This window comes from Capsicum annuum, chromosome 3, assembly GCF_002878395.1.
Source record: "Capsicum annuum cultivar UCD-10X-F1 chromosome 3, UCD10Xv1.1, whole genome shotgun sequence".
NCBI classification, from domain to species: domain Eukaryota; kingdom Viridiplantae; phylum Streptophyta; class Magnoliopsida; order Solanales; family Solanaceae; genus Capsicum; species Capsicum annuum.
This window is the reverse complement of record NC_061113.1, coordinates 34,082,597-34,154,685: the sequence shown is the minus strand read 5'-3', so window position 1 is coordinate 34,154,685 and position 72,089 is coordinate 34,082,597. Positions and strand designations below refer to the sequence as shown.

Sequence of the window (72,089 nt, the reverse complement as noted above, 5' to 3'; positions counted from 1 at the left end):
ATAAAAGAAATAAAGAAAAACAAAATCTAACTTGTTTCATAACTTCTTGCTAGTGCTTGTACGAGGATCATGGGGTTGTGTTTTCTCCCTTAACTGTAGTTTCTGCTACTAATAGCAACTGTTTTAGGTAATAGTGGCGGTCCTGCATTCAATGATGATGGAGAGTGCATAGGGGTGGCATTTCAGGTAGTTTTTTGCTAGAATTTGATAATGCTATTGTCATATTACTAAATTCTGGCGTCTTTTGGATTTACCATTTGGTCTGTAAAATATAAAGTCTATATCAAAATTCGAGAGCAGCTTTTGCTTTTCAACTTCAAATTGTTTTTGTTACTTAATTGCCCCAGTTTTTCATTCTACGCTACTGTTATAATAATTGTTTGCGAAAGTCAACTTTTGAAGCTAGCCAGAAATCTTGCCTCAATGCAGACCCATAAATATACCATGGGGCAACTGGGGAATGGTAATTGATGTTAAAGTTATTTGAATGTTTTCTTGATACATGTTCTACTTTAGAAGTTCAAATTTCCTGAAACCAGATATCATATCTTCGGCCCTTTGATCAGACCATGAATCATCTGTCTTGTGCATTGCCCCCTGAAAAACATTTTTATCATCTTGATGCTTCTTTGACAATCTGCTGAATCTTTTCCGGATTCACATGTTTTATATCAGGTTCTTTTGGAAGTTTGTGCTTTCTTTAAGATTATGTTTTCACAAGACAAGTCCTTTAGGTTTACAGGTCAGATGAGGTGGAGAATATTGGTTATGTTATCCCAACTACAGTAGTGTCTCATTTTCTTGAAGACTACGAAAGGAACGGGAAGTACAATGGTGAGTCTCTCTCCTTCTTTTGTGAAAGTATGTATGTCATGTTGGAGAACTACCTAAATGTCTAGGATTCTGCAAACTCTTTTCCAATTTCGTATTCAGTTTGGTATACAAGAATTTTGATTTTCCAAAATGACACCTATTGACCACTGGGTAAAACATGGGGAAAGAACTCTCAATTCAACCCTCTTGGGTTTGAATCCTGTGATTAGGTTTTCACATGCGCCAACCTAAATATCTGAACTTTTGAAGTTTGGAAAGAAAACTAATCTATTCAAAACCTGCAAATGTCGACTATAATTAGTGTTTTTAACTTACTTTTTGTTAGACCGTCCGACATTGATTGAGGCAACGGGTTATTGCATCCTTAAAGTTTTGAGCAATCCGTGCCTATGAGTTAGCCTTTTGGGTTGAATTAGGCCCAATGTCTATTTTCTTTTCGTTGTATCAAAGCCAAAACTATCCATATTCTTGGTTTACTCAGTTATTGGAGCCCATGTTATATTGTTTATGCTCCCAAATTCTTGGGAGGGGAGTGTCCACATTAAGAGAATGTGATGTTGTCTCCTTATATAGCCTTGGATAGTTCTCACCTCATGAACTAGATTTTGGGACTAAGTTAGGTCCAAGATCCATTTTTTAAAACATTTTTGAGTTGCATGTACAGATATGCCCAGTTCTAGGCTTTGAATAAAAGTTATTTGGGAACTTAACCAACTTGTTGCAGCTGCTGCTCATATGCTCTTATTTGAGACTTAAGTACTTTGTGCTTGTTGTCAGCCTGTCATAGTGGGTTGGTTGCAAATGAGGGACCTAAGCATTTTAGTTCTGAACCATGGTTGTTTGTCGTAATGCTTCTTGGGCCTATAAGATAAGCAACGGTAGGCTTATGAGGGCCTTTTGCTAAAGAATTTCAAAAGTAGGTACTCCATGTGCCCCTTTCTATACACCACTATCTCATTTAGGGCAGGCAAAGAGTTTTATCTTTTACTGAGATGTTTTAGTTTTTAAATATTTATAATAAAAAATGATTTTGATTCATAATTCCTTTTTAAGCATTTCAGTTCTGAGTCATGGGCATTTATCTGACAGCAAGCTCAGTTGCTTCTTGATTTTGTAAGATAAGCAAGGGTGGGTTTATAAGGGTTGTTTTTGCTAAAGAATTTCAAAAGTCCCCTTTCTATACAACACTTTCACAATTAGGGAAAGCAAAGAATTTTATCTTTTACTGAGATGTTTTATTTTCTTAAATTTTTTTAATTATAAATGATTTTGATTCATAATTCCTTTCTTTGTAGCTTCTTAGCATTTATTTTTTCATCTAAAATGAAAGAAGAATCATGTCTAAATCCACACAAATCATAAATCATTTGACCCTCTTGCTCCAACCACTTTCATTATTTTCGATACGGAGCAAGTATTTAAAATATGATTGGTAAAGGGACAAATTTGAGATTTAATTTCCGAGAGAGAATGGGTGGGACAATAGGAGACGAGGGGGTCATTATTTTCCCTCTATGCCTTATTATAAAAGATGGCTTCGTTTATTATGTTGGCTTCCTTAATTCTTAAGCACAAAAATTGTTCGATTCTGTAGTGGTGTGTGACCCCTCAAAATGATATAGAGACTAGCATTACCTAACTATTGCTTGTTCCTATGTTTCCTGCCTATTGCATGGCTGTTTTAATGATTTATGTGAAACATAGGCTGAAGCTTTAATTTGTTACTTCCAAACTTTTAATTGGTAAAATTTTCTACTAGTTACTAATTTGTTGATTCTTTATTGGTGACTGCAAACCATTCATTCATTTATCTGGTGCCTAGTTTTGTTCTCTATTATTTGGTGAATTCATTTATAAACAACATTATTGCATAGTGAATTTGACATTTAGTTGTGTTCAGAAGCTTGAAGATTGTCTCCCAGCCGAATATCTAGTTAACTGAAAAAGGAAGAGAGAATTATCCTTGATCCAATTTCAGCAACATCTTTACTGAATTGCCAAAACAACCCCCTTGCCTCCAAGCCTCTTTTTTTTTTTTAAAATCTCCTTTTGCTAGAGCTGCAGCACAGTACAGTACAGTACGGTAGTCTATCTAATTTTTTAGTCCCATCCTTATGTGTTAAAGAACTACCTGTGCTCCATATGATTTGGAAGCTTCTTTTGGCTGTAGGTTTTCAACAGCTTACCTAACATTGTTGTGATTTCAGGTTTTCCTTGCCTTGGAGTATTGTTGCAAAAATTGGAGAATCCAGCACTACGTGCCTGCTTGAGAGTTTCTTCGAATGAGGTCTGGATTTGTGCCTAGATATACGGAGAAGTCCTCACTAGTTGCATAAGCTTTTTGAACAGATGTCTTTCTTTCTGGGGTTCCTTGCTTATATTTGAACCAATGAAACCATTTTTCCTTCTTTATTTAGCTGTTTGTTTTTTCTTATTTCTCAGTTGAACTGTATAAGTCCTCAATCACTTTGTTAATACTAGAGGGGGAATGTGTACTGCAGCAACATGAATAGTGTGAGAGTGGAGAAGGATCCAGTGGCTAAATTCCTACAAATAGACTAAGGGGATTGTTGTGGCTAGAATTCATCCAATCCTTTTAGGGCCCTATATATGAGAGATAAAGTGTATAATTGCTTAAATCCTCTGCCATCTCCAGTTACACAGATAATTTAAAGAAAATAGAATAAGTGTCATTAGGCGGGTAACTTAGGAAAACTGAGTTCATCTGGGCAGGGATTTAGCTGAGCAAAGGTAGCTCTTCTTGATGACGATTCCTCCGGCCAAACATCTTTCTACACATAACTAACATGTCTTGAGTGGAAAGTTTGGAAATACCCTGTTTGAGTATTGTTGGAGGCACCGTTATGAGCATTCAAGTCTCTAACTGTGTCTACTCCTTCAAATAATTCAATTGTGGTATAAGGTGATATAACCAGTCATCTGAGTCCTTTTATCATATTTTCTAATTTGTGCCTCATCTGAAAGCAAATCTATTTTGCATTTGTCAACTGAAGATACTTGCGCAGATCATGTGTTTGAGATAGTCGAGTATAGTTTCTACTGATAAGTTTGTATGGAGAGCTTCATCACTAATCTCTAAATGTCCTTGTTTAATACATTCTGGGTAATCGGTTTGCAGGGTGTACTCGTACGGAAAATCGAGCCTACTTCTGATGTTAGCAATGTTTTGAAAGAGGTACCATCCATTTATTACTATTCACGAGTCTTTTCTGACTTTCTAATTATTTTGCTGTTATGCATGATTCTGCTCTAAGACATTTGAGTGTACTCTTTCATTCTGTTATACTTATTAATGTAACTTATAATTGTTAATGGATGGAAGGACCATTAGAACAAGAAATGTTTTCAATGGGAAGAAAGAGATGGATGTGTAGCTGTGAAGCGTAACATTAAATTGTTTTTCATGAGAAGCTCGCTGAAAGTAATTTATTATAATAAAAATCTTGAATCATTTTTGGCATAAAACTGTAGTATGATAATTTCTACATTATTTTGCTGTTTCTGCATTCATTTCTGTCAATTAGCTTTATGTGTTAATTGCTAAGTGCTTGCGTTGATTTTCTTATCATATTTGGATTTTCTGTGTTCTTGAAGGAAGGGCAAAACATTTACCAAAATAGGTCTTCATCTTCCCTAAAAGGAAAATATAAAATTTTCATGTTTGGATAATCTTTTATGGAAGAAAAAGGTTTAGCACTCTATAAATTTATGATCCTTCCTTCTCACTTTAGAACATCCATAGTATAGTCCTTAAGAAGTTATTCTCTTGATATTTTTGTACTCTTTTATATTAGTGAACTGCTCATATGTAGGTTAAATGACCAAACATATCAGATTCCTGATCCATATATGACAGGACTCTAATCCCATGGATTATGGGATACCATTCTGAAAATACACTTCTTATGGAATGTGACTTCCTAATTCCACTATTCATGGTATTACAATGATTCCCAACAATAACAACTATAGTATGGATTAGGATTAAGTTGTACCATTTGTATTATGTTATTCAACATTGATAAACGTGTGCTACAGATGTAATTTCTGCAATTCGTAATTAGCCTCTTCATTTAAAGGTGAAGATGGATCCATGAGAATGAGTGATGGACCTGAGTATCCTTTCGGAGTTTGGGGAGATGGTGCACTATAGATGTGTTTCTACACCTCGTAAGTTGTCTCCTCATGAAAAAATGAAGATCATGCAATGAGAATGCGAGATTGGACAGGAATATCCTTTCTGAGTTGGGGGATGATGTTACAAAAGATAGAGGTGTTTTCCTAGGACCAGCTTAATAACTTGGAAACGGAGAGTGCAGTGAATATTTGATCATTTTAGTTAGTCCTACCTATTTCACATCTGTGTATACCTCTCTCTTTGGAAGGTTTAATTTTTCCATATCATTTGGATGTTATTTTGGTAACGTCACATAATTTTATAATACTTGGTTCATCTTTTCAGGGAGACGTGATTGTTAGCTTTGATGGTGTTCGTGTCGGGAGTGAAGGGACAGTGCCATTTCGATCAAATGAACGCATTGCATTTCGCTATCTTATCAGTCAAAAGTAAAACTTAATTACTTCCAGAGAAATTAGATTTGCATTTAAGCATAATCCTCAGGGCAATTCTATGTTGACAAAAATTATTCACTTCATTTTCAGTTTGAATGGCTAACTTTGGAACTGCTTGTTAAGTGCTAATACCAATTTGTAAGACACTGCCTTGATGTTGCTCTGTTTTCTGCATTAGTTTCTGCTTGAGTTGATTTTTCTTTGGCTAGTGGGGTCATATCGTTTTCTAAACAATCAGGGTTGAATTAAAATTTGCTGCTCTTAATCTATTTCCTTGGTGACTTTGAACTGTATATTGGTTAATGCTCATAATCTACTGGATCCTTAGCATAAATTTGAGTTTCCTCATGCTCCCTGCCCATATTACCCCCTCTTTGTAAAGTCTGCTCATATTCCTGTTTATATGTTTACAAAGACCTCGTCCTTTTCAGGTTCACTGGTGATGTAGCCGAGCTTGGTATTATTAGAGCTGGGGAATTCCTGAAAGTTCAAGCAGTTTTGAAGCCACGTGTGCATTTGGTATGTTAGCGGACCCTTAGTTTCTTTATTGGGATCATCACTCAAATCAATGTATAATTGATTTAAATTTGTTGCTCTCATCTGGAGGTTCCTTATCACATAGAAGGCGGTCAACCTTCTTATTTAATAGTTGCTGGCTTGGTGTTTACACCACTATCCGAACCCTTAATAGGGTAAGTTTTATTAGATATCCTTGTATTTTCTTAATAATGGGGCAAGCTTTTCCATGTATCTTGAATATATCCTGCTCTACCAATTCTCAGCCTTACAAGCAATTGTTCATTCTTGTTTGTCAGGGAAGAATGTGAAGATACTATAGGGGTGAGTCTAATAAATGGATGTTGCTCACAAGTTAACGAGCATTCCCCTGTGATTTAAATTAACTGGTTTCTTTGAATTCTGTCAGCTAAAACTATTGACAAAGGCTCGATACTCTTCTGCAAAGTTCGAAGGGGAACAGATTGTCATACTATCACAGGTATGTTAAGATAAAATTTCATCTTTTGACAATCAATTTGCAGCTACTCTGTCGAGAAAAGAAAAACAAGAGAGAATCTGTCACCTGCTGTTTTTTGTATGGCTTGAAACTTTTGTCACACCCAGCCTTGAGCCAGAGCTGGGAGCACAGGAGTAGGGGAAAATAAACTTTGGGGGAAAAATAAAGTGAAAAAAAATGGGTATATAGGTTTTATCTTAGTTCACTAGTTTTCCCAGTGCCAGCTCTTTTATGATGCTGACGGGTTAAATCTAAGAACACTATGTTGTTAATCGTTATTTTACTTATAGGTCTTGGCAAATGAAGTGAACATTGGGTATGAGGATTTAAGCAATGAGCAGGCAAGTTTCTCCACTTTGATTTTATAATCCCTTACAGTTGCTTCAAGAAGAATAATTGACGTGTACATCAAAATTCCATTTTCAGTCATTTATATTATTAATATCTTGAATGAGATTTCAATTGGCAGATCTTAAAGATGAATGGGACTCGAATTAGGAACATTCACCATTTGGCTCATCTAGTGGATTGTAAGTGTTGGTATAAATAATCATTTGAGCTTTATCACTTCAACTCAAGTCATCAAAATGCTCATATTTGTATATTCACGCAGCTTGCAAGGATAAGTATCTAGTGTTCGAATTTGAAGACAACTTTCTGGTTGTTCTAGAAAGGGAGGCAGCATCATCTGCGTCATCTAGTATTCTTAAAGACTATGGCATTCCAGCTGAAAGATCATTGGATCTCTTGGAACCATATATTGATTCCATTGGACCAGATGAAGCAACCGATCAACACGAATTTGGTGATAGTCCAGTTTCTAATTCAGAATTCGGTTACGACGGGCTTCTTTGGGCTTGATCATGACATGTGAAGTTGTTCAATCTCAGCTTCTCATTTGGAACTATTGTTTCTTCATATTTCACAGGAACAAGAACACCGATGATCAGGCAACACTGACCATGCAGACTTTGTATGGCAGATGTTTAGTTTGCCTGTCTCCTTTGTCAAAGCTATTGCAAGATTGGCCTCCAACATGGATAACAATGTTCTATACAAATGAAGTGAAATAATGTCCGGAGGTTTGTACATTAGGCATAGCACATTTTTTTTCACCTGTAGGAAACATGTAGTCTCTCTGAGATTTTGACCTGGTGTAGTCCAGAGGGTGTGCAACCCTTTAGCCTGATTCATTACTTATTCATTTTGTTATTCATGTTTTGTAATTGATACGATTCAATGTTGACCACAATTTATAAAGCAGATGCTCCGTCGTTTCGCAAATATGTTCTATTCATGTAAAACATCATTCCTAGGAAAAATTTAAAAACATTAGTTCACATTGTGCACTTTAAGGTCTAGTTAGTTTATTTGACTGCGCTGGGTTGGAGGGATTAAGGTACTTTCACAGTGATTCTCTGAATAGTTTCAGAATATAGTCATTCGGTCAATGCTACATGAAGAACATAAGCTAGATGACGGAACGGGAAGTCCTAGGATGTAGAAGATCATAATGAGTGACTCGGCAGATTTTATCTAAACAAGTGCTACTTCATTCTATGATATGTAGAAGATTCATCTCTGTATATATCATCATCTACATCCAGAAAGCCCTAAGCTTTGGAAGAAGCGCGAAAAATAGTTTAGGAATTGATTAAAAGAAGAATCTACTTCAAATGATATGCTCTTACGTACAACCATACATCAGGTAGAAATCACACTTGGAAAGCTTAGGGGGAACAATTAGCCAGAGCAGCGGATGAGATAGTAATAGTCATTCAAAAAGCCTTTCTTTCTACTCTGTTTGTGTTTGTCTAACTATTGATTCTATGCCAGCAAAACATGCTAACAACATAAAAGAAATGCAAGCAAATGAGGTAGTACCAGAGTTGTTCAAAGAGCCTTCTTTCTATTCTATTTTATGCTTGTCAACTATTGATTCTATGCCATCAAAACATACTAACAAAACAGAAAATAAATGCAAGTAAATACAACAGCGGCAGTGCCTCATCATTGATTAAGAACCTTGTCATCCCCAGTTTTTCAGTTTTTTCCCCTGCAACAAGGTCATTGGTATATTCTCCTTCCCTTCTATTCCCAAAAGCTGATTCAATAGGATTCCAATTCTCTGAATCATGGTAGAATGAAAGCAAGAATTTGAAAGCTTGAAAGGCTTGAACCCTTAGGTGAGCTACTCAGTCTTGCTTTGCCAGAAAATCACAACTCACTCTTTAATTTATTGACTTTTGGGGTAAGAAGTATCCAATTTCATATCTTAAGCATGATTAAGGTTAAGGGGAGGATTGCAACTAGATGGTTGGCGGAGGGGTTCGTCTCCATGGAAAAATATTCACAAGTTGTTACAACACCTCCATTAACTGGTCTTGCTCCTTTTTAACTGTTCAGTAGACATGTGAAGTCGAACATCTCTCTAACTTAATAATGAATAATTTGAGATCAATTGAATCCATACTATAAAGCGTGAAAGTCAATGTGTGATATCCTAATAAGTACTAAGAGTCAGCTGCTAGGCTCTTCCTTGGCGTAAAGCCAACAGTAACACTATTAGAACTTTTAACTCACTAAAGTTTCTTATATTTATCTCCACTATGAAGCTGCCTGTGCGTGTGATATCCTCACCCAAACATAAAATGCACAATTTTCAAAGAGGCCAGAAGTCCCCCTGGGCAATGTGGGTTAAAAATGAATACTAGATCCAAGATGTCGTGTTACTTTGTCACAAAGCTGTCTCATCTCGTTTTATGCCTCGCGCTAACATTTTTGTTGGTTGTGTTTCACACCGAACACATAAATCTTCATGCAATTATTTCTTTTACAGTTGATTCATCGTTTAACTCTACTTTTGTCACCGGAAAGATATGTGCTGATTTATTTTAATCCCAAGGTGAGGTTTTATGAGTGGATCCCATTTAATCGCGAGAAAGAAGATACCACATGGTGGCCATGTAGGAAATAAAACTGGAAACAAAGAGGAGTGTGAACTGTTCAGTTAAAAGACTTAAAAGTTGCATGGTTTAGATAAATATATCAAACAAGTACAGCGAATGACAAATCTAGCCTTGTTTGAAGATAAAAGGACAAATTTAATCCATTTCCCTGTTGTTTTTGACTAACAACTGTTTTGTTTTGATTAATTTATAAATTAAACTCCAACCTTAGAACACATTGCCTCACCTAGTAGAACCTCTTAATCCAAGAACCCGTTAGCAAGAAATAAGTCCAACAAGGTTGCTAACCGAGGCAAAGTCAGTTAAGATCGAGAGGTTTATCTGCAGAAAATTACGTTGTTTATACACGACTGCAATTTCTTTTATGTATATATAATATATGTTGAACCCCATTTTCCCAAGGATGAAGCAGGAGTAGGGATCAGATCCATGAAAGATATTTCTAATACTTTAGCAGTGAAAAGGTGGTGGAAGTTCAGGACAGAGAATTCTTTATGGGTTCAATTTTTGAAGGCTAAATACTGTACAGAAATCCATCCAGTAACTAAAAAATGGATCCCAAAATACTTGGAAAATTCAACAGTGGTGATTGTAATATGTGGTGGGATGACTGGACAGAAATGGGCTCACTTGCAATCAAATGTCCTGCTTTCATGAATGGTAATGGACGCAGTATTATGGTTAAAGAAATTATGATAAATGGGTCCTGGGATATGAAAAAACACTACAATACGCTTCCAGGGCAGATTGCACTGTACATTGGTACCGCTGATATTGGAGAACCAAATGACATGGATTATGCTGTATGGAGTGACACTGAAAATGGTCAGTATATGATACACGAACAAAGTACGGACTCGAAAACTAAACTACGATACGGATATGAAAGCTAAAGATAGATAGAGAAGCAATACGATATATACAATGCAAGGAATTGAAAGCAAATAAATGGTGTATCAAATCCTAAACCCTCAATCAATTAAACCGAACAAAGCACCTAAATCTTACGTAGACCTCAAGGGAATTGATTCCCAACTAACCCACGTTTCTAAACAAAAGATCAACACAAGCGAATCCACGCTTGCCTCACACTCTCATAAGTGTTCAAATTCATAATTCAACATAAACTACTTACTAAAATGAAAAAAAACACCTATTTATAGTCTAGGCTAGGTTATTACATCATATGGGCCCAAAAGTGACCCATTTAGGAAAGACAAACACATAAAAACCCATTAGGCACTTGCTTGAGCATATGGGGTGCACATGGGGCACATACCAATGGTTAGTGGGCTGTTTTGACCCGCTCTAGCGGATCTAGAGCGGGTTGGGCGCACCTTTAAAGTGGAGCCATCTCCTCTTCCGGGGGCTTTCTAGCCTCGTTTGGTCTTCCATCGACCTATTTAACATACCTTGAGTCTCTTTTGTCGTCATAATCATCCAATGGATGCCTTTTAATAGCCCTCAAGAAGTCATCAAGTGTCACTTGACCCGTAAGCATCCTCTCTAGCAATCCGGAGGCCATTTGAATTGTATCATTCTCTCCTTCTTGAAGAAGATTCGTCCTCGAATCTACAACCTTTAAACACAAGAGAAGAAAACACAACCAATATTTCCTCGAGGCACAAGGATTAGAACATAGGTTAAAATCAAAACATCCATGACAAGGAGACACCCATTTCACATATAACCAAACATCCTTCAAGACAATAGAAGAGAAGTCAACGTTTAATGTGCAAAGAAGTTGGCTATGATAACCATCAACAAATTCTCCTAAGTTAGTTCCAATAAAAATGTTAATAAAAAATCATCACATGTTGGAACAACTAAAGGTAGAATCAAGGAATCATTAGGGTGTAAATTACCCTTCCATTCACAAGAAACCATGTTTACACACAAGACATACTTAGCGCCAATATGCTTATGCTCACAAACGAAGAAAATGGAATTACAAGAGTTATGATTACTTAATGTGCTACCAAGAACAAGATTATATGACGGTAAGAAGAAACAACTTAAGCACCTTATATCCCTTTCACTCGAACAACCTTCCAAGAAAGAGCCACACATTTTATGCATATTCAAGTCATTCCAAGAGACATCAACACCATCTAGGTAGGATTTTAAGTCAAATATCTTTGTAACATCGTCTACTCTAGGGTAAATGTCATCATGATTCCAAGGAAAGCTAGAAATAAGAGGAAGTAGGTACATACCTTTGGAGCAAAGACTTGAGCTTTCTCTCTTACCTTTTAAACTTTCACTATGTGGACTTATTCTCTTATGCATCAACTTGGAAGTTGGAACAATTCTAGTGCCAAAGGTAGTGAATAACAAGGGCTTGGGTTTGTCACTAAGCTCTCCTTCTTGATCCCAAAGCTCCTCATTTTCACCATTCATATCCCTCCTCATCATGAGGCTAAGATTCAAGACCTCTTCTTCTTCGAGCCAAACATCTTCATTGGGAACTTTCATCATCAATCCACAAGGTACATTAAAGTCCCTTTCAACTTTTACTAATTCCCCTTTACTTCCAAGGTTATTACCCCCTTGAGGGCTTTCCTCACCATCATCATTTTTGGTTACCATATCTCCAACAAAGTAAGGATTACCCTCCACTAATACTATGTTCCTTTGGTTGGGGCATTCACTAGCCTTATGACCCCAACCTTGACATTTAAAGCAAGTAATACCTTTTGAATTGGGATTAGAATGTGGATTACCTTCATTCCTTGGTAGATAACTTTGGATTGCCTTATCAACGGGCTTGTTGAAATCCTTGTTCTTGTTCCATCCAGATGAAGTAGAAGAATTATAACCTTTATAGAAGGACTTCTTGGTTTTGTTGTTCCTTTCAACCTCAATGGCCGCTTCAACAAGATCTTCTATTCTGTCAAACTTATGGACAACTAGTTGAGAAACAATTTCATAATCTAAACCACCTTTGAACCGAGCCATACAATGATTTAGGGGCTCAACAATCTAAAAATTAAGGATCAAGTTTTGAAACTCCTCATAATAGTTTTCCATACCCTACCTCTTTGTCTCAAATTGTAGAGCCTTGTTAATTGCTCTTACGTGAACTTTTTCGAAACATACCTCTCTCTCATGAGTGCCTTCAATTCATCCCAATTCGAAAGGTTGGGATTACCATTTCTTTCTCTTTGCACTTTTTTTATCTCCCACCAAGTAGAAGCATACCCTTCAAGTTAAGCAATTGCGTGGGCAGCTTTCTTGTGTCCGGTTAACTCATTGAGTTAGAAGATCCTATTACATTGTATCTCTCAATCAAGGTAGATATATAGATCACTAGTTCCTTTAAAGGTAGGAAGAGTGATCTTGATTTAGTTAAGACCCATGTCTCGACCCATATTACCTTCTTGATCCCATTGATGATCTTCTTATACTTGGGGATGTTTTCCCAAGTTTTCTCTTCCATGTGGAATCGGACCAAATCTTCCTCCTCGTCTTCTATGTCCTCCCCCGTGATCTCCTCTTCTAGTTTGTAAAAATTCCGCAAATAGAGCCACTTCATCGAACTCTTCACCTCTCTCATCCTCAATTTAGAATGGTTGATTTGGGTTAGCTAGGATTTGAGGTGGTTGGTTTGGGTTTTGTGGAGCTTCTTGATGGGCTTGATTGAAATAAGGTTGTAGGGGACGTGCGGTATTTCAGTTATTTAGGTAAGTAGTGTCTTGGCTGATGGGCTCATATACTTGCCTAGGTGTATTGAACATTTGGTGAAGTGTTTTCGGATTTATAGTAGTGGAAGTGTTGAGAGCATGTCCACTAGAGGAAGCATGATAATTTTTTAGGAGTGAATGTGGTGGAGTTTAGACGAACTTCCAAGGTGTCTATCCTTCTTGAGAGTGAACTTTCCATGCTTTCCTTTCTTTGATTTACATCTTGTTTCACACTCATTATGGCTGCCATTAAATTTTTATGTTTATCTCTCCCGAAGCTCTTGGGCTACCTTCTCCCGATGCCATGGTACCTATATAAAAGGAATACTAAAACAAAACAAAAAACAACAAACATGTTAAAGGTTAAGAAATCAAACTCACAACCTCTCAAAGTTTCCATCTTTAGTTCATCTCTCAATTAGCGTCGCAAATGTTGATAGATAGTTTATACTCCAATAAGAAAGCTTGGTACCAATTGTGGCTTGAGGTCGGAATAGATCCTTGTTTGAAACGACTCAAAGAAAATATGTACGGGTTTGATTCAAGAACTAACAACGAATTCAAAAGATAAAATCTTGAAAGAAAAGTAGGACGATGAAAGAAAAAGGCTCAAGAACTATCAATCAACTTAGTAGATAAGTTACTAGTTGATGAGTAGTTAAGAATCAAAGAAGAGATTTAAGAATCAAGAAATGGAAAATAAGAATCAAACCTTGAGAAATGGAGTTTTAAATGTGTTGAGATGTGTTTTAAGACTTGAATTGATGTTGGAAAGTGTTGATAAACTTGGATTGGTGTTGTTGAAGTTGATTCACGTCAAAAGGAGGTGATTTGCATTGGGTATGACTGATCTGCGTTGCCAGCCTGCTCCAGCAGTTGGACCACAGGTGCAAGGCACCTTGGATGCAGGTTGGGGCCTTGGATACTTCCTTGAGGTGCGGCCACAGGTCAACGGCAGACCAGGCGCACCATGGGAGCAGATGCAAGGCAGATTGGCCGCCTTTCCCTTTGTGTTTGGCCAAATTGCCCTCCAAATGGTCCTCTCTTTGTGCTCTCTTGCGGAATTTTCTTTTATGCTTTTGTACAAACACTTTTTCCACACTTTTCTTCCTTTTTTTGAATCAAACACCACCTTTTACTAAGAATTCAAGATGAAGATATGAATCTTCCTCAAGTACACTTAAGGATACCAAAACTTCAAAATGCTCTAACTCTTGAACCAATGATCGGAATGCGATGAAATTTTGACCCGAAGCTCTTTTCAACCTTATATACACATTTCAAACATCATTTTGTTCAAATTCACAACCAAAAATTTTAGATTTTCAATTTACATCAAACTTCTTCAACCCAAGCTTCCAACAAGGACAGAACACTCAAATGGACTCCGATTAAGCTCAAATTTGAACCCTAGACTCCTATTGTGCTAGAGAACACAAATCTAACACTAGAAGCACAAGAAAAACAAAAAATCAAAAACTAAAATTTTGACCTAGGACTAAAATCGTGAATATACTTTTTTGGGAATTTTTGATTTTTGACTCTTTTTTGTTGATTTTCGAGATAGCAAAATCCAAAACTAGAATCGTGGAAACGATTCTAAGCTCGGCTCTTGATACCAAATGATACACGAACAAAGTACAAAATCAAAAACTAAACTATGATACGAATACGAAAGCTAAAGATATCTAGAGAAGCAATAAGATAGACACAATGCAAGGAATTGAAAGCAAATAAAGGGTATATCAATCCCTAAACCCTCAATCAATTAAACCGAATAAAGCACCTAAATCTTACGTAAACCTCAAGGGAATCGATTCTCAATTAACCCACGTTTCTAAACAAAAGATCAACACAAGCGAATCCACGCTTACCTCACACTCTCACAAGTGTTCAAATTCATAATTCAACATAAAATACTTACTAAAATGAAAAGAATTTCTATTTATAGTCTATGCTAGATTATTACATCATATGGGCCCAAAAGTGACCCATTTAGGAAAGGCAAACATATAAAAGCCCATTAGGCACTTGCTTGAGCATATGGGGCACATCCCAATGGTGTAGTGGGCTGTTTTGACCCGCTCTAGCGGATCTAGAGCGGGTTGGGTGCACCTCCAAAGTGGATGGGTGCATCTCCTCTTCCGGGGGCTTTCTAGCCCCGTTTGGTCTTCCATCGGCCTCTCTAACATACCTTGAATCTCCTTGGTCATCATAATCATCCAATGGATACCTTTTAATATCCCTCAAGAAGTCATCAAATGTCACTTGACTCGTAAGAATTCTCTCTAGCAATCCAGAGGCCATTTGGATTGTATCAGTATAGCAATAAAGCTGCATAGTCTATTGTTATAACTCACGGACAGAAAAATCCATTTGTAGGCTACATTTGGCATTGCGCTATTCCATTTAAAGTATCCTCTTTGGAGACTTCTCTGCAACAAACTGCCTTTCAAAGATGCAATTACCAAGTTTGGGAAGCAGGGATTCACCACTTGTATTTGCAGCACCATCCCATCGAATGAGAACCCACAACATGTTTTTGTTGAAGGCAATGTTGCATATTAGATCTAAAAAAAGGTTGAAAAAATTCTTCTCCAGATCTCTCCTATAACGGTAATGTGGGAAGTTTAAAAATCTTAGTGTTTTTGCAGATTTGGTAACAAGAAGAGGTTTAACATACATAGTATGGAGGTTCGAGTCATGTGGAATATCAGAACCGCACTCAACCTGGCATTCCTAGATCTGAATATTGAAGGAGAATGGCATCTCTTTTGTAAGACTATAGAAAGAGCTAAACATGTTATGATATGCTCTCCAATCCTCTGGACCAGACCTAGTAGGGGTTGGGTCAAACGTAATACGGATGGAAGCTATGTGGAGCAGGACAGAGGAGCAGAAACCGGAGCCGTTCTAAGAGATGAGAATAGAGATTTTATTATGGTGTTTTCTTATTTTGCAGACAACGAAGAACAATAATCAAGCAGAGGCATTAGTTGTTAAAGCTGGAGTAAGGTGGTGCATCCAAAATGACATAGATAAAATCAAACTAGAAATTGACTCACAGATCATCACTATCATGTTGAATGAAAGAGGAACGGACAATCTAAAACTCAAAAACATCATCAACAGGATCTCCAGGACGGTCAATATGGTCATAATCCAAATCTCTCTTTTGTTACAGGGAGGCAAACAAAATGGCTGATTTTCTTGTCAAAATGGCTTCTCGCAGTAGGAAGAGGACCTTATATACTTCTTACCATGGATTACCCAGAGAATTTAAGGCCCTAATACAACTGGATAAGCAATAGACCCTTCCTTTAGAAGGAAATATGAAAAGTGTAATATTTGAGTTTTGTTGTTCTTTTAGCTTTGAAATTAGCGAAATAATAGAGAAAGAGTTGGAGAGGAAAAATACTGCAATTGTATTGTCAAAGAGCATTATTTTATTAATAACTCAAAATATATATTTATGGCTAAATTTCTAATTATACTTCAATTTAAATTGGGATAACTAATTCTTATTCAAATAACAAAAGGATAACTAATTCCTAAGTCATAAGACTCTAATAATTTAAAACTACTAAAATTATCTACTCCTATTTTATTTCTGAGACATATCTTCAACACTCCTCCTTGGATCAAAAATTGTCTCGGCTTCGACTGAATTTGACCTCTTGAATAAATCTGCCAATTCATCTTTGTTCATGCATGGCTTATGTGCATCTCCTGTTGGATTAAATAAGAAACTTTTACCTCTCATATCAACTTGTAAAATTTTATGATTAGTGGAATCAAAGATTCAACAATATTTGTCTCCAAATAATAATTTAAATCCTTTCTCCATTAGTTGCTTCCATTCTTGAACCTTGCAGACGGCTTGAAAGTTTGAAGGTTCTAGGATAACAAGATTACATCTCTCATAAATTTCAGACAATGGTCTGGTGCCTCTAACAACAAAATGTTCATCTTTCTCTGTTTCCAAATCTTCACTTGAATCTTGAAAAGTAGGTTCAACAATCATCTTTCTGACTTGAGAGATATTCCAATCCCAATAAGCATTTTTATCCACCTTCATATCTCGACTTATAAAAACCTTCCCAGATTCAATATTGTAGATTTTATAGCACTTCAAGACAGAGCTATAACCAGCCAAAATTCCTTTTTCAGCTTTTTCATCAAGCTTACTTCGTTTGACAGCTGGTACATGAGTATAACAGAAAGAACCAAACATCTTTAGATGCCTAATTGATGGTTTTATGACATTCCAAGCTTCAACTGGTGTCATTCCATCCACAACCCTTGTTGGCAGTCTATTTTGCAGATAAATTGATGTGTTTATCGCCTCCGCCCAAAAATACTTTGGCAACTTTTTCTCAAAAATCATGAACCTAGCCATCTCAATAACAAACCAAGTTTTCCTTTTAGAAATTTCATTTTGCTGGGGTAAGTAAGTGACTGTAAGTTGATACTCAATTCCCATATCATCACAAAACAAATGAAATTTACTTGAAGTATACTCCTTCCCATTGTCTATTCGAAGAGTTTTCAATAAGTGCATCCATTTTGAGTTTCACAAAAGCTTTAAACTTCTTAAAAACAGCAAACACTTCAAGCTTTTGCTTAAGAAAATATACCCAGGTCATTCGAGTAAAATTATCTATAAAAAGAATAAAATACTTGCTGCCATTGATTGAAGTTGTTTTCATCGATCCACAAATATCAGAATGAACAAGTTGTAACTTCTCACTTGCTCTCCATGTTGCTGACTTTGGAAAAGGCAATTTGTGTTACTTTCCTAGCTGACAACTTTCACGCACATCTCAACATAACGCAATTTCATTCAAGTCCTTCACTAAATCATGCTTTTGAGCATATTGAATGGATTTCAAGTTATAATTCCAAGTCTTTTGTGCCATAATTTTAAATCCTGCTCACATCTACTACTTCGACAAACTTGCTCAAAATTTGAGTTCTAATTCAAAGGAAAACTTCTTTTTATCATTTCAACCATAATCACTTCTTGGTTGCTAGATTCAGAAACAACATATTTTTTTGGTCTTTGAATTAGACTAGCATTTGGCCAACACTCAATAGATTTTGGTCAAGATCAAGTACCAACAAAACATCTTGAATAAATTTAGTACTTTTGGGAGCTTCAATTGCCACAGTTCCTTTACCAACAATCTCTAACTTAGTTTTATCGACCAACTTGACACTACCTTGGTAGATTTCAACTTCGTAAAATATTTTTGTTTGATAGTCATGTTTTGTGTTAAACCACTGTCCAGAAATCATGTGTTTTCATCATCCAATCTTGTTGCTTCTATCTCCATAAACACAAACTCCTCCTGTTTTTCAACTTTTGAAATGTTGACTTTTTGAGTTTGTTGGTTGTTCTCCTTCTTCACTCTACAAAACTTTCAATATGGCCAAGCTTATTAAAATATCTACACGGGAGAGGTGGTTTCTTCCCTTTAAACCAAAAATCATCCTCTTTATGATTGGATTTTCTACAATACTTGTATGGAGGAAAGTTTTCTTTCTTCTTGACTCCATTGCGAGAATCACCTTGATTTTTTCTACTAGAATTAGTAGAAGTTTCTGGGATTTTACCTTCTTTTTGCATCTGCATCTTCCCTTTGATCTTGACTTGAAGAGCAGTTTCAGTAGCTTCTTCTAGCCTAAAGGATCTTCTTTGCTTTTGAGCTTGAAGAGCATATACAAGTTCTGAAGGTAACAGTTTTGTAAGGTCCTTCGAATCTTCAAGTGAGGAGATCTTTGCGTCAAATCTTTTCGACAAACTTACAAGAACCTTTTCCACGATTCTTGAATCTGTAAGCTCTTCTCCCATAAGTCTGACTTGGTTTACAATCTTCATCAACTTGTTGGAGAATTCTTCAATAGTTTCTGAATCCTTCATTCTGAGAATTTCAATCTCTCTTCTCAGATTTATCACTTTTATTTGCCTGATCTTGTCACTTTCGTGAAATTCTTCTTTCAACTTATCCCAAGCCTCATTTGTAGTCTCACTCGCCATAACTCTTATAAAAATTACTTTCGAAAGTGCTGATTGTATGCAAGCGAGAGCTTTAAAATTTTTTCAAACCTCTTCTTTCTGATTCTTAATTTGCAGCATAGTTGGATTATTTGGCAAATGATTTGCTTCTCCTCCAACCTTTAACACTTCCTACAGATCATATGCTCGCAAATAAGTTTTCATTTTGACAACCCAAAAGAAAAAATTGGGGGTGAAGGAATTGAGAAATTAATGGAGGCCATAACAATATTGACTTTTATGCAAGGTTTTTTCTGGGGGTCTTCTCTAACTCATAAGCCCTTAGAATCAACTAGCTCTGATACCAATTGTTGTTCTTTTAACTTTAAAATTAAAGAAATAACAGAAAAAGAGTTGGAGAGAAAAAGATGCTGCAATTGTATTATCAAAGAGAATGATTTTATTAGTAATTCAAAACATATATTTATAGCTAAATTTCTAATTACACTTCAATTTAGATTTAAATTGGAATAACTAATTCCTATTTAAATAACAAAGGGATAACTAATTCATAAGTCAACTCTAATAATTTAAAACTACTAAAATTATCTAGTCCTACTTTATTTCTGAAACATATCTTGAACAAGTTATCTAACACTTTTTTGTTATAGGCAGGGTTCTGTTTTGTTGGCTACTTCCTACCTTTTTGATTGTTTTGGCAATCTTTTTGTACATTAGAAGCATGGTTCCATGTCTGTAATATTCTTATTAAATATTTCATGGTAGTGGTCAAGCCAAACCCTACCATAGGTTTACAACCTGTTGATCAAGGCTTAGATTAAGAAAAAACCCCGTTTGACTATTTCTATTTACTTTTTCATATTTTGAACCTCTTACTAAAATTCTGACTCTGCAACATCCAATATATGACAAATTTGTTTTACCATTTCGCTACAAAATTGTCAAAGAGATGAGTGTGATTTATATATATAGCCTGGAGAAAGGATGGGAACTCTTGCAGGAAGTAATAACGAAAATAGAGTTATAGAAGGACATGAAGTACTTATCGAGGAAACTGAGCTTCTTAAGTAGGGGAAGTATCCTTTGGAACCATTTATGCATTTCTTTCTTTGTTGTGTTGTTTCTTTTGTAATGTGAAAGTATTTCCATAATTTGATTAATAGATATTTCTTAATATTGTGTAACCAGAATGGCAAGTATAATATCTTGAAGGGGTTGTACCACAAATGCAAGGAACCATTTGAAAACTACATCAATTCTACTATAAGAAAACACCCTACTTTTTATTTATTTATTTTAGTTTTCTATTACTTCAAAAGAAGAAAAGGATAAAGGTGAACCTTGTTTTTATTTTTTTCCATCTCGTGTCTGGTACCAGCATTGAAGCCCAACTATTTTGAAGTTGCGTCCGTGTAGGATCATTGGGTTTGAGGGGGGGGGGGGCGGAGGGAGCTCCCTACTAAGAATTTTTCCATACTTAGGCTTGAAATTTATGACCTCTAGTTAAGAGAGGCGAAACCTCGTCCACTGCACTATATTCTTTAGTGGTACGGTGAACTTTTTGGTTCTAATAGAGGTTTTCTCAGACCATGAAAAAGATATTAAGGTTTTCTAGTACAACAGATAGAAAAGCAACAATGTTGATTTTCTTGATCAATTCTACATGTTTAGTTGTCATGTCTTTTCTTCACTGCATTTTTTCTAGTTTGATTTGCTTAACTTGAGTCAAGAGTCTGTTGGAAACAACATCTCTGCACCTACCAAAGTTCGAACCCGGGTTGTTGATGCGAAAATGCACACTCTTGACCACTGGACTATGCTTCTCTAGCTTGTTAAGGGTGTGCAACAATATGTATATAACCATAAATATCTATATTTAACCTATATACTCGAAAAAAATTTCCGACGAAGGGTGTTCATCGACCAACCTTCGTTGGTTGTGGCTCCGCCACTGGAGGTAAGGTCTACGTACACTTTACCCTCTTCAAACCCCACTAGATATTAAAATAAAATATTTCTGTTATGAATTTTTTAATTGTTAGTGGCAATTAAAATTGATCCTTTTCGCATATCAGAGGGACAAATTTGCTCCTTTAACCGTTTTTTATGATACTTAGATAGCTGATGGGCACCTTTCTGCTGGACACATTTCTTACTTTTTCATGCAATTAATGGGTAAGGTGAAATGTTACAATGCCATTTTATCTTGTACTTCTAAGAATTAGGTAAGTACTAGGAAAAAAAATCATTTTCCATATGTTAATCTGGTGCTCAATATCGATACAAGTGATAGTTCAGCACATGTTTGAGTTTCATCTAACGTATATATTTTTATTATCATTTGGCAAGCCTTGATAGGTTGGTGCATGCATGTTCATCTTGGATGTCTTTCTTGAAGCTTATATTGGGAATCTTGTTCTTGTTGCTTTACTATTGCTATCCTTTCCAGTTTGTATCCTTTACTATTCCAACTAGATTTACTGTTACATGACATGGCGTCAGTGGTAGTTGTTTAATTTCAGCAATTTGTTACCTATAACCTAAAGGAGGAGAGAGTGTAAGTATTAGGTTTTGTTGAATTTATAGTTATGGCTATAATATACCTGAGCATACAGGTTGCATTACTCCCCGTTATTTCTTGATTTTATTGAAAGAAATAATTGTCATTATGTAACTGGTGTTAAGTCTCCTTCTGATATGTACTTGACTTTACATTGCTAAAATCAGGCTTTTTTTCATGTAAATCTTCCTTCAGTTGAATTTAATTCAATGCCATGACTAAACTTGTGATGCAAAAAGTGCTAAATGAGTTGTTGGCTGTATATATTAATCAATCTCTAGAGAAGCAGCATCCCGAAGGCCTAACTTTGTTAAGAGATTACAAGGTACTGACTACTGATCCTTGTCTTGTTGTTCAATATTTGTAATCGCGTTTCTTGTATGTAGTTCACATCTATTTGAGGTTGTTTTCTTTCATCCTTACTCCACTTTTATATATGCCAGGTAGAAGAGTTATCTCAGATGTATAGATTATTCCAATGAACTCCCAAGCTACTGAACCAATTGCAAATATGTATATGAAGGGTTGGGGGTGGATTGCTCCTCGACTCAGGGAATAGTTCCCAGAATCACACACGCAACAACAAGAACAAGGAGATAAACAGATTAACAAGTGAAGGAGTACAGAAAAGTAAAGACGGGGGATTTTTACGTGGAAACTCCTTGCTCAAGGGAGAAAAACCACGATCTGCCTCCAGGATTTCAAGCTCCACTATATTCAAGAAACACCTTGAATACATACTCCAAGGATTAACCTCTTAATCCTTTTGTTTCCTAGAAATAACTCTATTACAAGCAAACCAAGTAATAACTGTACTGCTTCTCACCCCAGCTAACTCTAGCTGACAACACCTCCAGCTAACTCTAACTGGACTCCTCAAGCTAACTCTAGCTTGGACAATCACCTAACTCTAGATGATTACAAAGAGGCGGTACACCACACCTATTGACAATCATAAGCAACGTAGGCAAGCATTTAAGTACAAAATTACAAAGACTCGACTATAACAAGGAAGTAAAGATCAATTCAATAAGCAACAAGTTCCCTGCTACAGTTCCAGCCTTTGATTGCAATGCTACGACATTTCAGAGAGATCGTTACTTATGAGTGTATGGAATTGTTGGTTTTCTTGTTGTGGAAGATGAGCATTATATATTGTGACACAAGAAAATTCTAGAAGCAATCTCATTGGTTGAGGAAAAAAGGTGGCAACAACTTTTCACCAACATTTATACTATGTGTCAGTTGAAAAGTTGACTGTGAAAGCAACCAGTGAGCCCAATTTGTTCCTTAATACGTAAAATGCCTTTGTCATCACAACAAGGGCTCCAGGGAATAGGTCCCAAACTATGAATGTGTCAATCATCAAAACTAAGGGCTTAACAATTTCCCCTTTGATGATGCCAAACCCATACAATCAGATCAACATACTCAGCATCTTCAATCAACTTCTACACAGAACAGCCTATACCTCAGCAACACAACATAATCTACAAGACCACATGCCAGACCAGTTTGCTCAACCAATTCCCCCTATCACTGATTCCTATAAGAATGCAGGCATCCTCCACCTTATTTCCCCTATAAATGAGCTTTTAAGTTCTCCCCGAATGAGAGAACCCCTGTATTTATTAGCACAACTCAGAATACATATCTATCTACATAGCATACTATACATATCTGCACAACACCACAGCTGGCAATTTATACGTTAATAATTTACATATCTACAAATACAATCTATTTCCCCCTTTTGACATCATCAAAAAGGTTAGGCAATAAACCAGACACAGATAAGTCATATATGTTAATTTATGGACATTAAGGCAACACTGACATGAACAAGAGAGATTCAAATATAAATAGGAGAAATGATAGCACAAAGAGAGAAGTCAGCCATTGATCATACACCAAATAGTACCAGAAACTATGTGCAAAAACAATAACTACAAAATATTTAAAAAAACTATACCAATCATTCACCACAACAGAGCAGGATCAGTTTTATCCCAAAATAGGAATAAGGAGTAAAAGAATCAATACTAGGGGAGATAACTGTGAGGAAGAAGGAGGAAATTAGCTAGGACGTGATTCAGGGAGGATCTTCAAGCAAAAATATCATAGTTTCCGACTCCTCCACCCTTTCCTGCAGGGTAGTATTTGTAGCACACATTTCCTTTCCTAAAAATGTTCCTTCTTCATTTTTGTCTTGTAAGAACAACCTTCAACAGATCTATCTTTGCGTCACATAGATAAAGTAGAGCAGTAAGAATATATATCTCCACTGTCTATCTCCTCATTCAGGTATTTCTTCTCACCCAATAGGTCAGCCATGTGTTTATTTTCGTCAAGAGCTGAGATATCCAATACCTCATTCACTGAGCCAGCTTTTACATATCCACACTCAATGTTAAAGTATACAAATACCCTATTCATTCATAACCCATAAGGGAACCCACTCCTTCAAGCGTTAGCATTAATGACAGAGTTCATATGTTCCATTGCAATGGCTGGGAGGTTAATCCTCTTGTATTTAAACAACATCTCCATTAGGAATAAATCAGCCCCTGTAAGATTGGTCTCCATGTCTAACTTGGGGAGTATGCTCCTTTTACCAATTTAAAAAGTACCAAAAATTCTCCCCTGAGAGTCTTAACGTTGAAATCCTTAACACCACAAAGTTTTAAAAACTCATCAAATCCCTTTTCTGACTTGATGGACCTAATTCCCACAGTTGGAACACCGAAGATTTCTTAGAGTGTCTCTTCATCTAGTACTATATTTGCATCATTTACTTGAGATGTCAGATATGAACCATCGCCAGAGATTTCCATGTTATAGTAGAAAACCTTCACCATGAGATACACCAAAATTAAATAAGTGTTCCCAATTTTAAAATTTTACCATCTCTAGTAGCTCTCTCAATTTTGGTGTATTGATCACTATAGGTTCAAATGTTCTTACACCAAAAACTTCCTAATTCTTAAGAAACTCAAACCTTACCTTCTCTAGAAAAGGATAAGCCAGAACATGATTCCTTGATAGTAGCTTGGTTTGATCTTTTTCTTTTACCAATGAAAGAGGCTATTGGATTTGGTTTCAAAACTAAATGCTCTTTTCCTTTTTTCTTGAATACATACCCTATTCTTCTCTTGTTTACTTTACTATGAATAGAAAATTTCACAAAGTCGGACTCAAGTGACTCATCTTTATAGTCACTAGTTCCTTTAAACATATATTCTACTTTACTATCTGCCCTGTCTGAGGAAGGTTGTCGTTTGGGTGGCATAATGCTTGACACTGGGAGTCTTAAAGCTCCTATTGTTTTCTTTATAGTTGAAAAAAATCTTGAATACCTTCTTTTGAAGTGGGTAAATCAGAGAGGGATAGGAGAAATAGGGTTGTTGATCAGTTAGAGAACAAATAAGATCTTGGAGAGAGAGGTTTAAGGAGAGAAATAACTTTATCTGATTTTAAACTTAATATATGGCACAAAGGAATGATTAAGATTGAGGAACATAAAGCATCTGATGGGACATGTTCGGTCAGATGGATGTGTCCATTGAGTTTAAAGTATGAGTGGTAGCTTTTTAAGAGGGCGGGAGAATGATGCGCCACAACTATTAAACATTTAACGTAGTCATTATTTAAGAGTAGCAAATGGTACTGACCTGATTAGGGACCTGGTCCCAAGGTAATGTTAAAATCCTGTTACTTGTGCAATCTCATTACTCCTTTCATGTCTTTTATTTCAATAGGTGAATATCAGCAAGGATATGAGATTGGATAGATATCTTTGCCAATGTCCAACCAGGATACCTGCTCACCATTTCTTAGCTACCAAAGAGAATCCTTGAAATTAGCCACCATTCATCTGCAAAAACTAGGTTCTGTCTCCTCATCACTTTCTCAACCATCTGCCTACAATCATTCTTGAGGAGCACAGGAGTATACTGAAGAAACTTTGCCTCCTTCTAGGGCCTAATGAAAGAGGTACTCTTTCATCCTTTCAGTTATATGTCCTAGACAGCCATCTCTAATTTTTTCTACATTGGTTGCTACCCCTTGCATTGCCCTGCATCACAAATTAGTCATTACTTTAGGAACCTACTTCAATCTGAGTTCTCAGTAAGATGATAGAGGATGGTTTAGCTTCTTCTTGGTCCAGCTGGGTAATCTCCTTTTCCCCTCTTTTGGAGCAGTTAATTTTCCTTTCTCTCTCTGTTTTTTTTCTTTAAAAGAGCACATTTCTCTTGAGTGTTCATCCTTTCTACATTGTAAGATTAAGTAATCATCCCTTCCCTTTGTGTTCCTGAAGCATAAATAGAATCTTCACCTTGATCTCTGAACCACTCTAGCTGGTTGGATCTTGACTAGTTAACTTATCAAGTTCTTGTGGTGAGGAAGTCCATGCAAGTGATTTTGCAAACTCAATTTTTACTCTAGCCAGTTTTGTTTTAAGAATAGAATTCCTCTCAAGAGTGGCCATCATATTAATTTTAGCTTTATCTAGCTCTTTCTCCAACTAAAACTGTATGTTAATTCCTTCTGCCTTTCCTTTGGACGCTGGCTTTGGAAGATCACTTAACTTCTTACTCAGGAGATCATTTTCACACGTGAGATTCTTGCAAGTTGCTTGAAGCTCAGCTACCTGCACACTTACTTCAACCACTTCTTCTTCGAACATGCTTAGATCATCCTTCAACTTTCTCTTTTCACTTGTGAGTTTTGTCACTTGGACGCTCAACTCAATGATTTTTCTTCACATTTTTCAAGAGTGCTCTCCAGATTCTCCTTGTATTCAACTATCTCATTTAAGGATTCAATCAGTGTCGAGATAAGAGATCTCAATTTTTTGAAGGAGTAGTCCTTCAGATTCTCTTTAACATCCAGGAGGGTCGTAGGTCTACTTTCATTTTCATCTGTGTCTGCCATCAAATCAAGGAGTGCATCAGAGACTTGCACCTCTTCTTCTGTTTCCACGATGAAAATGTCTTCTCTTTACCCAGCCTCAGTTGAGTCACTTGATGAGTCGTTCCACAAAGCTGCAATCACCTGATTGCTACACTTCTCCAGGACACTCTGCATCTCTCTTTTGAAATTTTTTTTAGATCTATCCAAAGCTTTGAGGACCCTTTTTGCAATGCGATCTATTTCACTTTCTTTTGAGGTGTAAGCAGTTTGTGAAGCCTCTATTTCTTAGGATCTTTCCAAGGTGTTAGCATTATTATGGAAGACCTGCTCTGATACCAAATGAAGGGTTGGGGGTGGGTTGTTCCTCGACTCAGGGAACAGTTCCCAAAATCACACACACAAAAAATGAACTAGGAGATAAATAGATTAACAAGGTAGGACTGCAAAAAATTTAAGACACAAGATTTTTACGTGGAAACTCCTTTCTCAAAGGAGAAAAACCACGACCTGCCTCCAGGATTTCAAGCTCCACTATATTCAAGAAACACCTTGAATCCAGACTCTAAGGATTAACCTTTTAATCCTTTTATTTCCTAGAAATAACTCTATTACAAAGAAACTAAGTAGTAACTGTATTGCTTCTCACCCTAACTAACTCTAGCTGACAACACCTCTAGCTAACTCTAACTGGACTCCTTAGGATAACTCTAGCTTAGACAATCATCTAACTCTAGATGATTACAAAGAGATGGTACACCACATTTACTGACAATCATAAGCAAAGTAGGCAAGCATTTAGGTACAAAATTATAAAGACTCGACTATAACAAGGAAGTAAAGATCAAATCGATGAGCAACAAGTTCTAGCCTTTGATTGCAGTATTGCGACACTTCAGAGAGATCTTTAATTATGAGTATATGGAAGTGTTGGTTTTCTTGTTGTGGAATATGGGCATTATATATTATGAAAGAAGAAAATTCTAGAAGCAATCTGTAACACCCCATATCCAAGTACGTGTATTGGCGTATTCAAGTACGTGTATTGGTCTTATTTATACAAAATTAATTTTTTTATTTTATTTATACCGAAATTTGCTCGTTGATGGTTCCATGCGAAGGTTATTGAATAAGCTTTCCAATGATATAAAGATTTCCAAAAATGGATAGGTTTTGGATTTAATCGAGCACGTTCAAAACTATAAAACGGTGGCCGGGATATTTGGGAATAGTAAATGTGCAGGAAACAAACTACTGAGGCCAGCCGAATTTTTAGGGTCAACTTCAAACGACCATAACTCCTTGTACAGGACGAACTGGGTGGCCTACTTTATATGAAATGAAAGCCCTTTGAATTATCCTTCCAACGATACCAATTTACCCAAAATCCAATATCGGATCAAAGAGTTATGGTCGATCTACTTTAGCTTATCAAAACAGTCCACCAAAGGATAAATTTGACATTATTTAAATTTTAAAGATATTTTGGTCATTTCCTATTATATTATGGATGGGAATAGTGTATATATACATATATATGAGTTCAAAAACTCATTTTCATCATCAATCATTGAGAAAGAACAAACCCTAGCCAAATTTGACCTTTAAATTACTTTTGATTCAACTGTAGAAATTCCAAAGTAATCCGATAATTGCGTTTGTCATCTCAAGAGCTTCGAACGGCACCTATTATTTGTGCAAACAGGATTGCATACTCAAGAGGTGAATTCTAAGGTATGAATATTGTTTGCCTTTGTTCTTTTCCATATGTATATGCATGATAGAGGATTATATGTATTGGTTGTTATTGAAAGGTGATGAAAATAGGGTTATGGACTATTTTGCATGGTTTGGTTGTATTGAATTGTGGAAGGTGGATATGGTAATTGAGTTATGGAAGGTGGATATGGTAATTGAGTTATGGAAGGTGGATATGGTGATATACTATTGAATTGATGATTATTTATGTCTATGGCTCAATTTGGTTTAATGGATTGGTTGGAAGGATAAATGAATCCAAACTTGATATTGGAGGATGTTGTATGAATATGAATGGCATGTGAATATAATTGGAGTATAAGAGGGTTAAAGTGACACCCTTTATGATGTAATTAAGGCTTACTACTTAACCACTAGTTTGGTGAATTCAAATAATTGAATTGTGATGTTTGGTCGCTAATACTAGATTGCTATATATGTTCATTGGAGATAAGTAATCCAAAAAGACGGGAAGTCCATTTAGGACTAGTATTGAAGGTTGAAAGTCAGGTATGTAAAGCATACTCTATACCATATCTTTGGCATGAAAGTGAACAATTGTTCTATTAAAAAAGTTTCCAAAGTTATTCAGTAACATATGATCCATAATGGTTTTGTATGATGTCCTACGTTACCAATGAACTTGTTTCCACCCTACAATATGTCAAGACATTCCAATACTTACTTGTTTTCCAAATCTTACATGTTTATTGCACTAATGAATGTCAGAAGGTATCCGGTTACTCAAACAAGATCCATGTGCTATTAATGACTCCAAAACGTTTCATTGATATACCAATAAGTTCCTATTTCATTGTTATGGCATTGATGACTCCAAAACACTTCATTGATGTACCAATGAGTTCTTACTTCATTGTTATTGCATTGATGGTCTATTTATATGTCTCTTATTGATGTATCATTGTTTTAAAGTAACAAAAATGCGCTGGCGACCGAAATAACAATCTCAAAGATTAATTGAACTAAGTGATGGAAGTTCTCTCTTATCGGGTGGTATCCCAGGGCATAAGCCTATCATGGGTCGATCCCTATATATGTGTTTATGGGTGGTATCCCAAGGGCATAAGCCTATCATGGGTCGATCCCAGTTGATATGTACATGAGGCAGCCTAATGGTCACAGTACAGTACAGTAATGATTACAAAGATGATAAGAACGAAGGTAAAGTGATTGAATAAATACAATATACAGGTTGTCATAAGTTCTAGTAAGTGTGGTCCACTCCTATTACGATTTATTCATTTGTTTTTGATTTCTATTGAGCTCCTATATCATATGTGATTATCTACAACTTTACATACTCAGTACATATTTCGTACTGACGTCTCCCATGGGGGACCTGCATTTTATGCTGCAGGCACAGGTACCTCAGCTCATACACCGCACAAGTAGGAGCCAAGATATCCATCTGGTTTTGGTGAGCTCCAGTTTGCTTCGGGGATTTCTGTGTCATATCCAGTCACTTTTGGTATTATATAGAAGTTATTTATATGGTGGGGTATGTCCCGACCTTAGTTAAACTCTATGTATTGTCTAGAGGCTTTGTAGACCTAATGTACATTCAAGGTGGTGTTTTGTTAATAGACGTGATGACTCTAATGGCCAAGTATTGTATATACATATATATGTGTGCTCGAGCTTATACAGGTGATTATTTCCTTTTATATGTGACATAATGCTGTCCGAATTTTGGGTTGTCATAGAGGTATGCATGGGAAGTATAAGGTTATGAGCTGGTTCTCCCGGGCCTCCTCGATTACGGGTGCCAGTCCACCCCAATAGGATTTGAGGCATGACAAAAGTAGTATTAGAGAAGTTCATCCTAGTGAGTCTACAAAGCCGTGTCTACGTAGAGTTTTGTTTATCGGTGTGTCGTGCGCTGAATCTATAAACAGGAGGCTATGGACATTTTGGAATTATTTCTTTTCTTCATGTCTTAGATCGTACGATAGAGCCTATATTGTATATGAAGTCATAGTTGACCACTAAATCCATTTGTTTCTCTTATTATAATAATGATGTCGGTTACCAGAAGTAAGAATACCGATAAGCAAGTAGATGTGGCTGCCGAAGAGGGGACTAGTAAGTCACCCACTATACCAGCTAATCAAAGTGAGGCTCCAGCTGAGCATGCATTAGAAAATTCCTCCACTCCATAAGAAATAAGTGGGAGGAGAACTATATCCCCAGAGCCACCTATAGTTGCTGGGCAAGCTCAAGGGCAAGCCATTCCTACCACGGGTCCTAGTGGTACAGATAGGGCGGCTAGCCTTTGAACATAGGATTTTCTTAAGATGGATCCTCCCACTTTTACTGGATCAGATCTTAACGAGGACCCACAGGACTTTGTTGATCAAATTTAAAGGGCCTTAGATGTTATGCATGTAACGGGTAGAGAGAAAGTGGAGTTAGCGGCATATAGATTTAAAGGAGAGGTAATATATTGGTACGAGGACTGGAAATGATCTAGGGGTATTGATACACCCCCAACTACTTGGAAAGAGTTCAAAGAGGCATTTCTTGACCATTATCTTCCATTCGAGATTCATTAGGCCCGTGCAGATTAGTTTTTAAATCTTCATCAGGGGAATATAAGCGTGAGGGAGTACAGTCTTCGATTTAATTCTTTGTCGAGATATGCTCCTAATGTTGTAGCTACTATGGATGACAGAGTTCATCAATATGTGGATAGGCTAGATCCATATCTGATTAGAGATTGTATTATTGCCACTTTGAACAAAGATATAGACATAGCGAGGATCCAAGCTTTTGCACAGAAAATGGAAGATCAGAGGCAGAGGAGAAGAACACAGGAATTAGAAAGAGGATATTCCAAGAGGGCCAGATCTACAGGGCAGTTCATGGCATCCCAAGGAGGGTTCAGACCACAGTTCTCCTCTAGATCACCTAGGTCATTATCCTCTTATTCTGCAGCTAGTGCCCCACCACAGTTCTAAGGGTCCATAAGAAATCAATTTGGGAACAAAAGTGAGAGTCAGAGTTTGCAGACAGTGGGGTACCAAGGGAAAGGGAATATTAGCCAATCGAGACCTCCTCGAGAGCCATGCAATAAATATGGAAGGTATCATTTGGGCGCATGTCGGCTGGGGACCAATGTTTGCTTTTGGTGTGGTATGTCGGGGCATATGATGAGAGAATGCCCACGAAGGGGCATAAGGGGTATGGCATGACCTACGGGGTCATTTGTTGTATCATCATCATTGATGCCTTATTCAGAAAGGGGTGCACAACCAATGGGTCGTGTTAGAGGTGATAGAGGAGCCATGAGTTCTAGCGGGGCTCAAAATCGTACGTATGCTCTAGCGGATCGACATAATTTAGAGGCTTCCCCAGATGTGGTTACGGGTATATTGTCTATCTTTTCATTTGATGTATATGCCTTAATTGATCCCGGTTCTACATTATCTTATGTTACTGCATTGATTGCTGGAAATTTTGAAAGAATACCCGAACTGTTAGTTAAGCCATTTGAAGTGTCCACACCGGTTGGGGAATCTATTATAGCTAGAAGGGTTTACTGAAACTTCATAGTAACTGTTTGTGGTCGTGATACGATGGATGATCTTGTGGAGCTAGAAATGGTAGATTTTGATGTTATAATGGGTATGGACTGGTTGGCGTCTTGTTATGCCACAATTGATTGCTGCACAAAAAAGGTATATTTCTATTTTCCAAATGAATCAGTCCTTGAATGGAAAGGTGAAAGTGGCACGCCAAGAGGTAGATTTATTTCTTATTTTAAGGCAAGAAGAATGATTTCCAAGGGATACATATATCATTGAGTTAGTGTAAGGGATACAGAAGCTGAGCCACCAACTCTTCACGCTGTTCCGGTGGTAAATGAATTTTCTAATGTATTTCCTGAAGATCTTCCAGGTTTGCCTCCTGAAAGAGAAGTAGAGTTTGGTATTGATGTAATACCAGGAAACCAACCAATCTCCATTCCTCCGTATAGAATGGCCCCAGCAGAATTACGAGAATTGAAAGAGCAATTGAAAGATTTGCTAGAGAAAGGATTCATAAGGCCTAGTATGTCCTCCTGGGGAGCACTAGTGTTATTTATACGCAAAAAGGATGGCTCGCTGAAGATGTGTATTGATTATCAATAATTGAATAAGGTGACTATTAAGAATAAATATCCTCTCCCAAGAATTAATGATTTATTTGATCAGTTACAGGGCGCCAAGTGCTTTTCTAAGATTGATTTGAGGTCAGGTTACCACCAAGTGAGGGTCAAAGAGAAGGATATACCCAAGACAGCTTTCCAAACACGGTATGGTCATTATGAGTTTCTAGTTATGCCATTTGGGCTAACAAATGCACCCGCAACTTTTATGGATTTGATGAATAGGGTGTTTAAGCCATTCCTAGATGTATTTGTGATAGTTTTTATAAATGATATTCTAGTTTATTCTCGATCAGAAGAGGACCATGCCAATCACTTACGACAGGCATTGCAGACTCTTCGTGATTGTAAACTTTATGTAAAGTTCTCTAAATGTGAGTTTCGGTTAAAGTCGATGGCATTTTTGGGTCATATTGTATCCAGTGAAGGGATAAAGGTTAATGCTCAAAAGATAGAAGCTGTGAAGAACTGGCCAAGGCCCACAACGCCTATGGAGATTCGTAGTTTTCTCGGGTTGTCCGGTTATTATAGAAGGTTTTTTAAAGGCTTTTATTTCATTTCAGCACCCTTAACTAAGCTAACCCATAAAGCATCTAAATTCCAATGGAATGATGCCTGTGAGAAGAGTTTTTAAGATTTAAAGAACAAGTTGATTTCTACACCCGTGTTGGTACTTACAGAAGGCACCAAAGGGTATACAGTGTATTGTGATGCTTCCAAAATTGGTTTAGGATGTGTATTGATGCAGCATGGTAAGGTAATAGCATATGCTTCTAGACAATTGCGGCCACATGAGAAAAATTATCCTACATACGATCTTGAGCTGGCAACAGTTATTTTTGCTTTAAAGATATGGCGCCACTACTTATATGGGGTTCATGTTGATATATATACTGACCATAAGAGCTTGCAATATATTTTTAATCAGAAGGATCTAAATTTAAGGCAGTGGAGATGGCTTGAACTATTAAAGGACTACGATGTTGATATCTTGTACCATCCAGGGAAAGAAAATATGGTAGCTGATGCGTTAAGTCGTAAGGCTATGATGGCACCTATAGAAAGGCAAGGGATGATTAATGATCTTCACCAGTTAGCTAGTTTGGGAGTTCGCTTTCTTAAAACTCCGGATAAAGAGCTTATCGTACATAATGCTGCAAAATCTTCATTAGTAGCTAAAGTGAAAGAGAAGAAATATGCAAATCCTATTTTATTATAGCTTATGGAGAACGTTTAGAGTGGTGCGACCAAGGCATTTGAGCTTACGTGAGAAGGAGTACTTCAGTGCAAAAACCAATTGTGTGTGTCGGATGTAGACGGGCTAAGAAAGAAGATTATGACAGAGGCACATCGTTCAAGGTATTCCATTCATCTAGGATCAACCAAAATGTATCAAGATTTGAAAGATATGTATTGGTGGAATGACATAAAGAAGAGCATTGCAGAATTTTTAGCTGAATGTCCAAATTGTCAAAGAGTTAAAGTTGAGCACCAAAAACCCGAAGGTTATATGCAATGCATTGATCTTCCAAGCTGAAAGTGGGACATGATCAACATGGATTTCTTTATTGGTTTTCCTCGTGCATCCCAAAAGTTTGATTCTATATGGGTGATTGTTGATAGGCTTACCAAATCCGCACATTTCCTACCAGTTAGGACCACTTACACAGCTGAAGAGTATGCGAAGCTGTACATTAAAGAGATAGTCCAATTACATGGAGTGCCAATCTCTATTATATCAGTTCGGAGAACCTAATTTACCACAAAATTTTTGGAAGTCTTTTCAGAGGTGTTTGGGAACACAAATGAAGTTGAGTACAACTTTTCACCCTCAAACAGATGGACAAGCAGAACGTACCATCCAAACACTTGAAGATATGCTACGAGTGTGTAATAGATTTTAAGGGCAACTGGGATGATCATTTACCTCTTATTGAGTTTGCCTACAATAATAGCTATCATTCAAGTATCAAAATGGCACCATATGAAGATTTATATGGAAGAAAGTGTAGATCACCAATAGGATGGTTCGAAGTGGGTGAAACTCTTTTGTTCGGACCAGATCTTGTTTATCAAGCCATAGAGAAGGTTAAAGTAATTCAACAATGACTGAAAATAGCCCACACAAGTCATATGCGGATAGTAAAAGAAGAGGGCTAGAGTTTTCTATAGCTGATTGGGTATTTTTGAAGGTATCACCAATAAAAGGGGTAATGAGATTTGGCAAGAAAGGGAAGTTGAGTCCACATTATATAGGCCCGTATAAGATTACTCAAAGGTTTGGACAAGTTGCATATGAATTAGAGCTACCCCAAGAGCTCTCATTAGTACATCCGGTATTTCATGTGTCAATGCTTTGAAAGTGCATCAGAGATCCATCACATATCACTTATACTGAGGATGTGCAAGTTGCGGAAGTTCTTACCTATGAGGAAGTGCCTTTTGCTATTCTAGATCGCCAAGTTAAGAAGATGAGAAATAAAGTGATAGCATCGGTGAAAGTACGTTGGAGAAATCGTCAAAGGGAAGAGATTACATGGGAAGCTGAGGAAGCAATGAAATCTAAGTACTCTCATTTGTTCAAAGATGAAGAGGAAGTTCAAGAAACGGAGTTAGAAAATTAACAAGTAAGTTTTTTTATATATGCATAGTATTTATGTGATGATGTGAATGTTAATGATGGACTTGAACTTGTTTCGATTGAATAACTACGCTAACATTTGAGGAAGAATGTCCTAAAGAGGGGAAGGATGTAACACCCCATATTCAAGTACGTGTATTGGTCTTATTTATATGGAATTAATTTTTTTATTTTATTTATACCGGAATTTGCCCGAAGATGGTTCTATGCGAAGGTTATTGAATAAGCTTTCCAACGATATAAATATTTCCAAAAACGGATAGGTTTTGGATATAATCTAGCACGTTCGAAACTATAAAATGGTGGTCGGGATATTTGGGAATAGTAAATGTGCAGGAAAATTTCCTGCACACTAACTACTGAGGCCAGCCGAATTTTTAGGGTCAACTTCAAATGACCATAACTCCTTGTACAGGACGAACTGGGTGGCCTACTTTATATGAAATTAAATCCCTTTGAATTATCCTTCCAACGATACCAATTTCACCCAAATCCGATATCGGAGCAAAGAGTTATGGTTGATCTACTTTAGCTTATCAAAACAGTCCACCAAAGGACAGATTTGACATTATTTAAATTTTAAAGGCATTTTGGTCATTTCCTATTATATTATGGACGGGATTATGTGTATATATACATGTATATGAGTTCAAAAACTCATTTTCATCATCAATCATTGAGAAAGAACAAACCCTAGCCAAATTTGACCTTTAAATTACTTTTGATTCAATCGTAGAAATTCCAAAGTAATCCAATAATTGCATTTGTCATCTCGAGAGCTTCGAACGACACCTATTATTTGTGTAAACAAGATTGCATACTCAAGAGGTGAATTCTAAGGTATGAGTATTGTTTGCCTTTGTTCTTTTCCATATGTATATGTGTGATAGAGGATTATATGTATTGGTTGTTATTGAAAGGTGATGAAAATAGGGTTATGGACTATTTTGTATGGTTTGGTTGTATTGAATTGTGGAAGGTGAATATGGTAATTGAGTTATGGAAGGTGGATATGGTAATTGAGTTATGGAAGTTGGATATGGTGATATACTATTGAATTGATGATTATTACTGTCTATGGCTCAATTTGGTTTAATGGATTGGTTGGAAGGATAAATGAATCCAAACTTGATATTGGAGGATGTTGTATGAATATGTATGGCATGTGAATGTAATTGGAGTATAAGAGTGTTAAAGTGACACCCTTTATGGTGTAATTAAGGCTTACTACTTAACTACTAGTTTGGTGAATTCAAATAATTGAATTGTGATGTTTGGTCGCTAATACTAGATTGCTATATATGTTCATTGTAGATAAGTAATCCGAAAAGATAGGAAGTATATTTAGGACTAGTATTGAAGGTTGAAAGTCAGGTATGTAAAGCATACTCTATACCATATCTTTGGCATGAAAGTGAACAATTGTTCTATTAAAAAAGTTTCCAAAGTTATTCAGTAACATGTGATCCATAATGGTTTTGTATGATGTCCTACGTTACCAATGAACTTGTTTCCACCCTACAAGATGTCAAGACATTCCAATACTTGTTTTCCAAATCTTACATGTTTATTGCACTAATGAATGTCAGAAGGTATCCGATTACTCAAACAAGATCCATGTGCTATTAATGACTCCAAAACGTTTCATTGATATACCAATAAGTTCCTACTTCATTGTTATGGTATTGATGACTCCAAAACACTTCATTGATGTGCTAATGAGTTCTTACTTCATTGTTATTGCATTGATGGTCTATTTATATGTCTCTTATTGATGTATCATTGTTTTAAAGTAACAAAAATACGGTGGCGACCGAAATAACAATCTCAAAGATTAATTGAACTAAGTGATGGAAGTTCTCTCTTATCGGGTGGTATCCCAGGGGCATAAGCCTATCATGGGTCGATCCCTATTTATGTATTTATGTGTGGTATCCCAAGGGCATAAGCCTATCATGGGTCGATCCCAGTTGATATATACTGGAGGCAGCCTAATGGTCACAGTACAGTGCAGTAATGATTACAAAGATGATAAGAACGAAGGTAAAGTGATTGAATAAATACAATGTACAGGTTGTCACAAGTTCTAGTAAGTGTGGTCCACTCCTATTACGATTTATTCATTTGTTTTTGATTTCTATTGAGCTCCTATATCATATGTGATTATCTACAGCTTTACATACTCAGTACATATTTCGTACTGACGTCCCCCACGGGGGACCTGCATTTCATGCTACAGGCACAGGTACCTCAGCTCATACACCGCACAAGTAGGAGCCAGGATATCCAGCTGCTTTTTGTGAGATCCAGTTTGCTTCGGGGCTTTCTGTGTCATATCCAGTCACTTTTGGTATTGTATAGAAGTTAGTTATATGGCAGGGTGTGTCCCGACCTTAGTTAAACTCTGTGTATTGTCTAGAGGCTTTGTAGACCTAATGTACATTCAAGGTGGTGTTTTGTTAATAGACGTGATGGCTCCAACGGCCAAGTATTGTATATACATATATATGTGTGCTCGAGCTTATACAGGTGATTATTTCCTTTTATATGTGACATGATGCTATTCGAATTTTGGGTTGTCATAGAGGTATGCATGGGAAGTATAAGGTTATGAGCTGGTTCTACCGGGCCTCCTCGGTTACGGGTGCCAATCCACCCCAATAGGATTTGAGGCGTGACACAATCTCATTAGTTGAGGCAAAAAGGTGGCAACAACTTTTCACCAACTTTTGTACTATGTGTCAGCTGGAAAGTTGACTGTGATAGTGACCAATGAGCCCAACCTATTCCCTAATAAGTAAAAGGACTTTGTCATCACAACAAGAGCTCCAGGGAACAGGTCCAAACTATGAATTTGTCAATCATCAAAACCAAGGACTTAACAGTATAGGCAGGTATGTTTGGTCTTATGTGCCATAAACTGAGAAATTATCTTATTAAATTTATGTTTCTATTAATTCAATCTTAAGTTTTTCTTTCTTGTGTTTTTGGATGTACAACTACTAATGTTTGATAATTGTAGCTTATCATTTCTCAAGGGGTAGTGTTGGTGCAACAAGATCAATTTAAGGTAAGTATCATGATTGAAACAACTAGGTTCCTTTTTGTTCCTCATTTTTACTGGGTTTTCACACTGTAAGGGCCAGATAATTTAACTAAATTAGGTGAGATTGGTTGACATATCAGGTGATTCAAAGTCCTTTGGACTTTTAAGTAGTCAACGGACAAAGGAAGATGGAGGGGACAATCTATAGACACACTAAGAAAATATAATTTCTTTGTGCAATGAAACCATTTGCAGAATAAGTATATATATTTGATAATAAGTATATATATTTGATGTTGTATTATAATTTTACAAATACTAATGACACAATTTGTAGTGTTGACTAGTATCTTGTTTAATAGGCTAAAAGTTTTGGTGGTTTTCAGGAGCAGTTAGAACCATATGTCAACATTTTCAGTAAATATGCACTTTCATGTAAAGGTAAGGATCCAATCAACTTTTAGATCCATGTATTTCTTTGTAAGGAATTTGAATGATCCATGACAATGTTTGGCTTATCTTACAGATTGGCTTGCCACTTACTCATTTTTTCAGAAGGTAATTCCAATTGTTGGTAGTTCTCTACTTATCCTCTTTTACCATGAATGATTTGCAATATTATTTCTAATGTCTAATTTATTTACCATTGTAGGCCCTCAATATTATTTCTGATGTCTAATTTATTTACCATTATTGGCCCTTGACGTGGCATTTGAAGGGTCCTTGCCTGAACCCTAATTGCCGACTCTATATCCTAAGGTTTGCCGATCAAAATGGCCAATATGGCCGTTGGTCAGCCAGATTCGGTGGTTGACCAACTCAATCTCCAACATACCATTGATAATTTTCTAGATTTACCAATAAATAATATTATGAAGGAACAGTCCCTTGAAAATGCAACACCTGTTTCCCCAAAAATCTTTTATTAGAATTTGTTGAAACACAGTACTGGACAAACTATTTCAACACCTCAAATCGAACCAATTCTAATTAAGAAACCTGAAATTATTAATGAAGTACCTCATGTACAATGGACTGAAGAAGAAATGGGTAGAATGAATTTGATTGAAGGGCTACAATATGCTATAATTGGGAAGTTTTCTTACGGATGGCCAAACTTAGATGATTTAAGGATTCAGCTACCTAAGCAGCTCAATGTGAAAGGTAGATATACCATTGGGTTATTGAGAAATCAACATAGTTTAATGAGAGTTGAGAGAATAGAGGATTTTGTTACTGTTATGTCCAAGAGTGTTTACTATCACAATGCTAAGGATGGATATTCATACCAAATGTAGCCCTTTATATATGATGCTAAGTTTAAGTCAAATGAATAAACTTCACAGGAAATGGATTGGATCTCTTTCCCTATTCTTAAGCCTACAAATTTTGTGAAGGAATCACTTTTCTCATTGGCTTCAGCAGTTGGAAAACCCATCCATTTAGATACGACTACTTTAAATAAGACAAGACCAAGTTGTGCTAGTGTTAGGGTACATGTGGATTTACTTACTGATCTACTCTCATTTGTAGAGATGGAGATATTGAATTCAAATAATGGTGAATCTAAAATAGAGAGTGTGAAGATTCAATATGATTTTTTTACCTAAGTATTACAAGAAGTGTTTGTTAAAAGGACTCAATGAACTTGATTGTAGGGTACTATATCCTGAGCAAAAACAGGTGGTTAAAGCAAATATGAATAATCCATTAAATAATCCTCATAATGCAGCAGATAGCAGTGATAAAAGAAAAAGACAAAGATATCAGTAGAATCTACTAAATCAGTGGCATCTTACAAGTAGAAGATTCCCTAATAAAGGGTACCAAGATGATAAATCTATCTAACCTGAGAAAATAGATACTGTTAATAAATTCAATGCTCTAACTGAGGAAATTAAGAAGAACCTGCAGTATAATAACAAAAGTATTAGATCAGAGAATAAGAAGAATGATGATATTAATATTAGAGAAGGGACAAAGGGGATGTCGACAAAAGATTGGGTCACCAAATCTTTCCATCAACAAGATGGATCAGTTCTTCCAAGGATCTTGGATCAAAAGGAACCTTCCAAAAAGGAGAACATTAGATTGGAGCAAATTCAGCCATTTACTAGACGTAATGTTAAAAATATAGAAGTAAGGGGTAAGAATCAGGAAAGCCAGTATATCTAGAAGAGTCCCAAAAGTAATGTTAGTACTGTTAATTTATCCTCTAAAAATATTAAGTCTAATGAATCTATTGTTTTGGAGAAGGGAGATGTTAATCAGGAAGAGGTATCTAATAAGAGTTTAGATATTGTGGACATTACTTTAGCTATGGAAGAGCCCGTGGATACAGTGTGGACAGGAGATTCAGTTCAACCTAATTCAACACTTTATGATATAATTACTCATCAGTTTGATAGAGTAGAGGGAGTTGCAGGTCTATTATAATAGAGCAAGGAAGAAATTCCTAATGAGAACTTAGATGAGAAGATTTTAAAAGATGTAGATATTTCTCCAAGAATTAATAAAGTGATTAAGCAAGTAAAGAGAAATAAGAAGTAGCATGTTAGTGAAAATTCTATGCCTAGCAGAACTCGGCCTAAAAGGAGGAGTGTAAACTATTCTAATAAGAAATGATGAAAGCACTTGTGAGAAATGTTAGATCAATGAAGTCCCAACAGGTTTTCTGGAGAGTACAAATGTTGAAAATAGGGTACATTAGTTTTCTTTTGTAGCTTTATTGGAACCATTTCAGCATGTCAGAAACTTAAATAAGTACAGAGGTAGGTTGCAGATGCCATATATGTTTCATAACTGCAATGGTAATAATGGTTTCAATGCCATAATTGAGAGTGATATTGAACAACATCTCTCTTCGCTGATTCATAATTAATCCATGGGAATAGATTTCATGCTGACAATTGTATATGCTAGATGTGATAAGTATGAAAGGTTGGAATTATGGGACAGTATCTTTTCCATTGCCAATAGAGTTTCAAGCCCTTAGCTCATGGGAGGTAATTTTAATACAATTCTTAATGCTTCAAAAAAGATAGGTGTAGTGTCAGTTAGTACAGAAAATGTAGAGGACTTTAGAGATTGTATTGAATCTTGTGAATTGACACAAATTATTCATAAAGTCAGTCCCTTTACTTGGTGGAATGGAAGAGCTGGAAGGCTTGTATATTTGAAAAACTGGATAGGTTATTTGTTAATGAAGAGTTTTAGAAAAGGTTTAATTCGCTAGAGGTGGAACATCTAGCCAGAGATGGATCTGATCATGCTCTTTTATTATTAACTTGTGGAAATTCTTAGAATATGGTTCAGAAGCAATTCAAATTCTTGAACTTTTGGACATATCATTCAAAATTTAAAGAAGTTGTTACAAGGAACTGGGATTATGATTATTTAGAAAATCCTTTTAATGACTTTAAAAGGAAGATAAAAAAGTCAAAAAGCTCTGTCTATATGGAACAAAAAGTCTTTTGGAGAAATCTTTCAACAACTGATTATTAGAGAGGAGATTGCTAAGGTGAAAGAAAAACTATTTTAGAAAAACCCAACTGCAGTGAATAGAACTGTGATTTAGAAGGCTAGAGTTGACTATTTGAAGTATCTTAAACTGGAGGAAAGATATTAGCAACAGAAAGTAGGGTATTACTGGTTTGAAAGTGGAGAAAGAAATATTAAGTTTTTTTTCATAGCATTGTAAAAGGGAGAAAAAATAAGATGAAAATCTCTAAGATTCTTGATGAGAATGGTTACTAGTTAAAAGATGAAGGCCAAATTGCAGAGGAGGCAATAAAATTCTATCAAAAATAATTCACACAAAAAAGAGATACAACTAAATTTCCATTATTGAAGAATATCTTAGAGATAATTACTAAGAAGGAAAATGAGATGATGCAGGCCATTCTGGATGAGCTAGAGATTAAAGAGGCAATTTTCAAGTTAAATGGAAACAGTGCTAGTGGACCAGATGGACTAATAGAATGATTTTTCAGGTTTGCTGAGATATCATTGGTGGAGATTTGATGAGGTTGGTTAAGAGTTTGTTTGCAGGTAATATCCTCCCAAAATCTATTACTCATACTAATTTGATTCTCATTCCTAAAGAGGATAATGTGTAGTCCTTTTCAGATTTGAAACCTATTAGTCTTAGTATTTTAATCAATAAAATCCTATCTAGGATTATTCATGATAGATTGGAGGGTATTCTACCAAATCTGATATCTCCTAATTAGTCAGGTTTTGTTAAAGGAAGAAGTATTATTGAAAATGTACTGCTAGCTCAAAAACTGATTACTTATATAGGGAAGAGAGGAAAACCTTCTAATGTATTATTGAAACTTGACATAGCTAAAACCTATGATATGGTTTCATGGTTTTTCTTAATGAAGGAGTTAAGAAAAATAGGTTTTTCTAATGCAGTGGTGTAACCCCCCGAAAAATGGGTTCCGAGACGTCACACGGTGCTTAGGAACATAAGTGATCCTAAGCTAACCCTTGTACTGGCATACTTCTAAGCAACTTATTTACACATGTATAAAATGACTGAAGTTACTGTGCAGAAATATAATCATGATGGAATCTAGAAAAAAATACAATACTGATACAATTTTACATTCTGATGAAACTGAAGAGCAGAACTGAAATTACATGACTGACATCTGTGAAGCCTCTACTATACTGAATATAGATAGCTGGGATGCGACTCCAACTACCACTAATCAATACATATGAGTAAGAAAGTAAAATACATAAATAATATCTAACTGAAGTCCCCGAAGTATGAGGACTTATCATCTGCTGGCTGGAATCTGCAACTGTCTGATTGTGATATATGGACTACAATGGAATTGTTACCTACATTATTAAACAATGTAGCACATAGACGTATATGTGGATCAGCACTTTTGAAATGTACTGAGCATATGGGGGTGAATGCATAAGTAAAACAATATCTCAATGTTTGTATAAACTTATAAAATAATGCATGCTAAGTATAAATGACTCACATTGGCTAGAATAACTAAAAGATGAAAATCATGAATCATGAATGATAAAACATACTGTATAAATCTTGTGAGTCATAACACTTAGTTCTAAAAGCTATACTTTTACTCTTTCTACTAGTGGACTAAGTAGAATTGAAGTTAAGTCTATTTTCAAATCATACAGGCTAAGTGAAAAAGGACTCACCTTTGTATCTATAAACTAAAAGCTGAAATCTCATAGATAATGACTTATGTGAAATAATATCTGCATAAAATCGTGAGCCTTTACACTTGGTTTCTAAAAGTTATTCTGTTAGTCTATTTTAGGACTTAGGCTTTAGGGAGGTTCTTTTAACCGACATACACTATGTGAGCTATCATAGTGTCCCACGTCTAGTTTCTCTAAGGGGAAAATCTCATGTTAGGGAGAGATTTCATACTCTTACCAAGGAGTATAACCTGAGCTAAGTGATCATAATCTGTATCTGTATCCATATACAAATTGAATATAATCTGAATTTGTACCTACGTTGGCTCGTAGTTCTAGGAAAGTAGGATGTGCTAAACCCACACTTCCCACTCGGTGCTAAATACTACTCTCTTTAATCTGTATGCTCAATCTGTAGGAAATCCACTTTAAAACTAGCATGAGGGTTTACTATGAAAACCAGTTATGCATCTGTTTACTTTAAACTGTAATCAAATCTGTAAAGTGGATTCCATAACTAAACTGAGGATCAAAAGATCAAATCTTGCTCAACATCTGAGTATAAACTAATCATATGATGCTTGAATGCATAATATTTTTGAAATATCAATATTTAAACTAGGGCTTAATAACCATGCTTTAAATTTATGCCAAATCAAAATAATACTTCATGCTCAATAATCTTCTTGAAATACTTCAATAATTTCAGTCAAGATAATGAAATCAAAATTCCAATATGAATATTATGGATCAAAACATGAGCATGCAAAATCTTAATGCACTAAAGACTTTGAATCTCATGCTTTCTGTCATATAACTTGCAACATAATATCATGCTTAAATCTTAATTGAAAATCATTAAATCAAGCATAAATAGAGAAGAACAAGCATGTACTTTAACACATAAATCAATTTTCAAATCCATAAACTCAAAACAAGATAAGTTGGGTATGAACCCTAATTGTAATATACGTAAATTCAACTTTAAAAACTAGTTTTGGGCACAAAGATGAAAGAGTATCCTTGTTCATAACCCCACATACCTTATTTGATAAATTGAATCTGAAAGCTTGAACTTTGAATCTCTAATGATGTTCTTGAAGCTTATTCTTGAAGTTCTTGAACCCGGAAGCTTGGATTATTAACTTTCTTGGAGAAAATTTGGTAGAGTTCTTGGTGTTCTTGAAGGGGCTAGGGTTTTCTTAGAGAGAAAGAGATGAATTATGATGTATCTAATACTTTTGGGGATGAAATTAAGTGTTATGGACGGATTTGGGTGAGGGTAAGTGAACAAAGTGCCCCTAGACCCTTTAGGAACTGAAATAGCGTGTAAAACAGTTCCGTAATAGGATTACCATTGTGTTGATGATCGACGCGTCGCGTCCCTATCGCGTTGACTTACTGCCTCACATGAAAAATGCCATAAATTTTTGCTCGGGTATCAGATTAAGGCAAAATTGGTATTGTTGGAAAGATAATTCAATTATCTACAATTTGGTGGGTCTTGAGCTTCAAAATTCTACATATATAAAAAGTCATACATGTTCAAAGTATACCCTTGTAGAATCAAATATCAACTTTTGACGAATCAAAGGCTCTAAGCTCAACTTTGTTCTAAGTGATTCTTACAAACATTTTTCTCCTTGAATACACATCAAACACGAGGATAAAGATCATGAAACTTATATTCACATGGTAATCATTTGGATTATAGATCATACACATAGGAATGACGGTTCAAAGACTAGCCCAAAAATACAGTGTATTACATTATCTCCCCCTTGGTAATATTCGTCCTCGAATGAGGCTAATTGGACTGAGGGTACTTAGGCAACTATGATTATATTCTAAACATGCATGACTGAAAACATGATTGCATAACTACTCCTGAAACATGATACATGAACTGAACTAATTTTTTGACTACATGCAATGACATGAGAATGGTTATAAGGCTGAGATAGGAACGAGAGAGTTGACTTGTGAGTAACTATTACTTTAGACTGGATCTAGTTTCGTGAAGAAAAGATGAAAGGTTTAGGACATGAATGCTCGGGGTATTACAATACATTTCTCCCTTGGGATATTTTGTCCCCAAATAATACTGACTTGGCTGAAATACTAAGGAAAGATGGAGATGATGCAAGGGACACTTACAGACTGAATCATAACTGAATATCTAGAATTTGAAACTGATGCATGATGCATGAATTGATCTAAATTCACAAATTACATGGATACGAACAAACTACCTGTTGAAATGGCCATTTTCATGAGACTTCAGATAGTAAGACTAGATGGAAAGTTGGAAATCTATAGGAGCTTATCTGATTGACTGCTAAACGGGATTGCAGGCTATATGGACTGGATCATAGTGACTGCCCATACTCAAATGTAGTAGTTCTTCAACAATCTTCTATGAAATTCTAATAATATTAGAGAGTGAAGAATCTTGGACATAATCTGAATTAGACATCTGACTAAGAAATCACAACCTTGATACAATTCTATAGCTTAGAACATAGGCATATAAATCGTAAGCTAGGATACAATTACTAGGCCTTACGCAATGCAACTTCTTACTTTCAAGATTAGCAACACTTCTCAAATACTCCTTCAACTATGCTATTCCCCTTAAATACCAGATTCATTGATTCAACTTCTAATTCTCATATGGTCGTTCATAAATCCATCCAAATAGGTCTTAAACCTCACCCAAAAAATCTGAAACTTACACGATATGTGCTATCAACAACTCCGATCATGAATTCACTTAAAGATTTCATTCCAAGGTCGGGAAGGTCGGAAACTAATGTGTACTACATTCACCCACTTATACACAAACATGACATTCAAGCCTATTGTTATAACCACATATGAACGTCTAAACAAACACCCATAATAGCATACTCCTCATATTCTCTAAACCTCTATCACAACAACTCCCACGCACTGCCTCAATAACATATACACACAAATTTCAACTAACCACAACATGTATCAAAGAGTTAGCCTCAATCTTATTTCACACTTATGGCCTTAGCTAAAATAAGCATACAATGATCTTTTATCAACAAGAAATATTTACTCATCACTACTATCATTACATAAGAAAGGGTCACTGAAATGTTAGAACATGAGACCTTGAAGCATGGAAGGATACTATACATAACTTGACACTTAAATGAGGCCTGAGGAATAGAGGATCAACATCATGAATTTATCAAAGAGATCTGAATTAAGGGCATACATGGCTATAAGCTAAATCTTGCTGATCATTAGGAGTGTAGCATGAGTTATGGGAACTGAGCATATTATAAAGCATGACTACATAAGTCATGAGCTGCATGACCTGAGTTTGGAGTTCATAAATTCCTGGAAGATAATTCGAATTGCTGAATGAAATGGAACTCCTCATACTAGGGACTAGGAGAATACATGATTTTCTATGATATTCATGAACAAAACTATGATCATGGAGATAACACACAAGGCATGAGTAGATATCCTGATGACTGAAGTACTAATACTGAAATAAGAATGAGCTGGGCATCTTTTTCCCACACTGGCAGCACAACTAGAATCTGACTTGGTTACTTATCCTATAATCTCCCCCTTAGCTTTAAGACATCATTTTAAGTCTGTGGAGCCCCTTTACTAAACTCTAACTGAACTACAACCACTTTACTCTAGAGCCTGGGATATAACAATACACGTGAATAATAGAACTTAACCCGAAAGACTACAACTAAAAGTGTAAAACCCACTGCTCATACTTCCTTCTGAGATACAACTCTCTATTTCTATAGCCTCAATAGTTATCATATAATACTTGAACACGTAATAACTTAGAATCTTCATGAGTATCCCCATAGCCGGAGTGAACACCATCTAGTGCTTCAACTCTTATTTTTATTAGCTCAATCTTTAAAGACTCAAACTTAGATTCTAACACTTAACATGGATATCACTAAATCTTTAATGAGCCATATTACTTCCATCATAGCCCATCAATATCATCCCTCTAAAATTATATTTCTAAATCATGAGAATCAAGATCACATATCAAAAGGCTCAACATCATCAATCATAACTCCTTAACTTGGCTATTAAGAACACCATGCACTATATAGCTAGCCTTTTTCTACTTAGCAACTCAAGGGTACTACTAACCACACATAACACTTAATAACCTTAGAAAATAATGCAACCCCATATCACCTTGGGCATACCTCTACATCATATCTACAACATCATACTTAATCTCAAATCAATAAACTTAAATTCTTGTATTCACCGTTTCAAGCCTATTGGTTCACCTCCATATAACTAACATCACTAACCAAGCAACCATTACATCAACCTTGATGATCATCCAGTGTTCAACTTAGTGTCTAGGGATAGGCATGATTAACAAACCAACCTCACATACTAATCTCCCTAGGAAGCTATAAAATAAGACATCAAGAAATACTAGTCCACTAGAACCCCATAATAATAATAATTGATCACGAACGTATGACCTATCTTATTATAATCCATTAGCACATCGTCCCTCTACACATCACTACTATTCACCCATCTATACACCTAAATTTTTTTCATAGTTCTATAAGTTTCAACTAAACTCCTTTTTGCAATCTCAAGGGAAGCCTAAATGAACAATACTAAACCACTAAATACTTCATTAATAATCTATACTTTTCTAACACAATAATTACCATTAATAACTCCTTTCATACTTGAAGCAAACAATAATTCACCTTAACTAATAACTCCTTCTCTACCTTCTACTAAACTAACACACCAGGACATATCACCATAATGTAAAATCTATAGCATACATAAGTTTTATATCTATAATTTATATCAATCATCATTCCCACTTTTCTTGTCACAACACTTCTATACCCATACTTCAAACTATAAGAAGGTTCTACTACTTATGAATCATTACACTCCAGGTTGCAATATTCCTCAAATTCAAACTCTATTCAACAATCTAGGTTCATACTATCTCCTCTTATGAGCACTATCTGTATTGAAGGAATAATGAGAAATCTGAATGCATATCTTATTCTACCTCAACTGAACAACTCATATGGATGAGGGACATAAATTTTGATTTGAGGAAATTATAACACACTAGTGAGCTCCTCTCAAGCCCCATGTATGACTTCTGAAGTTACTGATAGTAAATTTGATAGCATCATCTTAGGATGAATTGGAACTTTCTAATTATGTGATCTCAAGAATATGACATAGATGGAGAATTATGGAGTGACACATGAATCGACAGAAGTTTCTGAGAGAACTTTAAAGCACGATCTAGAGTATGAAAGAAAGGAAACTTTTTTTAAATTCCCTGTAGCCTCTCAAAGAAAAGTATAGACGTCTTCGTACTATTTTGTAAGAATCTACTAGACATGGATTCACAGACACCCTAGGACACTTGAATCTTGGGCTCTGATACCAAGTTTGTAACGCCCCAAAATGGGTCCCGAGATGTCACACGGTGCTTAGGATCATAAGTGATCCTAAGCTAACCCTTGTACTGGTATACTGCTAAGCAACTATTTTACACATGTATAAAATGACTGAAGTTACTGTACGGAAATATAATCATGATGAAATCTAGAAAAAAAATACAACACTGATATAATTTTACATTCTGATGAAACTGAAGAGCAGAACTGAAATTATATGATTGACTATGACTAACATCTGTGAATCCTATACTATAATGACTATAGATGGCTAGGATGCGACTAAAACTACCACTAATTAATACATATGAGTAAGAAAGTAAAGTACATAAATAACGTCTAACTAAAGTCCCCGAACTAGGAGGACTCATCATCTGCTGGCTGGAATCTACAACTGTCTAATCGTGATATATGGATTACAACTGAACTGGAACCTACATTATTAGACAATGTAGCACATAGACCTATATGTGGATCATTACTTTTGAAATATACTGAGCATATGAGGGTGAATGTATAAGTAAAATAATATATCAATGTTCGTATAAACTTGTAAAATAATGCATGCTAAGTATAAATGACTCATATTGGCTAGAATAACTGAAAGATGAAAATCATGAATCATGAATGATAAAACATACTGTATAAATCTTGTGAGTCATAACACTTAGTTCTAAAAGCTGTATTTTTACTCTTTCTGCTAGTGGACTAAGTAGAATTGAAGTTAAGTCCATTTTCAAATCATACAGGCTAAGTGAAAAAGGACACACCTTTGTATCTATAAACTAAAAGCTGAAATCTCATAGCTAATAACTTATGTAAAACAATATTTGCATAAAATTGTAAGCCTTTACACTTAGGGGCCGTTTGGTGTGAGGTACTAAGACAAGTTATCCTGAAATAAAATAATAGTCCCGGGATAAACTTTTTAATACACCGTTTTGTTTGGCAATATTTGGGATAACATCCTGGGATTAATAATAGTCCCGGGATAAGTTATACCACATATTTGGAGGTATAAGTTATCCCACCTTAATTTATCCTGGGATAAATTATAAAATGACAAAAATATCCTAAATCCATTACAAACACATTTCTCCAATCTTTTTCATTATCTTTAATCATTGCTTTTGAAATTGAAAAAAGATTATTGATATCTACTTGATTATCTAAAACGTGTTATTTATGACAAATTAAAAAGACTAAAATATCTTATTTTGGAACGAAGGAAATATATGACTAAGAAAAATTAGCCTCTTATTAATTAAACTTTACATTTTTTTTCGTTTCATTGCTTGTGAATTTTATAAACTTAGACGCTATTTTCTTATATACAACAACAATAAACCCAGTGTATTCCCACATAGTGGGGTCTGGGGAGGGTAAGATGTACGCAGTCCATACTACTACCTCCGATGAGGTAGAGAGGCTGTTTCCGATAGACCCCCAGCTCACGACACGCGATACTAATTAAATCTGAAATAAAGCATGGGAAAGATGAAAATACATAACTAATCCACCCACAAAGTATAATTAACAAATAATAGTAAACAAATACGTAATAAGGCATGCAACAATGTGGCATAACAAGAAAAGTTCACCCATCCAGTATTGCCCTACCTCAATGACCCAAACTATCACTAACCTTCTATCCTGATTTGCGTCCTCCAGATCTTCCTATATAGGGTCATGTCCTCAGTGAGTTGCAACTTCTCCATGTCCTACCTAATGACCTCTTTCCAGTATTTCTTTGGCCTACCCCTACCCCACTTAAATCCATCCAATGCTAGCCGCTCACTACTATGAAGCGGGGTATCCGTTCCCCTCCTTGTCACGTGCCCGAACCATCTCAATCGAACTTTTCAGATCTTGTCCTCCACTGAAGCCACTCTAATTTTTTCCTGAATGGTCTCATTCTGAACTCTATCACCCCTAGTAATCCTACACATCCAATGCAACATCCGTATTTTTGCCACCTTTAATTTTTGGATGTGAGAGTTTTTGACTGGCCAACACTCCGCTTCATACAACATGGTCAGACGAAATACCACCCTATAGAATTTGCCTTTAAGCTTGGGCGGCACCTTCCTATCACATAACACCCATGAGGTGAGCTTCCACTTCATCCATCCCGCCCTAATATGGTGGGAGACATCCTCGTCAATCTTACCATTTCCCTGAATCATGGACCTGAGATACTTAAAACTACCCCTCTTGCACACTGCATGGGAATCCAACCTTACTACCAAGTCGTCCTCCTGCCTGAACTCATTAAACTTGCATTCCAAATACTCTATCTTGGTCCTACTCAATTTGAACCCTTTAGACTCAAGGGTCTGTCGCCACACCTCTAGTTTATCATTCACACACCCTCGCGTCTCATCAATCAAAACTACATCGTCTGCAAAAAGCATAGAGCAAGGCACCTCTCCTTGAATACGCCGCATCAACACATCCAACACCAAAGAAAACAAAATCGGGCTAAGAGTAGATCCCTGATGCAGCCCTGTCAAGACAGGGAAATGCTCTGAATCTCCTCCCGCCGTCCTAAATTGTGTCTTAGCTCCATTATACATGTCCTTGATTGCTCTGATATACACCATCGGGACCCCACTCACCTCCAAGCATCTCCAAAGAACCTCCATAGGGTCTTTTTCGTACGCCTTCTCCAAGTCGATAAACACCATGCAGGTCTTTCTTTATTTCTCTATACTGTTCTACCAATCTTCGCACCAGATGAATTTCCTCTGTCGTTGAGCGCCCAGGCATAAATCCAAACTGGTTCTCTTAGATAGTCACTAACCTCCTTAACCTCAACTCAACCACTCTCTCCTAAATCTTCATAGTGTGGCTCAATAATTTTATCCCTCTATAGTTGTTGCAACTCTGAATGTCGCCCTTGTTCTTATATAACGGGATCATAGTACTCCATCTCTAAGCCTCGGGTATTTTTTTCGACTTGAAAATGCCGTTAATCAAAATAGTCAACCATCGCAAGCCAGTCTCGCCAGAAAACTTCCAAAAATCCACTAGAATCTCATCAGGCCCCATTGCCCTACCCCTATGTATCCTGCAAACCGCCTCTTTGACCTCCTCTACCTTAAAGCATCTACAATACCTAAAATCACAACACTCTTAAGAGTGCTCCAAATCCCCTAACATAATAGCTCTATCCCCTTCGTCATTCAATAACCTATTAAAGTACAACTACCATCTCATCTTAATGAGCCCGTCCTCCTCCAACACTCCACCATTCTCCCCCTTAATGCACTTCACCTGGTCGAGGTCACGACCCTTTCTCTCCCTAACCTTAGCAAGCCTAAACAACTCGTCTCCTCAAAATGCAAAATTAACAAATTAAAAAATAAAATATGTTAGATTCAAACATAATAAGGATCAAAACTAGGTACTATAAATTTTTATATATCCAACAAAATGTACGTACTATAATTTTTTAAGCATAGAAAAATGGAATTCAACATCAACTTTTTCCTGCTAAGTTTTATTTTTGTAAATTGATAACACAAAAAGTTCTTACTACACAATGAAAAGAATAACTAAAGTAAGTAGATTTATAATAATAATTATCATTCACTAGTAATCTATAAAATATTTTAACAACTACAAAGGCGTTGCCTAGTTTTAATACACATTATCGTTTCACAATCGACTCTATTGTTCAATTACATATTTTAAATTAAATAGTTCTTTAATAACTTGAAATTGATATTGTATATATCAATTAAAATGAATTTTAGTATTCTATATTATATGAGTAATATGTGTTTAAATGAAGTGACATAAACAACAAATCTTCTTTTACTTTAACAAACTTAAGTTGGAAGTTTTTAATTCAAACTAAATAAGATGTAGTAAGTTTTTTTTTAAACGCACATGGTATAATCACGGGAAGGCACATGCAAAAAAATTAAAGCTAAATAAGATGAAATTTTTATTTTTAAAATACACAGATATAAACATGAAAATGCACACACAAAAAAATTAAGCTAAATAAGATGGAAGTTTTATTTTTAAGAATAAATTTTTAAAGCTTGAAAACAAATATATATAAACAAAAAAGAAGTTAAATAAGATAGGGGTATTTTGGTAATCAAATACTTTATTCTTAGAAATTATACCATGCATATTAATTTGAAAACAACAAACCACACACTCAATAAAAAATAATCCCAGCATAACTAATCCCAGTATAACTTATCCCATCATAACTTATCCCAGCATAACTAATCCCAGCATAACTACATTCCCAACCAAACGACACCTTAGTTTCTAAAAGTTGTTCTGTTATTCTATTTTAGGACTTAGGCTTTAGGGAGATTCTTCTAACCGACATACACTATGTGAGCTATCATAGTATCCAACGTCTAGTTCTCCTAAGGGGAAAACCTCACGTTGGGGAGAGGTGTCATACTCTTGTCAAGGAGTATAACCTGAGCTAAGTGATCACAATTTTTACCGTATCCATATACAAATAGAATATAATGAGAATTTGTACTTATGTTGGCTCGTATTTCTAGGGAATTAGGATGATCTAAACCCATACTTCTCTCTCGGTACTAAATACTACTCCCTTTAATTTGTATGCTTAATCTGTAGAAAATTCACTTTAAGACTAGCATGAGGGTTTAATATGAAAACTAGTTATGAATCTGTTTACTTTAAACTGTAATCAAAACTATAAAGTGGATTCCATATCTAAACTGAGGATCAAAAGATCAAATCTTGTTCAAAATCTGAGTATAAACTAATCATATGATTCCTAAAAGCATAATCTTTTTAAAATATCAATATTAAAACTTGAGCTTAATAACCCATGCTTTAAACTCATGTCAAATCCAAATAATACTTCATGCTCAATAATCTTCTTGAAATACTTCAATAATTTCAGTCAAGATAATAAATCATAATTAAAATATGAATCTTATGGATCAAAACATGAGCATGCAAAATTTGATGCACTAAAGCCTTTGAATCTCATGCTTTCTTTCATATAACTTGCAACATAGTATCATGCTTAAATGTTAATTGAAAATCTTTAAATCATTCATAAATAGAGGAGAACAAGCATTCACTTTAACACTTAAATCACTTTACAAATCCATAAACTCAAAACAAGATAAGTTGGGTATGTACCCTAATTGAAATATACGTAAATTCAACTTTAAAACTAGTTTTAGGCACAGGGATGAAAGTGTATTCTTGAAGTTTATTCTTGAGATTTTTGAACCCAAAAGATTGTATTATTAACTTTCTTGGAGAAAATTTGGTAGAGTTCTTGGTGTTCTTGAAGGGGCTAGGGTTTTCTTAGAGAGAAAGAGATGAATTATGATGTATCTAATACTTTTGGGGTTGAAATTAAGTGTTATGAATGAATTTGGATGAGGAAAAGTGACCAAAGTACCCCTAGACCCTTTAGGACCTTAAATAGCATGTGAACCAGTTCCGTAATGCAATTGCCATCAAGTTGCACGGCTAATCATATTGATGACCGACGCGTCGCATCCCAATCATGTCGCTTACTACCTTTCACAGAAAATGCCATAACTTTTTGCTTGGGTTTCATATTAAGGTAAAATTGGTATCGTTGCAAAGATAATTCAATTATCTACAATTTGGTGGGTCTTGAGCTACAAAATTCTGCATATATAAAAGTTATACATGTTAAAGTAAACCCTTGTATAATTGAATACCAAACTTTGGACGAATCAAAGGCTCTAAGCTCAACTTTGTTCTACGTAATTCTTATGAATATTTTCACCTCGAAAGCACATCAAACACAAGGATAAATATCATGAAATTTATACTCACATGGTAATAATTTGGATTTTAGCTTATACATGTAGGAATAATGGTTCAAAGACTAGCCTGAAAATGCGGGGTATTACAAGTGGTTGATTTTATTTAGAGATTATTATCTAATTATTACTATTTTGTCTTATTAAATGGATAGTTTGTGGGTTTTTTTCACTCTACTAGAGGTGTCAAGCAAGGGTACCCTCTTTCACCTACATTATTTATTTTATCAGTAGAGGCGTTGACTAGAGCTCTTTACTAGTTTTCAAAGACTAGTCTTTTATTGGTTTTTGTATACCCAAATGAAGTCCTGAATTGAATCATCTTGCAAATGCTAATGATACAATAATTTTCACTTCTTCTAATGAATACCCTATTAAGAAGATTATGCATATTTTGAATGAATATTAGTTAGAATCTGGTCAAATTATTAACAGGGAAAAGAGCTTTTGTTATATGCATTATAATTCTTTGACAAGTGTTGTGATGTATGTTGAGCAGGCCAGTGGAATGAGCAGAGAAAGTTTTCCTTTAAAATATCTTAGTTGTCCACTATCTTATTCCAAGAGGAAGAAGGGACATTATTCTAAACTGATTGATAAAGTTCAAAATAAGCTAAAAAAATAGAAGGGTAGATTGTCATCTTTTGGTGGAAAGGAATTTCTTATTAAAAGTATTTTGCAGAGTATTCCTATTTATACTTCTTTATTATTACATACCATATACCGTGCTTATGTTTTCTATTTCCTGCTGTTGCTTGATTACCATCGTTTTGTGTTTTTTTGGGAGTTGTGGCTGTAGGAATTCATGCTAGGATAGGGTCATGTCCAAGGGGGTTGGGGAGGAGGCCTGTGTTGAGGGTGGGGGAGAAGGGAAGGGCAGGTGAGAGAGAGGGGGTTAGGCCCAATGTTTGAGGTGGTAAAGGTAGACGGGTTGCTAGAGTTGATAGGTTGTGGGTTGGGTCTTGGAATATAGGTACTCTATAGGGTAAGTCTATAGAGCTAGTGAAGATTCTTAGAAAGAGGAGAATCAATATTGCGTGTGTGCAGGAGACTAAGTGGGTAGGGTCTAAGGCTAGGGATGTAGATGGTTACAAGCTGTAGTACTCTGGTAGTGAGAGGCAGACAATAGAGTTGGAATCTTAGTACATAAAGATCTTAGAGGGCAGGTAGTAGAGGTTAAGAGGATCAACGATAGGTTGATAACTGTTAAGTTAATCATTGGGGGGCCTACTTTGATCATGTGTAGTGTTTATGCACTGTAAATGGGCTTGGATGGGGAGGAGAAGATGCGGTTTTGGGAGGCATTGGATGAGGTGGTGAGAGGAGTGCCCAGTTCTGAGAAGATTATTGTAGCAAGAGATTTCAATGGGTATATTGGGGCGTTATCGGGAGGCTTTGGCGATTTGCATGGAGATTTTGGTTTTAGGGAGAGAAATGAGGAGGGAACTGCTCTATTAGATTTGCGAGGTCCTTTGGGTTGGTAGTGGTGAATTCGAGCTTCTCAAAGAAGGACGAGCACATAATCACCTTTCGAAGCGCGATAGCCAAGATACAAATTGACTTTTTGTTGCTTAGAAAAGGGGATAGGGTGTTGTGTAAGGAATGTAAAGTCATCCCGAGAGAGAATCTTTCAACCCAGCATAGGCTCTTGGTGATGGACTTAGGTATTAAGAAAGATAAGAAGAGAAGGGGTGAGAAGGGTAGACCTAGAATTTAGTGGGGCAGCCTTACGTCGGCAAATGTGAGGGAGATAGGAGAGAAGGTAGTGGGAATGGGGGTGTGGGAGTGTAGGGGAAACGTGGATGGTATGTGGGATAGGGCAGCTAGGTGCATTAAGGAGACTGCTAGTGAGGTGTTGGGTATTTCCAGGGGCTGTGCCGGCCATCGTCGGGGGTATTAGTGGTGGAATGAAGAAGTTAGAAAGAAAGTAGAGACTAAGAAGAGGGCGTATGATAAGTTGGGTAAGAGTAGGGATGAAGATGAGAAATGGGATAATATGGAGGAGTACAAGATAGCTAGGAAGGAGGCTAAGTTAGCAGTTACAGCGGCCAAGATGGCAGTGTTCGAGAGCTTGTATACGGGGTTAGAGGAGAAAAAAGTTATTTAGGCTTGCTAAGGCTAGGTAGAGGAAGGGTCGTGACCTCAACTAGGTGAAATACATTAAAGGGGAGGATGGTAGAGTATTAGTAGAGGATGGTCACATTAAGAAGAGATGGCAGTCGTACTTCGATAGGTTATTGAATGAAGAAGGGGATAGAGTTATTATTTTAGGAGAGCTGGAGCACGCAGAGGAGTGTCGTGATTTTAGTTATTGTAGATGTTTTAAGGTAGAAGAGGCCAGAGAGGCTATTCATAGGATGCGTAGGAGTAGGGCGACGGGGCCTGATGAGATCCCTGTGGATTTTTGGAAGTTCTCTGGGGAGGCTGGCTTAAGGTGGTTGACTGAATTATTTAACGACATTTTCAAGTTGGTGAAAATGCCCAAGGCTTGGATATGGAGTACTATGATCCCTCTTTATAAGAATAAGGGTGCCATTCAGAGTTGCAATAACTATAGAGGTATTAAGTTATTGAACCACACTATGAAGATTTAGGAGAGAGTGGTCGAGTTGAGGTTGAGGAGGTTGTGGCTATCTCAGAAAATTAGTTTGGATTTATGCCTGGGTGCTCGACGACGGAGGCAATTCACCTGGTACGGAGACTGATGGAATAGTATAGGGAAAGGAAAAGAGATCAACATATGGTATTTATCGACTTGGAGAAGGCATACGACAAAGTCCCTAGAGAGGTGCTTTGGAGATATTTGGAGGTGAGTGGGGTACCGGTGGTGTATATTAGGGAAATCAAAGACATGTATAATGGAGCTAAGACTCAGGTGAGGACGGCGGGAGAAGACTCAGAGTATTTCCCTGTCTTGATGGGGTTGTATCAGGGTTCCACTCTTAGCCCATTTTTGTTTTCTTTAGTGATGGATATGTTGATGCGGCATATTCAAGGAGAGGTGCCTTGGTGTATGCTTTTTGCAGATGATGTAGTTTTGATTAATGAGATGTGGGAGGGGGTGAATGATAAATTAGAGGTGTGGAGACGGACCCTTGAGTCTAAAGGGTTCAGGTTGAGCAGGAGTAAGATAGAATATTTGGAATGCAAGTTTAATGACGTGAAGGAGGAAGATGAGGTGGTAGTAAGGTTGAATTCCCAGACGGTATGTAAGAGGGATAGTTTCAAGTATCTGGGGTCCATGATTCAGGGGAATGGTGAGATTGACGAGGATGTCTCCCATCATATTAGAGCGGAATGGATGAAGTGGAAGCTCACCTCGGGGGTGTCGTGTGATAGGAAGGTGCCGCCCAAGCTTAAAGGCAAATTCTACAGGGTGGCAGTCCGACCGGCCATGTTGTACGGAGCGAAATATTGGCTAGTCAAGAACTCTCACATTCAAAAATTAAAAGTGGAAGAAATGCGAATGTTGCATTGGATGTGTGGGCTTAATAGGGGTGATAGAGTTTGAAATGAGACTATTCGGGAAAAAGTTGGAGTGGCTTCGGTAGAGGACAAGATGCGGGAAGTCCGATTGAGATAGTTCGAGCATGTGATGAGGAGGGGAACGGATGCCCCAATTCGTAGGTATGAGAAGCTTGGTTTGGATGATTTCAGGCGGGGTAGGGGTAGGAGTAGGCTGAAGAATTACTGGAGAGAGGTGATCAGGTGGGACATGGAGTAGTTACAACTTACTGAGAACATGACCCTAGATAGGAAGATCTGGAGGGTGTGAATTAGGATAAAAGGCTAGTGCCAGTTTGAGGCGTTGGGGTAGGACATTACTTGGTAGACGTATTATTCTTGCTAAGACTCTTTGTTGTATGCTTTATTACAAATGTGTTTACTATTTTTGTTTATTATCCCTTGTGGGTGGCATATTTTTGTCTTGACATCTTGTTCCATGCTTTATTAAGTATTTGTCTATTATTCCTTGTCTTTAGCTGAGGGTCTATCAGAAACAACCTTTCTACTTCTCTTGAAGTAGTGGTATAGACTGCGTACATCTTACCCCCCCAGACCCCACTATATGGGAATACACTGGGTTTATTGTTGTTGTATTCCTATTTATTCTCTATCAGCAGTGGTTCCACCTAAAAGTGTTTTCAAGAAGCTGCAAAGAATAGTTGTAAGTTTTTTCTGGCAAACTAAGGAGACAGGGAGAAACAAACAAACATTGGTCCACTTAGAATAATTTAGCTTTACCCCAAAAAGGAGGGTTGGGTTTTAGATCTATTTCTGAAGTAGCTAAGGCAATGCATGCTAAACTTTTGTGGAGATTGAACTTAGAATAATTTGTGGGTAGATTATATATGGAACAAATATTGTAAAAAGCAATTACCAACAGTGGTGTAATGGAGAGGGGGTCACAAGTGTGGAAAGCAATGCTAGAAATTAGAGAGAAAATAAAGGAATTTATATGGTGGGAGCCTATAGGTGGAACTTCTATAGTGTGGTTTGATAATTGGACTAATACTGGTCCTTTATTCGAACAACACTCTCAAGTTCTTACTTGTCATCCTCTATCTGATATTGTGAACTTTCTTACTGAAGAGGGGTGAAATTATGATATTATGAGGGATGAAATACCAACTCATGTTGTTGAGCATGTGAGAAACTATATAAACAGTGTAAGCTATGAAGATAAGAGGGATAAACTATGGTGTACTTGAGATTCTAATGGAAGGTTTCCCACAAAGAGTGCTTGGGAATCTATAAGAACAAAAGAAGTAGAGGATGAAGATCTTAACGCCTTATGGAGTAGAGGGATACCATTTAAATTCAGCTTCTTGGCATGGAGAATATGGAAGGGTTTGATCCCACCTGCTGCTTTATTACATAGCTGAAATACTGAGATCTCTGAAGAATGTTTTGTGAAAATCTCAGAAGAGAAGTAATCTCACATCTATTTCTTAAAGGAGAAGTTGCTAAGAAAGTTTAGCAGTATTTCTATGTAGGTGCCGAAATTATGAGCAAAGTCTAAACTTGAGGCAAAGTATCAGAATATGGAGAAAAAAAAGAAGGGAACTATAACGTAACAATTGTCTATAAAGTGGTACCAATTGTCATTCTATGATTTTTGTGGAAAAGAATAAATACTATTAGGCATGGAGGATCTTATTTTATTAGTAAGGTTTTCTTGGAGATTACTGATTCTATTGTGAAATTTATAAAAGTGAGGTTTAATATTGATATTAACGGTAGAGATTAGGTTAGAATTTTGGATGAATTACAAACATCCAGAGGTACTACTTCTTTTAAGATGATCAATTGGAAACCTCATGAAGCTGGGTGGCTTAAAGGAAACACTGATGGTGTTTCAAAAGAAAATCCAGGTCCTAGCTCTATTGCTTTCTGTATAAGGGATCAACACGGTAATATTTTGGTAGCTCAGGGCAACAGAATTAGAGATACTACTAGTCTGGAGGTAGAATCAATGGCTATTAGGGCTTGTCTAATTTATTGTAGAAGGAAATATATTTTTCAACTTATACTAAAAAGTGATTCATGGATTATGGTTAAGATACTGAATGCACAATGGGAGAAACCTTGGAGTTTGGTTATACTGGTTAAGTCCATCACGGCATTGATGGAAAGTATATCAGTTAGGGTGATACATTCCCATAGGGAAGGTAACACTCTAGCAGACTTTCTTGCTAACTAGGTGTTTACTTGTGCAGGTGAATTTCATTATAATAATGTAAAGCAATTACCAAAAAAAAGGCAAAGCTATATACAAATTAGACAAAACAGGAACTCCAAATATATGAAGATTAGTGCAGGTAGGTAGACTACTAAACAGTAACAATTGCTACAATAGGTAGTACCAATTCAATGCAAGAACAGGGAACAATCTTTTTTAAATAAATATAAAGGGGTATAGGAATAGTAAAAGAGAAAGATTCAAGAAGCACCTGATATTATCAAACTCTAGTATACTGTTGGGAAGGTGTTAACATGCAACTTTAGATTAAACCTAGACATATAACAATCATCAGGAGGTAATTAGATTATGAATTCTATATCAACAATTTACCACAGAGATGATAAACCGACTGTTAGAAAAGAATTCTATTAAACATCTAACCCACATCCAGTGAGATTCAAGGATGTCAAGGGTTATGGTGTTCAAACAGTTGGAATATCAATCTAAAGTGGTATTTTTAGATGTATTTAGTAATAATCATCACAAAGCAATTGATCTAGATTTTTTTTCACTAATCGATAGTAAGATGGTGGTATTAGTTTCTATGAAAATCAACCGATTAACGGAAGAGAAGTCCAAGAACTTAGCTTTTATGAACCATGAAGATGATGATTGTAAGTAGGTGATCAACGGAAGCTGCATGGTATCTCAACGGAGGGCCGACGAATGGTTGATGGAAATCCGATAAAGGCAGAGGAAGAGCAAGAGATGAAGCTGAGGAAAATGTTTCCTAATTTGACCTATAGATTTTTTTTTTGATTTTTTTTATGGAACTGAACCCGAGTCGACCATTTGGGCCTGATTTGGGTTATATGAATCAATTTTAATGTTTTTTTAATAAAATGGGCATTCAGGTCGGTTTGATTTAAAAAAAAGGCGTGGCATTTGAGGTTCTCTATAATAAGATAGTGCTAATTGTCTAAGTGCAGATCTCCTTGCTTCTTATTGTGATGTTGTCTGAAGAGATATACGAGTTACATTTCTTCTCTGAGATTTGGTCCCAAAACACATGTAAACAACAAAGACTTAACAATGCAGTACATAAAATGAGTAAATAAGAAACACAATAATTTTACGTGGAAACACATTGCTCAAGGGAGAAAATCATGACCTGCCTCCAGGATTTCCAAAGCTCCATTAATATTTAAGCAACCTTGAATACAGACTCCATGGAATCTATGATTAAAACTCCTAATCCTTATTCTACTAGTAATAATTCTATTACAAAGAGAAATGTGCAATACCTCTACTTCACCAAAACCCAGCTAACTCTAACTGAGTCAACAAGTTACCTATAGCTTCAATATCACCTAACTCTAGATGACAACTATGAGTTTGAGAACTAAAACAAAACACCTACTAATAATAAAAAACAACAGTAGGAAACTTTTGTTGTCACAAGACAAAGACTCAATTATAACAAGAACATGAAATACAAATTGTGAGCGAGCAAGTTCCTTGTTGCGAGTGAGGCTTTTATTCAAGAGTTTCAAGAGAATATTTTTGTTGTAAGAATATGGAAGTTTGGTTTTCTTATTATGGAAGATGAGCAATATATATGAGATAAGAAAACCTAGGACAAGTCTCATTGGCTGAGACAAAAATTACAATAGCTTTCTCACCAACTTTTGTACTATGATCCAGCTGTACATGACAATGACATGAATTCTGTCAACCAGATCCCTAAGTAGTTGCAAGCATTGTCATCACACATTCTTCAAGAACCAAGTCCCAACAGATAATTTGTCATTCATCAAAACTATGGACTTAATAATTTCCCCTTTTTGATGATGACAAACACATACATACCCTCAAGTATTCATAACTTGCTCCCCTATCACTGATACTATCTTTATATATTTTCCCTGTCTGTCAACACCTAAGATTACCCCTGAGTGTGATGACCTAGTTCCTCACACATGAGACAACACACTTCTTACACCACTATATCTCGTCATTTCCCTTTTGGCATCATCAAAGTGATAGAGCAGTAAACCAAGTATAGACAAGCACACATGTTAATGCATGACCATTGAGGTTACACTTACATGAGAAAGAAAGACCAAAGATAGTAAGATAAATGATAGCACAAAGATGATACATTCATTAATCAAGTAAGATATTATCATACACTATTCAAAAACTAGTAGCATCAACAACTCAAAAGACAATAGTGCCATCATCACAGGAATTAAACAAAAATAACTTAGGGGGACCATACTAGACAGGGCTTAAAAGAAAGAACCAGGTTGGGGAGAGATCTAGGAGGAAGGACCAGGATGTTCTTGGGAAAATTGGAGTATAAGCAATGTCATTCACTTACTTTCAGCAGCACGAGTTGATCTAAGGTGGATTTATGCACCTCAGAGTTGTTATCCGGGCTTATTTAGCCTTGTTTTGAGGACTTTTTGTGTGCTTAATGTGTTGTTAATGATATAATTGAGCATATAAGTGTTAAAATAATTGGTTATAATGTTTAAGGTGTGTTTCAAACAATTTTTAAATCAATTTGGTCACTTAGAGTTTAGACGAGAAAACTAGTGTTACTATCTTAAGCTATGTGTTATTCTAGTTGATCTTGTTGGATCCTAATGTGCATAATGAGTTACTAAAGGTATGATAGGTTAATTATTAGTGGAATAAATTGGTTATAGTTTTTAAGGTTCAATTGAAATAATACAAGAGTCAAAACACTAAGTTAAAGATTGGAAGGACAAAACTAGTAGTCTTAGCTTAAGTTTATATTTCATCGTCTTGAATTGTATGTTGTTTTGAGCTCTAATGCATGATTTTTGATGCTATAGGATGCTTGGTGAGTTGATAATTATAATATATGGATGATACAAAAGCTTTAATCAAGTGTAAACAACTCCAAAAGGATTGGAATGGATGGACAAACACATGGGACAAGATTTGACCAAAAACGGATGTTTTGGAGTCATTGGCGTGCCACGGACCTTAGGCACCACTTTAGGGCCCTGAAACACCCTTGGGGGAATCCTAAATGACAAATTACAGTATCCAACCACAATTGGGGCGTTCCATGGACCCTAGAAACCGCAATATGGGCTTGACATGCTCCTATGTCAAAATTAGCAGCTTGTGTCCTCCTATAAATAGGACCCTTAAACATTATGTTTCAAACCTTGGACGACCTTGGGACTTGAAGGAGGGATGGAGAACACTTCAATTAGGGTTTATATTCCATTAATTTGTTTTTTTTTTTTATGTATTTTAACCTGTATTTAATCATCGTGATTACGGTTACTTCCATGAGCGGCTAAACACCCTTTTTTGGGGTTAAGGCCAAAAACATGAGTATTATTGTTATGAATTGAATTGATTTGGTTGTTTATAATATTTGGTTGTTTATTTATCCTTTTTATCACTATTTTAAGTCTTCATGACTATCACGACCCGAATCGGGGCCTACTCGTGACGGGTATCTCAATTCCCACGTAGATCGGAGATCACCCCTTGTACCTAAACAAACCAAACACACCACACCATATGGTCAGCTGAATTTAGAACATAATAACAAGATAGCGTTCAATAGTCTAAGAAATTTTAAATGCATGCCCATAACCAAACACCAATGACCGGCCAACCGATCGATCGATGCTGCCCAATAGTCACAGTATTCCAAACAAAGACTTCTAAACTATGATCCAAAACTGAATATCAATAAAGTGTAGGGACATGCTCCCAACAATAGCCAAAAAAATAAGTCCAAAGGAATATTCAAAATGTAAAGGAAGCCATAATAATGAAATGGGGTCTTCCAAAGAATGGAAGCTCACCACTTTAATCTGACTCGCTAGTTGATACCGGATCCAAGTTACTTAGCAGGAGAAGTAGAAGTATTACCAGTTCTTGCATCGTGTGGGGATACAGTGTCCGAAGATGGTTAACGGGGTTAATGCTAGCATAAAACTTGGGTATAAGGATAACATAATGACATGATAAATAGTTTAAAAATCATCTCTAAAAATCAATGCACATAATCAAATGCATAACCATATATATATATATATGTGTGTGTGTGTGTGTGTGTGTGTGTGTGTGTGTGTGTGTGTGTGTGTTAAATGCCGAGATAGGAAAGAAGTTTTAACATGCTTTTCAAACCTTAACCTCGATTGTGTAGCTCAACCATCATATAATAGTACCCATGGGATATATGGGTCCCAGCTCTCACCCCCTGATCGGGCTCCAATGCGTGTAGCCGCATGAGCTAGAGAGTAATAACATATATATGAACATGGGGGACTCAAACCCTCCAACATATACCAAGGTGACTTACACACCCGATCATATAATGATTTACGGGGGATTCGAACCTCCCTAGTCACTTTGACTGCCGCATTAGCAAATATGATTTCCAGTATCGGTCACTTGAACCTCCAATTTCATGACTCAGCTACACAAACCTTATTATAACATAATTAAAACAAGTATCACACACTCCCATTCATTTAGACACATTCCATATTAAGGCATACAAGGTTGGTATCATCATACCAACTTCACTTGCAAGGTAACACGTCATGCCAAAACAATTTCTATTTACGCGGGGAGAATAACTCCCTTTGTTCATTAATACACATTGGGGAACACCGACTTCCTTTGTTCATTAAATCATACCATTTCATTTCAAATACCTTTTTATATCATGCGGTAGTTCAAAACTAGTTCAATTTTACAAATTCCCACAATTCTCATAACTGAAACCAATTTCATATTTTGGGGTTGGGGACATAACCACTTCAAAAGTCACAAGTTTGGGAAATCATAATTCCCTAGTTCATTCACCATCCCCATGCACCCACAAGTTCAAAACCATATTTAAAGCATGAAAATCATACATAAACCACGAAAAACATTGTTTAATTCATAAACATTTTAAAAAAATCAACTTTTGTTTCAAAACCAACATAAACATCACATGAATAATACTTTAAAACATATGCTTTTAAAAAATGAACACCGAGGTAAAAGTAACATGTCTGTAATAGTAAGATGTACCAAGAGAAATCACCCTTGAGAGCCCTAATTGATCATCCTTTTGAAAACCCGAAGTGTTCTTGACCTTGAGGATTTGGGAGTATTTATAGAGTTACTTAGATTTTTCCGAGAGATAGTGACACTTTATAAGAGGGTATAAGTCATGGGGTTTTATTTTGTTAAGAGGGAAAATATCTAAAATGCCCTCAACTAAAAAGCTGAAAAATATAGCCTTTTATTATGAGTCAACCCCTTGACTCGTAACTAGTGATGAGTCATAACCAAGGCAGCACCATCAAGCACCTTACACTGCTATCCTTACAGCTTAATGGCACCAATCATAATGAGACCCTACGACTCGTAGGGTCGAATCGTATACAACATAGAACCCAATTTGGGACATACACTGGACACCCTACGATTACACCTTATGACTCGTAACATCTCATTATGGCTCTTAGTAAGCCACTCATACTCAGAGCAGAATCAATCCACAAAATTACCTGTTTGGTTATGACTCATCCCAATGACTTTTCAGTAAACCCTATGACTCAGGGGGTCCAGTCGTAACTAGGGCGGTGAGCTCAAAGCTCAAGAAATTTTCAAGGACCAAAATACGAGGTGTTTCAATTCTCCCTCTCTTAGATCAGTCGTCCTCAAATAATGGGACAAGGCAATTGATAGCACGATTTGACTCCATGTACCTTTACTCATACCTTTAACAAATTCAAAAAATAAAGATGCCAAGGAAATCAATCTTTCCTTTAACAAAGTCATAAAACAAAGATATTAAGAAAAACACATACCTTATGCATGATTATTTGGGGAGAAAAACGAGAATAGATACATGGACTTCATATCCCCTTCGGCTTCCCAAGTAGCCTCTTTAATCTTATGGTTCCTTTATAGAACCTTTACTGAAGCTACGTCCTTCATCCGTAACCGACGAACTTGCCGATCCAAAATTTCAATCGGGATTTCGTTATATGATAAGGAATTTGAAATACCAATATCCTTGATAGGCATAATTAACGATGGATCACCCACACACTTCCTCAACATAGACACATGGAACATCAAATGAACAAAGCTTAAACGAAAGGGAAACTCCAATTCATATGCAACACTACCAATCCTCTTCAAGATCAAGTACGGGCCGACATATCGGGGACTGACCTTCCCCTTCTTCCCAAATTATATTACTCCCTTCATGGGAGATACCTTCAAGAACACCTGTAGACACATAATTTTGCCCCCCTTAGAAGTCGATTTTATTCATTTTCTACCTTAGCATATCATGTACCCTCTACGATGTCATTTTTACCCACTCTTATTTATCCTACCGTGTACCCTCACCTATGTCATCATACCCCGCAAAATACCAAAAAATAATAAACAAATAATAAAATAACTAACCCTATCATATCCTAACCACCTACCCAATAAAAATATAACACCTCACCACTACCTCTTACCCTACATTACCCCACCCCCTTCTTTTTTTCTTGTCCAAGAAGAAGGAACACAATATATACCTACCCACATACACACAATAAGGAGGATAAACAATGAACCAAAAAAAGGAAAAAAATCAGCTCACCTTTCCATCTCTCTAGACTCTCACTCTCTCTCTTCATAGATCTCGCCGGCGCCGGGGCCGATGCCGCTCTCTTTCTGTCCACGATCACTCCCTCTCTACTCTCTTTCTCTAAAAATTGAATAGAAAAAGACCTCCGTTTGCCGCCTCTCCGTCGTCACCGACTTCATCCACTGGTCATCGCTCCAACTCTCGATCTCCCTCCTCTTTCCCTCCGATGAGACACCGCCATCATCTCCGCCACAACGACGATGGCCAACCCGCCCTCGCCGTGGATTTATCTCTCGGACCATGCTTCTCTTCGGTGACAATGCCGTTCTCAGCGTCATTTGACCGGACCCAACCCGATCTCCCAACCCAAAAATCCGACCAGCTCCTACAGCCATGGTGCATCGGCTAACTCCGGTCGTGGTGCGTTGGCCAGCTCTGGCTGCGGCTCGTCACCGCCAAGATCTGCCACCACCATCAACAACCACCCGCCGCCGTCCTTCCCTCCCTCCGGTGATAATAGTCACCGTCGACAACAGCCGCCACTGCCTCTCTATCACCGGAGCTCCCCGGAGCTCGATCTGCATTGGTTTTTGGTTTTTTGTTGTCTTTGGTTGATTTTGGTTTTGTCTATTTCATGGTTCGACATCGATAGTGGGTTTCAAGTTGACTTTATCGAATCTCATCGTCGTTCTTGGTGGGGTTTCGTATAGTAAAGTTTTTCCTCACTGGCTTTGGAGCTGTTCGGTTATTATTTTAATACTGAGTTTGGTTTGTTCGTTGTGAGGTTTTCCAATTGAGTTTTTGGTCTTCGGATTTCTTTATTATCGACAAAAGCAAGTGTCAGTGAGGTCCATTTCTTTAACCCGCTCTCTTTTATTTATCTTGGTATATTGAATTGGTTGTGATTATGTTTTATTGGACTTTGTTGATGTCGATCGTTATGATCATGATGTTTGGTGGGTCAATTTTTGGTTGTTTGAATATTGAATTTGATCATGTTTTAATGGATTGAAAAGGGGATTCAGGGAAGGAATGGAGAAATTGATAAAAGTTAAATGTAGATTGATGTTGGTTTGTTGTCTTTTGTTCCATTCGATACAAGTGAATGTGATAGATTTATGCCATAATGAAATGGATAGGCAATATAGGTTCGGGTAGGCAAGATTTTAAGATTGACGTTTTGGTTGGATGTTGGAATGTGCATATGAATGTTTCTTTCTAGTTTATCGTATTTAATTATATAATTTGGCCAGGGAATGCCCCGAAGTATCTATATATATTTATTCATCGGGGAATGCCCCGAGGTATCATGTATTCGGAGGACGTTCGTGGTGAAGGCCCGAGGCGTCGGGTAGAGCATTAGTTTAGGATTAGCGTAGGTTTACTTTCAGTCCCTTTCTATTTCGGGTTGTAATAATTGGACTGGACTTTACATTTCGGTTTGTTTTGTTTGATTGTTTTGCGTGCTTTTTATATGGTTTATACACTTCGTAGTGTCAAAAATAGTCGATACACTTTACCAAGCGACCGTGGTTGAACCACGGGATCGAGGGGTGCCTAACACCTTCCCCTCGGTCAACAGAATTTCTTAGCCGAAATCTCTGTTCGCAAACCAGTTTAAGAGTCAAATGGTTTCGAAAAGAATTTTCCAAAGGTGACTTGGCACACTGGATTATGCCAAGTGGCGACTCTGAATAAAAAATGCAAATAATTCTTTTTTCAAAACTAATTTTCATTTCTTGTCACTTAAAATAATAAAACCCTTTCGAACTTTAAAATATATCCATTTTTTAGAGTACGCATATAAAAGGGGTGTGACAGCTTCTGGCAACTCTGCTGGGGAATATGACAAGTTTTTAGAATTCGAGCTATTTTTGGACTCGTATCGGCTTTATTTGGAATTACGAGTGTATAAACATTGTTTGTGGTTATTGTTTGTGTTATTTTCACTTTTTGTGCTTTTTCGTGCTCTTTGTTTATATTATTTATCTTATGTGTTACCGCTTTATATCTGTCATCATGAGTCCACCCCCGGCCTTCTTTCTATAACAAGTTCGTAGTACACGTGTTGTACACAACCTCTAGTTGAGTCACCCTTATTTTAGGGGGGGATCCGTCGGTGTTATGGAGTAGGTGGAAAGCAAAGCAGCCAATAACGACCATACGCTCCCCCGAACATCCTTGTTAGTAAACCATAACGTAGGTCAGCCTTTAGGTCATGCTTATGTGCATCATGCGGAGACCTAGAGGGACCCACATGCCCCTTTGTAGGAGACTACCCTTTAAAGCATCCCTATGTGCTAATTGTTGCATTATTAAGGGTAACGTGGTCATTTGACGGACTGATTTTTTGAAAAAAAAATTAAAATTAAATTAATTTGTTGGGAGTAAGGTGTGTAGGCAAAAACGAAAAAGAAAAAAATGGAAAAGTGAGTCGAAATGAACAAAAAAAAAGAGGAGTGTCGTAGTTTATTTTAAAATTCGTTATGGCTTTTGTTTTGCACAATCCAAAAATTCAAAAAAAAGAGATTTTTTTTACGTTTTGTAAAGTACCGTAAGTTCAAAAAAAAAAAGGGGGGAGAAAAAGTTTTGTTTGCCTTTTCTACTTATTTGTCAAAAACAAAAATGTCAAAAAGATTTTTCTCTATAATTGGTGGTGTCAGTCTTGGTTAAAACGTCTAGCCGAAAAAAAGAGTTTTTTTTTGTTAGGGTCAATTTATTTGTTAATCGTTAATTGTCCAATCTGAATGAACTACGCATACCTGATTCCCTTCCCTCGGGTCGGGATACGTAGGCAACCCTCGGTGGGTCCGGTAAATTTTTGTGTCGGCCTTGGTCTTAGTATTAGTCTAGATCTCTCGTCCCGTAATCTAGAGTTGTTTACCAAGTAGACTGATTTCGTTCAGTACTTCTGTTCGGCAAATTGGAGTCATGAATATGGTCTGTCCCATCGATATATGTTGGCATAAAAAATCCCAAGGGTTGGGAATCTTTTACTCCTGTCGAATTTTTTGAGGTAACGTCTTGTGTGTTATTACAAGATGGATTTGTCCACCAAGTCTAGAGTCCTGATAGTTGTCAAGGTGCCCAAAAAGTTAATCAAATAGTGGGAAATGTTTGACTATGTTGATCAGCAGAAACTAATTAAAATATTAGGTGATCTTACGGAACTTCTGCATGTTACCCCTCGTCCAGATTTAATAGAGGCCTTGTTGACCTTTTGGGATCCGAGTAGTTTGGTGTTCAGGTTTGGGGAATGTGAACTGACTCCTACTTTGGCAGAAATATCCGGTTTGTTGCATTTGCCCTATATCGAGAAGGATATGACCAGAGCACGAAATCATACTGGAATGGGATTTTTGCAATCCTGTAGTTTAGAAAGTAAGGGTATCCGTTTGGGTTGTTTAAGTGACTCGTGGGTTTCCCTAGATTTTTCGTTTAATAGATTCGGGCCCTCGGAAGGTTTTGATTGCTTTTGGGATGAATTTTATGTGACTAAGGAGAAGTGGGAGAAAAAGCGTCTTGAAGTCTTCACCCTTGCTTTGCTAGGGACTTTAGTGTTTCCACTAGAAGAAAGACATATTAATACCCATTTGCAATCTGTGGTGATGGCCCTATTTCATAAAGATCAAAACGACAAGGGCATTAATCAAAAGGGTAGGTTCACTCTCATACCCATGATCTTAACAGAAATATATAAGGCTTTAACCGAAGTGAAGGGGGGAAGGAGATTTTTCGAGGGCAGTGATATTGCAGTTATGGATGATAGAGCACTTGCATGCTCCTTCTTTAGTTAGACCAGACGTGTTAGATCGTTGTATTCCCAATCAAGTGAAAGCCATGGATTGCAGGTTGCGTTTGGACAAATTCTCGCTACCCGTGGGAGTCGAGGCTTGGATTGAATTTCTTGAATCAAGAACCGGGGATAACATTTTGTGGACCTATCTGTGGCTTCGACCGAAGATAATCTTGTTGGGTTGTCAGACGCAGTTCCCTTTAGTGATGTTAGGGCTCTATTGCACTAGACCATACAATCCTTCTAGGGTAATGCGCCAGTTAGATAGGCTACAGGACGTGCCACCAGCAGTGGATCTTCTGAAGGATGTTGAGTACTTCAAGGACCAAGCCTTAGGTGAGAGCAGGTATGAGCAGTTTTGGAAGCATGCAACAAAGCTAGGTGTGGACACACTCAAAGAAAGTTTGGATAATTCGGGCCACACTCAAGGATATGAGGTCTGGCTTCAATCTGTCCCTCGGGGTATAAGTCAACCCTTACCAGCACAGCTTAGAGGGAGAATACAGGAAGCATGCATAGTGGACGACCATCAGGATGAAAGTGTAGGGTCCAAAGTGAAAACACTGAGAGTTCAGTTAACAGATTTGTTCAAGACGGTAGAAAGGTATCAGAATAATCTTTTCAAGTGCACTTCTCATGAAGCAGGAATACGGGCCCGAAGCTTCTTCCCCGGTATCAGGGTATCTTTACAGGATATGCTACAAAGCTTGAATGGGAGAAAGAGAACTTCAGAGGCAGGTCCATATTAGCCAGGGTCATCACGCAGAGCACCAGTCTGAAAGAGCACTTCTTATCCTTATTCAGTTGGAGTCTTTTATGTGTTTGTCATTGTAGGGTGGCATCTTTTTAAGTTGAAGTCAAGTTGTGGTATTAGAGTCTTTATTAGTAATTTCACCTGTGTCGTCTTAGGGGTCTGTGATGTTGTTTCGTATTTGTTGGTTAGTTTTACAGTGGTCCCAAACTATTTATACGTTTTGTTGTTTTCTTTCTTCACAGGGTTTTGATGTTACGTCTTTCCTTCGTTTATTTATTTTCATTTTTTCGTAAAAAAAAAGTGGGCAATGTTTATGCACATGCTGCCCGAACTACGCAAGATATGATTCATGTACGTCATGATACGTAGGCAACCTACTTTTGGGTTCGATCTAATCATTTTGTTTCGTTGTTTTTCATTTTTCCTCTTTTAAAGAAAAACAAAAGCCATTAGGAATGATAAAATAAAGGTAAATAATGAGAGAAAAGAAAAGAGCAGAGATTGATACGAAA

General features: G+C 36.6%; 1 protein-coding gene and 1 long non-coding RNA gene across 3 annotated transcripts in view; both read left to right on the top strand.

Annotated features, from left to right (window-relative positions):
• The window catches only part of LOC107863973 (protease Do-like 2, chloroplastic), an 18,230-nt gene extending 10,504 nt beyond the window's left edge, over positions 1-7,726 (top strand). The window contains exons 10-21 of one of the 2 annotated variants that reach the window (XM_047409284.1): positions 128-186; positions 735-834; positions 3,042-3,121; positions 3,974-4,030; positions 5,318-5,421; positions 5,859-5,946; positions 6,034-6,119; positions 6,210-6,267; positions 6,353-6,424; positions 6,733-6,783; positions 6,912-6,972; positions 7,056-7,726. In XM_047409284.1, the coding sequence (XP_047265240.1) occupies positions 128-186; positions 735-834; positions 3,042-3,121; positions 3,974-4,030; positions 5,318-5,421; positions 5,859-5,946; positions 6,034-6,119; positions 6,210-6,267; positions 6,353-6,424; positions 6,733-6,783; positions 6,912-6,972; positions 7,056-7,303 (1,064 nt within the window). In that variant the 3' untranslated portion in view covers positions 7,304-7,726. The remainder of the gene's footprint in view (positions 1-127; positions 187-734; positions 835-3,041; positions 3,122-3,973; positions 4,031-5,317; positions 5,422-5,858; positions 5,947-6,033; positions 6,120-6,209; positions 6,268-6,352; positions 6,425-6,732; positions 6,784-6,911; positions 6,973-7,055) is intronic. The other variant, XM_016710203.2, reaches the window with a different exon arrangement.
• A 30,045-nt stretch (positions 7,727-37,771) lies between these two features.
• On the top strand, positions 37,772-64,954 carry LOC124897054. The gene is made up of 4 exons (XR_007053528.1): positions 37,772-38,638; positions 38,724-38,755; positions 42,190-42,247; positions 63,243-64,954. It is a non-coding gene; the product is annotated as an uncharacterized LOC124897054 (long non-coding RNA).
• The last annotated feature ends 7,135 nt before the right edge of the window (positions 64,955-72,089 follow it).